The sequence below is a fragment of the Sinohyriopsis cumingii genome, unplaced genomic scaffold, assembly GCF_028554795.1.
Source record: "Sinohyriopsis cumingii isolate HCF-2022 unplaced genomic scaffold, ASM2855479v2 utg001437l, whole genome shotgun sequence".
In the NCBI taxonomy this organism is placed as follows: domain Eukaryota; kingdom Metazoa; phylum Mollusca; class Bivalvia; order Unionida; family Unionidae; genus Sinohyriopsis; species Sinohyriopsis cumingii.
In genome coordinates this window covers 551,694-623,782 of record NW_028315999.1, presented here as the reverse complement: position 1 = coordinate 623,782, position 72,089 = coordinate 551,694, and the positions used below count along the sequence as shown (strand labels likewise).

Sequence of the window (72,089 nt, the reverse complement as noted above, 5' to 3'; positions counted from 1 at the left end):
TGCTGCTAGCCGAGCCAATGTTGGCTAATCATATTTAACAGGAAATGTAATGGGGGGGGGGGGTATGCAACGATGAATTCCACCTCATCGTTATAGAAACAATCCCGAAGAGGTTTTGCATCTGCTGCTGAAGTTAATGTTTGAGCGTTATCATGTGCATGTGCGATGATTCCATGTTATCCTCAAGTTGGTTATGGCAGAATAGGGTGTTTCCAAATGTCAATTTCTACTTGACCCTTAAGAAAATTGCATCACAGTTTATATGAGGGTTTGATAACATCATTTTGAAGCAGATATTTATTGACAAGTAGAACCAGATTGTTGATAATGATAACATCTTCTGCCAGCTGATCTAATATCCCATCGGTACATTCTGCAAACACATCGAACTGAACTCCGGTGACCAACGATTTTGATAATGCAACTGTATAAAAAGTATCACGATTAGGTTCTTGTTCTGAGATAGGTGGTACATAAGTATGATTAAGATGTCGCTTATCATATATCCACATTTATACTGTACCACACTTAACGTTCGTTCCGGTAATGATAAAGAAATATGATCCCGATTCGCGCACCTTTAAATCTATTAAGAAAAAGAGAGTGAAGCTCAAGTCGACCGTTTATTAAGGATATGACAGCACACGTCCTAGAAGATATATCAGCCTGTTCATCTCTTTCTCCGGCTAATATTCCCGAAGTTTTGTACCATGAAGTTACTACGATGTTCCAGTGAAAAGTAATAAATCGGGTACAATGCACGAAACTCTTGTTGAGAAATTTGCTGGCCCGTGTCAATATTTTGATGTCGGTCCATGTACGATCACACATTGCGATATCCATGTTAGCATGATCGTTGTCTGTGTGGTAAAGCCGAATTTTTTTTCAGAATGTTATTGATGACTATTTAACCGTAAACAGACCTTAATCACTTTTAATTTGTCAAACACTGTTTTATTTTGTGCATGGTCATTATCTCAACAATTGAAACGCCAGGAACACATGTTTTGCTGCAGTAAGACAAAGCTGGGTACTTATTTGCCAGGTAAACTGCCCCACAATACCAATGGATGGGTGTGAGTCTGTGGTATGTGCGAGAAACGGAAGCGTTAATGTAGTTCCCGACTCCATACAAGATAACAAGAGGGACTCTGTGCTTAGTGAAGGGAATAACACGGGCATCCACAAAGTCAATGCATCTAATACAACTTTACTGGCAGGAATATCTGTATGAAGTTGTTTATTTGACTCCAAATATCACCTTGCGAACATCTCTGCAAAGCCCAAAGATATGACTGAGGAAAATGGCACACGAAAATCGTAATGAGGCTAGACAAAGCTATGCTCGACGTTGTGCAAATCCAAGATTGAACTCAGGAGCAGGAAACACTAATTTTTTAATAGCTGCATCAGCATATTCAGTAGCATTTCGAAGGAGTCGATTATATTTGATTTATGATCTGCGCGTCCCTTGACAAACATCGTGGTTGGACCAGAGTTCCTAGTATAATCATCTTTGCATCTGGCGAGTTCGAGATTCGTTGTATCCACGTCAACATTCTCCAGAAACGATTCGATTTACTTTCCAGAGAGTAACGTGCACCGTTTAACAACGTCATGATGTCATTGTTAACAAATCATATTTGGGCATTGGTATCGTAACTGGCATTGTTCTGGCGCACTAGTTTTCCCCCCCACTTCCAAACATTCCTTATATGGAAGAAAAAACCTAGATGTGTCTTGCACTTGCAATTCTATTTTAACTGATTTTGATCTTGGGCTGGATATGCATAATTGTTAGAAATCTATCGTGCCTTGATCCACTAACAAAAGGGCACGCCTATGTCAAATGCTGGATCAAATACTTCTTTGAATTTTGCCGCCGCAAACTTTTAAATTAAGATTAATGATTTTCTTTAATACCGTGCAACGCCCACTCCCCATGGTCATGGATTGCAATCGTTGATTCTTACAATCTCTGTTGAGTGTTATTAATCACCGTACTTGATCTCGAAGTGCCTGAGCAGCCTACGAGCCAAGTTGTTTTCATTGATCCTCTTTTGACAATATCCACGACCCGCATGTTTACTTATTTAGATGATGGGTGCAGCATGAGATCAGAGTTATGAGTGTTTTTGGTGCACTCTCAAATAATCCACCAGCAACATCACCGACACCAAATCAGTAATAGGTCATGTACTCGGGTTTTCTCGAGTTAACTATGCGAATGGATTTCAAACGTTCGCGCACAACTGTCATTGTTATACTTATTAAATATCATACCGATCTCTAATGCACAGTTGTTAGGTCGCGTTTTGGCAGCACGATGCAATTTTTGAACTCCTGCGTAACCTGCAGGATGGGAGGGATCGTAGTAAATGCTGGCTAACAGTTTCTCCATTTTTGTTTCTTAATAAGGCACCCACTCTTCGAGGATGCTACTTTCGGTGGGACGAAAGGGTGGTTTGGAAACGGATTTACGTGTTCGATGGGCTACGGGAGTAGAAGTCGAAGGTAGTGGTGGTGGAGGTGGCAATGGAATGGCTTTGGTCTTCTTTTCTTTTTTCACTTCTGGTTTCCCTTCTTTCTTTTTCACTTCTGTCGAAGGAGGAGTGGACATCATCTTTTTAACCCAAGCTTTCATTTCTTCTCGTTGGGGTTTGGGGACGGGGTCAACAAGGATGATGCAATCTTACTAGAAAGGGGAGCTGCTGACGGTGTTTGAAACACTTCTCGTATCTCTTCTTCCTCAGGCCTTCGTTCGGCAGCATCTCTGGTGACCCCTGGGGATGGTAATAGTGGTGGTGGTGGTGATGGTGTGGGGGATGGACTTTTCATCAAGGTCTTAAAATCTTTCAGAGTGGGAAGAGCTGTTTCGTCTAAAGCTTATAGTTATAGTCGTTGCAAGAGTTGACCGTACTTTTGCGATATTTCTGTTTCGGACAAATCTTGGCGATTCATCAAGGACTGCAATTCGTGTTGTAACTGGGACATCTCAGTCAAATTCGGATTGGGAGGTAAATGCGGGGTGCGTTGTTCTTGCCAACGATGGTATTCCATCCATCGTTTGTAAGGCACTAAAGCTAGTTTTTGTCCTTCCATGGGATGTCAGAGGTCGATTCTGAGATTTTGGGACTTCAGAGGGCCTTTTTATCTTGCTCCCACCAGTCCTCCCAAAACAGGTTCCCAAGACTCCTTTCAGTAATGGGCCTAACAAGAGCGGTACAATTTTTCCACGTTGAACCAACATCTTCTTCTTTTGACGAAGGGGGATTTTCTTTTGAACCATTTGGCGCAGAACGTGACGATGTTTGCCTAAGCATTGTTTCTGGTGTTATGACAAGGGGATCGTGCCTTTCAAGACGTTCAAACAACATTCGCACACGGTATCGATGACCTCTTTGAAGGCCGATTGAATGAGTTTTTTCTCGCAGGGGTGGAGAAGCTTTGGACAGGACAGATAACAGGTCCCCATGTTTGACTAAACGTGGAGGCAGTCCTTTCCTTTCCTTTCCTTGGGGTTTAGAAGAGGAATGTTTTCTGGAGGGTGACATCTTTGCTTGTGGGTTCCGGGACATTCACCAAACAGACACTAACGTCGATGACTTAACACACGCCCTTTTATCTTTTTTTGGGGGGGGACTATCGCTTTGTCATAAAGGTGACAATGTTTTTTCCAAAATCATCCAGGAATCCTCCCCTTTGTTGACGCCTCTTTTTCTTAGAACGAGTGTGTCTTTTCTTAGGGTAACATCGATGTTTGGCTAAGCGCTTTGTCGGATGACGAGACTGCCTTTGTCTCTTTCTTTTTTGACTTCTTGGAGGTAACATCTTTTGGAAGTTCACTGATACCCCTACTTGGTCGCAGGTCTTTTTTATACTGGAAACCGTCGCCACTGAATGTCTTTGCGTCGTATCAACTTGAGGACAGGCATAACACGTCGTGTAGGGGTACGCAATGTACTAAATCGAGCCAGTTCTTGCTTGGACAAATCCAGTAAACTTTGTAATATGCCCGATCTCTCTTGGACTTTGTGAGCCGCGTCCACTGCTGCTAAATTGGAGGGTCCTGCCACTGGGGAAGTTCTTGGGGTCATCACCGGAGAAGTTCTTGGTGTGATCAACGTCTCCAAGTACTTTTCAGTTCTTGGTGTCATCAACGGAGAAGTGACTGACCCTGAGGCTACCGGAGACGCAGTCACCGCCGTGGAAGGCCGTGGTTTACGAGTGAAAGGTTGCGTCCTGGCCGAAGTGCCTCTCTTGCGACTAGTTTTCTGTGGGCGTTTCTTTTTCTGGGGACTCTTTCTCTTCTTTTTCTGGGGGCTTTTCTTTTTCCGGGGTGGTGACTGGTAAGAGGAGGGTCCCGCCACTGGAGAAGTTCTTGGAGACAGGGGACTCCTTGGGGACCTGGTCTTGCCACCGTGGCTCTTTTTCTTTATTTGGAAGCTTCGTTTGACTTTTTATTTCTTGGGGAGAACTTTGGGAGCATTAGGTTCTCATCTTAAGAGAGAGCGAATGATGACTCCTCCTAGAGTACCGCTCCCTCCAGGTTTCAAAATGATTTGTTTTTTGGTTTGAGTGTCGATGCGGGGATCGGCCAGTTGGGTCAAAGCGGCTTTGTTTCGATCGAAAAAGCGTTTGGTTTGATGAGGAATCTGAATGATCCCTTGTAGTAATTGATGTGCAGTCACCGTGAACCATCGTAAGACTTCTTTGAGACTAGCTTCTAAGACACGAGCCCGTATTTGTGGATTTTTCTCTCGACTGATGCCATACAAGGCACGAATCAATTTGACGGGAAGACGCGACTGAAGGGATGTCATGTTCAAACTGTGTGAGACAGACGAAAAGTGTCTGAGGTTTTTATAGATTTTTTTGAGCAAAATTAAGTCGGGGACGGAGACGTGTACAGGACAGGCCCTCCGTCTTGGTACCAGTGGTGAAACAATTGGGTACGAAATCATCGGGGGTAGTAGGTTTCAAATCGACGAGTAAGTAAGCGTGTGGAGTTTGGCATCGTCGTACGCCTGAGTCAGCCAAGGCTTTCCTAACTGTTTGGCTAAGACTTGCACTTGTGATTTATCTCGAAGGCTTTTAAACAAGACCACATAATGCGCATTGAGACTGATGGTGCGATGGGCTTTACTTTGTTGAAACAAACTTTGAGTGATGTAAATGACAGTGGCATTACGGTGATGCCCTTTGCGCGTAAACCACAGTTTAATTTCTTCTTCGTCTTCTCCTAACATGTCGTCGAAAATGACCAAATCGGTTTGACGGGAGTCAGAGACGATGCCATCGTCTTCTTTAGGAATGCCTTCCACAAACACGATGGAATCGCCTTGACTTTCTCGCAAGACTTTCTGTACGCCGATTGTCACTCTTTGCAACACCACACGATGCGTTGAGGTGGACGATCGATCACATGATGTTTATGTTCGATCAAACGTTTGACAAATTCGGTTTTGCCTGAACAGCTAGGTGCAGCAATGAGCATGTTAAAGGGATGGCGAAGATACAAAGCTTCCCAACTGGCACGATCTAAGTGTTTGTCGATGACTTTGACAGTAGAGGAAGAGGGAGCAGAGACAGCAGAAGTAGCCATAGTGTTAGGAATGTCACTTGTGACACGAAAACAGATAAGTCAAGAGTTTATATACTTTTTTCAGGACACGTTTATTGAATGTTTTAAACATGAATACGAAAGACAAAAATACATAAAAGCCAAAGACTTAAGTACAACGATAAAAGGCACATCAAAATCATCAACGTAGAATAGAAACAAGCGTCTGTACAACACGTCTTGGGTAATGTTCTGACCAGTTCTATATGGGGTAAGGTCACACAAGTGTCCTCCCGAGAGGGTCTTTCAGGCATGTCCACGACAGTCCTGTCCTGGGTGAATGTTCTTCTTCTGGCACCGTCACTAACACAGGTTGAAAAGTGACTTTTTTCCTTGAACACCTCTCGTGCATACTGGGCCACTTCTTGGGTCCAACACTCAAAATCCTATTCTTTCCAGGCACGGACATCTGTCCAATGGGGGTGTAAGTCACAAGCTACACACACATCGTCATACACGTCTTCGGTAGCTAAAAGTTGACGAATCTTTTTTTCCCGTAGAGGTCGAGAAGTATCCAGATGAAAACGCAAGGCTTTGAGCAAAAGGAGTCTTTCGTGACCATTTAAGACCATTTGGGTGGTAAGTACTGATCGTAGAGAGTCCACAAGGAATCGGCTGGTAAACGAAATCCCAGAAAACAAGTCACTAAGACACACACCACTTGTCGACCCAAATTGAACGGATATAGTTCTTGTAATAATCGATGGTAATGATCCACGGTTTGAATATGGTCATTGAGTTCCTTCCACGGAATCTTTTCAATCACTTGTGACATAAGCCGTGGCATGGATTCCTGTTTTTATATTCTCTTTTTTTCGGAAGCAATACACGTACATTCTACCCAGATATCTTCGTTCTCCAGTAGGAAATCTCGAATACTGTAACCTACAGTTCAAACTTCGATTAGAAGTTTCCTCTTCCGCTAAGCAGATTCCACGTAATAGACCTTGGGAATCCTTTAATTCGTCTTCCTCAATGCTTTGCTCTAGGTGAATCTCGAAGTAACGAAAAAGATGAATATTTCGTTTATTCACTAACTCACTAACAAGGTCTGACCACTGAAACAATTTCTGACGAATCGGTTCTCTTATACCATTCAGGTACCAGTGGTTAAAACACCGGTGACGTAACGGATGCAACTGTTCTTTACGTTTCACTTGTATTTTGAGCAGCTCTCAGTAAATGCGTTCTCTACGCTCCACAGGCAAGCCCAAAATGTTCTCTTGTAAAGTATCCATAAGTATATACACTGTTTTTGGAATCACTGGGTGGTGGCCAATGGCGTCGTTTACCTTTGTGACTGATGTAATATCCACTCATAATCAGTCTTCTTATACTTTGGAAAAGAGCATAACTTAAAAATCGAGAAATGACTTTGCGTTTGCGTTTCACTTGTATTTTGATCAGTTCTCGGTAAATCCTTTCTCTCAACACCACAGGCAAGCCACGAATGTTCTCAAGCAAAGCATCCATGAATAGGTCAGTCAGTACAATTCACAATCTTCTCCTAGAGCAAAAGTAATCCACATAGTAAGTAATTTCTGACCACTGCCATTTAGGGTAACGTCCAAGAATCTCACTGAACTCTTTTGATGTAAACGGTCTAGAGTGATATAATAGGACGAATGCACACTTGACCCAGAGAAATCTAACACATTGATAAATTTTTTTCACTTTCCTCTTGTGAATTTCGCGGCACAAAAGTTCTACAGTTACCCATTGAGATTTCCTGCCAAACTTATTTGAGAGTGCACCAAAAACACTCATAACTCTGATCTCATGCTGCACCCATCATCTAAATAAGTAAACATGCGGGTCGTGGATATTGTCAAAAGAGGATCAATGAAAACAACTTGGCTCGTAGGCTGCTCAGGCACTTCGAGATCAAGTACGGTGATTAATAACACTCAACAGAGATTGTAAGAATCAACGATTGCAATCCATGACCATGGGGAGTGGGCGTTGCACGGTATTAAAGAAAATCATTAATCTTAATTTAAAAGTTTGCGGCGGCAAAATTCAAAGAAGTATTTGATCCAGCATTTGACATAGGCGTGCCCTTTTGTTAGTGGATCAAGGCACGATAGATTTCTAACAATTATGCATATCCAGCCCAAGATCAAAATCAGTTAAAATAGAATTGCAAGTGCAAGACACATCTAGGTTTTTTCTTCCATATAAGGAATGTTTGGAAGTGGGGGGAAAACTAGTGCGCCAGAACAATGCCAGTTACGATACCAATGCCCAAATATGATTTGTTAACAATGACATCATGACGTTGTTAAACGGTGCACGTTACTCTCTGGAAAGTAAATCGAATCGTTTCTGGAGAATGTTGACGTGGATACAACGAATCTCGAACTCGCCAGATGCAAAGATGATTATACTAGGAACTCTGGTCCAACCACGATGTTTGTCAAGGGACGCGCAGATCATAAATCAAATATAATCGACTCCTTCGAAATGCTACTGAATATGCTGATGCAGCTATTAAAAAATTAGTGTTTCCTGCTCCTGAGTTCAATCTTGGATTTGCACAACGTCGAGCATAGCTTTGTCTAGCCTCATTACGATTTTCGTGTGCCATTTTCCTCAGTCATATCTTTGGGCTTTGCAGAGATGTTCGCAAGGTGATATTTGGAGTCAAATAAACAACTTCATACAGATATTCCTGCCAGTAAAGTTGTATTAGATGCATTGACTTTGTGGATGCCCGTGTTATTCCCTTCACTAAGCACAGAGTCCCTCTTGTTATCTTGTATGGAGTCGGGAACTACATTAACGCTTCCGTTTCTCGCACATACCACAGACTCACACCCATCCATTGGTATTGTGGGGCAGTTTACCTGGCAAATAAGTACCCAGCTTTGTCTTACTGCAGCAAAACATGTGTTCCTGGCGTTTCAATTGTTGAGATAATGACCATGCACAAAATAAAACAGTGTTTGACAAATTAAAAGTGATTAAGGTCTGTTTACGGTTAAATAGTCATCAATAACATTCTGAAAAAAAATTCGGCTTTACCACACAGACAACGATCATGCTAACATGGATATCGCAATGTGTGATCGTACATGGACCGACATCAAAATATTGACACGGGCCAGCAAATTTCTCAACAAGAGTTTCGTGCATTGTACCCGATTTATTACTTTTCACTGGAACATCGTAGTAACTTCATGGTACAAAACTTCGGGAATATTAGCCGGAGAAAGAGATGAACAGGCTGATATATCTTCTAGGACGTGTGCTGTCATATCCTTAATAAACGGTCGACTTGAGCTTCACTCTCTTTTTCTTAATAGATTTAAAGGTGCGCGAATCGGGATCATATTTCTTTATCATTACCGGAACGAACGTTAAGTGTGGTACAGTATAAATGTGGATATATGATAAGCGACATCTTAATCATACTTATGTACCACCTATCTCAGAACAAGAACCTAATCGTGATACTTTTTATACAGTTGCATTATCAAAATCGTTGGTCACCGGAGTTCAGTTCGATGTGTTTGCAGAATGTACCGATGGGATATTAGATCAGCTGGCAGAAGATGTTATCATTATCAACAATCTGGTTCTACTTGTCAATAAATATCTGCTTCAAAATGATGTTATCAAACCCTCATATAAACTGTGATGCAATTTTCTTAAGGGTCAAGTAGAAATTGACATTTGGAAACACCCTATTCTGCCATAACCAACTTGAGGATAACATGGAATCATCGCACATGCACATGATAACGCTCAAACATTAACTTCAGCAGCAGATGCAAAACCTCTTCGGGATTGTTTCTATAACGATGAGGTGGAATTCATCGTTGCATACCCCCCCCCCCCCATTACATTTCCTGTTAAATATGATTAGCCAACATTGGCTCGGCTAGCAGCAAAGGACAAAACTGGATGACTGAAATTCAAAAAGGGCAGAAACTATCATTTGATGTCGAATAAGAAACCGTGCTGTTGCAGATTTACAGACAGCACAAATCTGGCAAAAAACATAGTGTGTTTATTGATCGCTACCATAGACTTGCTCTCTGTGTACATCATCATTCAATCTCTCGACATGATTTTCCTTTCCACAACCTCTGCAGACTAGACTGGTACGGAAGTAGGACTCTTTGAACTTATTCGATACTCTATGGGGACCCGGACAGCTACTTTACCCCCACGACTGGCAGACACGATTCACGTGTATGTTTACACCTCTAAAGTCCAGTCAACAAAAAGTGATGAAACATCTATGGGTGTCGTGGGGGATGACTTGTCATGGTGGTTAGAGGGGAGGACGGGTGTCCGTGGATACATAGGGTAGTGAATGGAGCAAGTCAATGTCGTTGGTGAGACAAGTCTAAATACCCCGATTGCTGATACATGTGCTTTATATCGTACATACTCCTATTAATTACGGCGATAGTTTAGAGCTGATCAATTGGAAAGGGTATGAAAAATCTCTAACAATATATATGTAACAAAGTCTATTGACATGGTGCGTCGAATTATTTACTACACATGATGTAAGAACTGTGCAAATGTAAATGAAATTTCAATGGACATTATTATAATAGTTTATAAGAAAATCATAGAATATTAATGTTAATCAATGCTTATCTATGAATGTGGAAAAGCTAAAAAAAGGTGATCAATCTGCTTCCATAAAAATAGATTTGACTTTAATTTGACAATTAAGGCAAAATCTAAAGAACTTCCATCCTCTTTTAATTTGTTTACCATTGAGAAGAAAAATAAAATATTGTGAATGAAGCAAGAGAAAGACTTACCATAGACAGCTACAAGACTCTACAAGACTCATGAAGAGTAATCATGGTCAATAAATACATATTAAAGAGACAGAGATGGAGATAGAGATGGCAACAAAAAATGTCGCAATTTGCAAGCTTATCTACATTTAGAGCATACTTTACAGCTATTATGGTGTTTAATGTTGGCAACATGATTAAGATGGCCTGAACATGTATATGTTATGGGTACTACATTAGTTATCGGTAAATATTTATCCATCGATATAAGTTCACATTGTCTAGAAATTAAGTGCAACTTGTAATCTTTCAGCAGTAGTGACCTCCTTATGAAGATGCAATTAACAATAAAATAACTAAGGAAAATGTTTTAGTTAATACGTCTGCGTCTGTATGAGAGAGAGAGAGAGATGAAACAACGTTGTGTCAGTTTGCAAGACCGTATTTATTCCAGGCAGTTCTTATTTGTAGCTTTTGGAAAGAGAGAAAAGAGAGGTTACATGTCACATCTAATCTGTATCTTCAGTTACCTGGCGAAAGTGATCTTCCTCACGTACGAGGACACTACAATATTCTATTGTCAATTAACACCTCTAAATCAACGATTCATTCTTGTCCTAATTACGATATACATTGTCACAACAACCAGATGGCTATGTCATATTATTTTCACGCTAATTAAATATTCTTAGAGCTTTGGTCTTGTTATTCCAGTTGAAACAAAATAGAGGGCAAGATTCGACAGAAATCAGCGAGGCAAGCAATCGTTAAATGGTGTTATCTTTAGGGGACTGAAAATCGGTTAATGTGCTATCAAGGCCATTGTCCATATAGGTGTTGTAAGGATATGCTCATCACTTGTTCGTACTCGCCAGTAAAGATAACAATGGAGGGATGTATGTTAGAATGGATTCGCAATAAAATATTAATTATATCCGAGACAAAACAGTACAAGCACTTAGCAGATATTACATGTATCGATTTAACGGAGACAATGACTTTCAAATTCACGATAGAAAATTACAAAGTTTTTATATTTTATGTTTGTTTGACCATAATGAAACAATAAGACTAGTTGACCAATTATCTGTGGTCTTACAATTTGGCACGTCCTGAGAAAAATTTTTTTTTCAGATATGAAAAAAATCAAAGAGCTTCTGAACTCATTTTCAAATGCACGTGGTATTTTGTTACGGTGACAGACTTAATAAAGAGAACTAATCAATGATAATATTTAAGGATATTCTCTGTAAAAGCATTTGCCCAGTTGTAAAATCAAACACCAGTAGCTGTTGTAATAACAATAAGAGAGTTTATGCATCAATCATTGTATTTTCTTACCAGTATAAAAGACAAATAAAGGTGGATCGATGAATGATATTAGATTAACAGAAGAATTGCCATTCTAATGAGAGGTTCTTAAATGCCTTTCTGAACGATTATAAATGGTGATTATTTCTTTATTTCTTCGTCTTTCGTTTCATTATTCACTGTGATATGCGAAAATCAAAAAATAGGTCGGGTCAGTTTTATTTTGAGCAACAAATAGTTGTTTTTCATTTTGTATTATATGAAACATATTTTCTGCAAAAGTCTATTCGTAGTTTGACGTATCTATATCGTGCATCGGTACTTTTTCAAAGCTGTTTGAAATGTGAACTTTTTGAGTCACATAAAAGTCAAAATATGTGGTTAAAAAGTAACAAAAGAATGAAATGTCCAGTGAACTGTTTGCACATAATAGTTTGACTTATCTATATCTTACATCGGTACTTTTTCCAAGCCATTTTAAATGCGAACTTCTCTTCTTGATTCAAATAAAGAAAACTTCAAAAGATGTTTTTAAAAAGTAATAAAAGATTTAAATGAATTATAAATGCCGATTATTTGATTGCTTCATCTCCTTTTTAATATTCGCTGCCTCGATTAAAAATTTACTGGAAGTTATGGAACAGTCGAATAAGTTTTAATTGAGGCAACAAATAGTTGCTTTTCATTCGGAATTATATCAAACATATGCTCAGAAAAAATACCTTGGTAGTTTGAAGTAGCTGTATCATACATGGATATGTTTTCAAAGCCTTTTGCAACATGAACATCTGTTCTTGATTCAAGTAAAAACAAAAAAGAAGAGGTAACAATTTAATAAATGAAAAGTTAAGTGACCTCTCTGCGCGATCATAAATTCTGATACTTTTATATCTTAATCACTTGTTTCATTATTCATTTCTTGCCTCAGTTAAGGACTTACCCAAAGTTAAACACTATTTATTCACTATTTATATCATACAGTTAACAAAACAATACTTTCGCCATTGGATGTAATCAAATCGTACCTCGACATATTTTCGAAGCCATTTGAAATGGGAATCTTTCCAATTTTAACATATCAAAATACGAGGTTAAAAATAATACAAAATAAAATAACCATAAAACCCACCTTAATTGTATACGATCATGTTTATGTTCTCGTTAATTGTTGTAAAAACAAAATGCCAATACAGTATTTTCGATCGTTCTTGCAAACATAAATCTTCTTTGTAGAACTTTTATGTGCGATAATTTAAAGGATTATCCGACACACACAAAGTGATATGTACGAAAAAATATCATACATTTAAATAATTATTATTTTTACAGATGGATTGTGTACAAAAAATTTAAGGGTATGAATAAATACACGAAGCACGGAATAGTGATCAATATAAGATTGTTTAGACTTGTATTAATTATATTACTTGTCTGTATCTGTTCATTATCACAGAAAATGTAGATGTATCCGCACTATTCGATCTAATATATTCTATTCTGAATAAAATGTTAGATAATCTTCCTAAAGTGATCATCATTCTATTCTGCTGTAAGATTCATTATAAAACTTTCATTATTGGTAAATTAAGTATACGATTTGTTACGGTCGTATCATCAGCAATATAAATAATTCTCTCCTTGTAATACAATCATAAAAATTAAATTAAATATTTGTTAATATTGCTCACATGATTATCAATATATCAGAATCAACCTTATATGACTAGAGACAAATATGTTCCCATTCAAAATCTTGGCGTGTACCTTTATTAATTCAAAAGTTTGTTTTCGAGGCAATCATAAATCTCAAATTCTGAACTACATCAAACGGAATACAGTGGTCAACCATTTGCTAGCATACAAAGCTTGAGGGGCAGTCTCAACATATTTGAATATGCAGTCTAGTGAACAGTTTCTATACCCGTATTTGTTTATTAGCTGTTTCTGGTTCTAACTTTCTTTATTGGATTCTTTTCTCTATTGTATTTGTTACATAAGCCGTGGACACAAGTCATTAAACATCATGAAATGTTGGAATCATTCGGCGCTTCAAAACATCATCAATACCGTAAGAATCTGAATTCTTCTGAGATCGTTCTTTTATCACTATATTATTTGCATCTCATTTAACCTTTACATCGAACGCATACAATAATATACCAGTTACATTAAAACAGTTGTCCCTAGCTAGATATCACACCTTGCACATATTATTCAGGTTTTCTAGTACTTGGGGTGTGCAGTGATTTGTTTTGGTATTGTGTTAAGAGATGTTTAATCCCTTGTGGTGTTAATTTTCATCCTCGTTTATTTCATTCTATTTTTAGGATAATTGTTATAATTTATTAACAAACCTCTTAGCTCACATTACATAGTTTGAGCTACTTTTGCCATGAAAAAAAAATGAAAATTATTATTCTGTCCCCACTTTGTAAACATAGCTGTAAACCATCAGAAATAGCATGTGCAACTTACAAAATACCATATTGACAACGTCTTCCTAAAATGTTTTGTTGCTTGTAGTATAACGTTTTATCTGTAAGACTATGATGTCTCAAGTTAAAAGAAAACTCCGTATATGTAAATTAGATACATTGATTTTAATAAACATAATAATCTTCAAATACAAAAGCATTTATGTGATCTTCTATTACATGTTACGTGTAACATTTTGATGGACTGCGTCTAGATCTATAGTAATAATTTCCTTTTTTGGTGTAATATCAACATTAAATAACTACGACAAAAATCATTGTGTTCCACTATATTTGTTATCATATACAACATAAGTAGATACTTGTGTCTAAGGTTATATATAAAATCGTAACAAAAACATAATAATAATATTTTGTAATACATTTCAGATGATAATTTTATTATATAGATCTTATTATGTTAATGTTGTATGTAGTTTTTCGACAAAAGTTTTCATGATCATTCTTTTACTCGGTGCTAAAAATGCTAAAAATGAATGTGTCTGAATCTTAAGTTACAATGCTTTTGTTGTTATCAGTTGTTCGTTATAATTAATCATTTATTCTTTACGTTTAGTGTAGTTAATCTTTTACTTCCTCCTGGAGTACTTCATGCGGTACATTCTCTTATTTCTTTTATAAATGTGATCTTTATTGCAGTATAATTTCGCCCTATTGAAAAATATTTGGAACCCATGCAATTCTAATTAGCGAAAATGATTAAGAATGTACATTTTTGGAGTAGATTCAAAATGACGAAAGGCGTATATATTAATTGCAATTTCTAGTATTAGAAGCTATAGGTGACATACTGTTATGCCTTGTCGCTTTCCTCATCTTTGTTGGAGAGACCCTAGCTACATGACTTGTAATATGACTTGTATAATAAATCCAAACATTTCTCAAAAAGTAAAACAAGTAAAATTTAAAAGAAGCTGGGGTATGGGAGCCTATTTCTCAACGGAAAAAAAACATTTATTGTTCTTGACCCATCGACTCACTGGGAGCTACTGGCATGCTTTCTTCCATAATCACATTGGCCGAACTCGAGACTTGGACCCACGCAGATACAGGTGAGATGGCGGTAATCGGTAAAGTTGAGGACTTTCGACCACTCATTTCCTTGGCTCTGGGACTCTTAGTTTCACCTAAAACCTGTCTTCTTTACATTTGTTTCGAATTTAGTGCTTGTACTGACTTGTACAATGGACATTCTCTGAGAGAGCTAACCCATGGCTTTAATAAGCCTTTTTATGAGCTTTAAATAGACTCTAAAGAGTACAATTTATATTCTGAATCATAGGATTTGCTAATCATTATAAACCTGTTTGCTAAATAATTGGTTGAATTATCAAAATCATATTTTTTTTAAAAGTCGTACAGCATAAGTCAGTGGAGTACAAAGAAATACTACAGTATTCTTACGATATAAAATTAATGGAGACGAAATAAGTTTACATTAATTAAATTTATAAATCTTGAAATAATTCCGACTTATTTGTTGTAATAACATGATACTGCTAAGGAATCTCTGTAACGTACAACTTGTACTCAATAAAATGCTAAAAAGCGTAGTCAGCTTCATAAGTTGTACGTACTGTCTGTGGTTTCTGATAACATAAAGTGGTCTAACGTTCAATGTACTTCTTCCATGGTATTATTTTATTGTTGTTGTTATGAAAGATTATTATTGACAATTGTCACTTGTAACATTCTCGCACCAACTTTAAAATGTTCCAGATGTTTTTACGTCTGATATTTCAACCTTTTTCATTTGTCAAACTCGTTGAAAGCATTGCTATTTTTATACAGGTTTTATGTTCGATGTCACTGTAAAGCTTTGGATAACTTATAACTTATAAATCGGTTGATAAAATTTGACTCACCAAATACGTATTTGTCAATGAACAAAAATAAACGCATTTCTTAACAGTCGTATTAATCAGGTTATATTTCCCACAACGTGTTGTAATACCATCAATACCATAATACCATCATTGTGTCAATACCAGTATAATTTCCACATATAAATATTAAGTGTTTAAATTGCATGGTAGGATAATGAACGAAGAAGCATGATTGTTTATCAATGTGTGAGTATTTACTGATGTGGTTATAAGAATTACTGTCCATATTAAATCAACGTCTAAGTTATTCTAAGTTTGTATTGAATTAAGTCAAGAAATGGGGAACTCCATTATATATGAAAACTTAAAATTAATGAAAATGTTATTTATGAACTTTCTACAGTTATTGCAGATTCTTTATCATTGTATGTATCTAGTTATTCGAGCATTCCATAATCTGTCTAATGAATCCCCAAAAAGTGGAAATGCACGTTTGATGCAGGTAGTTATACAGGTTTGTATACGGTACATATACGATTCCATTTACTATCGAATTTTCAAATAAATTGTATAGTCCTGCATAAATAACATATACACCTCTGCAATATATATTGTTGTGAATGAATTGAATTCAATAAAGTAAAGTAATATTATGACGAAGTGATGATTACGGGAGGAAAATGAATTCAGATAAATGAGTGAGAGAGACTTATACAATAATGTTTACTGTTGTCAGGATTAATATAATCTATGTTGGGGTTCGGACCGAGACAAGGAAATCCCAGTCAAGAGGATGTAACCCCAGAAAGAAAAAAATCAAGAATAAAAGGTTATAATTGTTAGGTGTTCGAAGTATTGAGCAACAAGTGTCTCATACCACGTGCTATTGTTGTTCAAAATATAGTACTGCTCATTTATATGAATATGTTAATGAGAGCAATAGGGCGACACGTCGACCCTAAGTAAAATAAAGTCTTATACATGAGAAAATAGAAACATAATACCATTTGATGTTATTACTGTATTATCATATTTAATCGATGAATGTCATATAAAAGTAATAAATAATTAATATCTTTTAATCGGATAACCTGTAACTTTGATCAGCTCTAATTTGGATAAAGGTCTATGGTAGGCACCGGTACAATACACTACAGGTTACAAACTGCCGTACAGATAGTTCCAAGTGTTTTATGACAGAGGAGAGTTATAAAATATAGATGATATATTTGTCACAAATTAGCGACGAGTAACTTTGTCTTAAAGAAAAAATACTTGTTAAAACTATTGTCTTCAAGTTGGGCCGAACTGTTTTTTTTTTCATTAGTCTAAGTTGGGCCGAATTGTTTGGGCCAAAAAGCCTCGATACCCGTTTGACAAGAAAACAATTATCCGGAAGAAGATCGATCAGTCATCGTTTCATTTGAAAAAAGCAAACGGGGAAGTTAAGCTTAGTAAAATACATTATACAGGGGTAACTGGACATTTGCGGAATTGAATGTTGTGACTTAGTTGAGTTTGTGCCGCTGAATGACATCATGGTAATCACTTTAAACAGAGACAAAGAAATTTTAAATACTATGATGTTGCCAAAACTTTAGATCACATGGTTCAAGAAACTGTTGCCACACTTTTTACGTTAATATTCACGTGTTGGGTATATACTAGTCAAAATTCCAAAGTACCCACCCAAGAATACGTCAATAATATTCTCGCTGTTTACACATCTTTAGATCCATATCTCAATTAAGTTTAAATTAACAAATATAAGATCATTCAATATCTTCACACATGCTAATGAGAAAATGTGTCCTGTATGTTATACCATATGATCAAACATGTTAATATTTTAGTTAAAAGTTGAATACATTGTGACATTTTTGTTCATTGTTCATTCTGTTTAATTTGAATATTGTGATTCCTTTCTGTTGAATTTGAATCTAGTTTAATAATGTTGAATAAAATGTGAAATTTATCTTCCTTTTTCAATTTGTATAAATTGAATATTGCGATTAAATGCATGCTCATATGAATGTGCTGCTGACAATCTACTGTTATTTTGAAATGGTACGGGTTTGTCTATCTGTCTTTTCGTCCAAATACAATTGCGCATTCCGGACGAGAACTTCATTATTGTTCATCTAGAGTATATCTAGTTGGCATAAAAGTCAAAACTGACAGTATGAAGGGGCCATCCATTTATTACAATCGCAAGAATCTGGTAAAGCTTAGCGCCTCCCCCTCCATGTAAACATGCGTACTTTTATTACACCCCCGCCTGCGTATGTAAGCTTTACACCCCCACCCCCGCCAATTTTATAGAACGATTGAGTATTAATAATATTAATGTGTTTAATAAAACAGATAGTCCATCAACGTTGAATGTATGGCTGCATCAAATAAATAAGCAGCCTAACTTTAAGCCAGACCGAGATAAGAAAAGTAGGGTTAGCAAAACAGCTAGATGTCCCTATCGAATGAGAATATAAGATATGTAAGCAAGTCAAATCAACATATTGACAAGAGAAGGAAAGTAACTTCAAATTCTTGCACGTATGGTGAAGAAATTTATTTATAAATGAATACAAATAATATTAGGGAAAATGTGAATGGATGAAGACACAGGAGCAAAATAAAGGAAGGACAGTCAGAGTGAAAGAGAGAGAGAGAGAGAGAGAGAGAGAGAGAGAGAGAGAGAGACTTTAATGCCGGTTTGCAACGCATGATGGCTATACATGGCGGCCATTATATTTTGGTAAAAGACTAACCGGTTAAAATCGCGGGAAGAATCACCTACCCATGGGAAGCTACTGAAAGCTTTCTAACATACCCATGTTCGCCATGCCGATCGAACCCTCTCAGAGAGAGGTGAGATGTCAGTGATATGTATAGGCAAGTACTTTAGACCAATCGATTGCCCAGGCTCAGAGAGAGAGAGAGAGAGAGGAATGTGTTTTAGGTATAAAGTTAAAACATCACTCATGGGAGCTATGTTTTGAAAGCAACAGGACAATATAAATATAAATATTTAGATGGTAATTTTTTTATTAAATTTAGTATCAAAGCAATTTCAGTGGATTATGATGCATTTATAATAACAGTAAAAACTACCATATTTGTATAAATATATACCATATTGTTTAAGCTGCTACATAAGTATATTTTCAGACAATCATTCTGTTTATATTTGCAAAATAGTTCATTAATTCAGTTCATTAGTGTTTACACAAATATATTTTCATATTCTGTACGAATAAATTAATATCCTGTTATATTTTTGATTAAAGCTCTTTACTATACAGGTGTACCAACATTAATAAACTAAACCATACAATACCCTGCTTTTTCTACAACGAAATTGAAGAAAAGTGAGAATTGTTTCACAAAAAGTTTAGGTTCTATCAGAAACACAACAAATACTTCACAAATGGGATAGATATTTCATCATATTTGTATTTTACAAAAATGTCATTTCACATCTATCTTAATATCTGCTTCCTGAAAATAGTTCAATGGAAAACATGAAAATTGCTCGCTGGAAAATCAAATAATTAATATGGGAATATCGTTTGCCATTCTCTGTTGGACTCTCTCCATACCAGCTTAAAAGTACAGAGTTTGAACAATCAGTTTTGGTGTATCTTATTATTTGATTCATTTCAAGAAATATTCACATGCGATGGATGCTAAAGATGAAAGTCCCGTCCGTATTATGCTAAATAATTTACCGTTTATATTAATGGCATATCTACCGAGGTAAAATATCCACATAGGAAAGTATGTTGTCAAATGTCTAATCAAATTCAAGATTGTGCATGAAAATTTACATATTGCTACCTAAAATGTGACATGGTATTTTTATCCAAAATGTATTCTCACATAAAGTAATAATTACACTCTTATGATACGGAAATAGTTCTAATTAGGAAAGTCTTAAATATATACTGAATATTTGCTTTGCAAATGTACATTTAAAATTCCGGAACATAGGCAATATCTATCAACTTATTTATTAAGTGAGAGAATATACCTATGTATAATGAAAAGTTTTCCATGAATCAGATGAACATGGTGAAAGAATGCAATGTAAAGCATATTATCAAACGATTTGTTTGATTATTCACGGATATTTCATAGTGAAGGAAATATTAAAATTGACAGTAGCAAATATAAAATCGTTTCTTCGAATAGAAACAAACTTCATTTTACCAAGAACTGTGTTTACCTTTTTGCAACAATTTGCATAGAAATTTAACTTGTTTTGTACGTACGTCTTTCACGAGGTCTTTATGAAGTTATAGTGCATTACGACTATTATATACTCAGTTTTGTTTAAACCTCAGTCCAATACCTGTGTAATATATTAATTAAAAGAAAACAATTCCCTTCTGCAAACTTACGTAGGTAATCTCTTTCAGAATCTTTATATATTCATTATGGATTTTAAGCTAGATCAATAATTTCCTCCGTTAATAAGATTCAAAATGTTCTGCGCTAATATGTGAAAAACATATTTAAATATTTTGTCTGCTTGAAATTTAACGAAACTGGCATTGCCATTAATTCAATGCATTAAGGTAATATATGAAAGTGAATAATTCGAGTCTACAGTTTACATCTCCAAAACGTCGATTCATCTATGTATGCTTGTTATTTCTAAACATAAAGCTAATACAAAAGCCATTTCAGCTGAACATTAAGCAATCTGTCCTTTTAGGTAAGTTTGTTTTAAGCATGTTTAGAATCATTTATAACAGCTAGGACAATGCAGTTATAACAGATAATCACTGTGATGCAGTGGAGTTGATATTGCGCAAATCATTTCAATTAACGAAATACAGCTCTTCCAGATAAATATGTATCACATCATTCTATCCTCTTCCATGCCAAAGTTCAGAGCGAAATGTCATAGAGAACTTGAAAACTTCTTTCGAAGTCTTGCAATCATTGCTCCTATCATGTCAGGTCCATCCTGCAAAGATCAAGTTAATAAAAATAAGTATAGTTTTATAAATTATAAAAGACTATAATAATTTGCAAAACAAACTATGAAAATGCAAAATATTTTATGCATATATAGGATAGTGTTAATAAATACCTAACCAACTTAATATCTAATGATAAACTTAATTAGTTTCTGAAAAAGATTATAGCGCAACATACAATAATGAATTTGGCAATGTTGTGCTAAAACTAATACCTATAAACAATATAATGAAAAATTCACATCGTATCAGATGGTCTTCAATACTTTGATTAGAGGTATTTAGATGTCTTGTCAGAAAGTTTACAGTTACCAGATTGCCAAGAGTTTTTATCTTAGTGCCTGTCAAACGTTCCGTAAAACTATTTTCACTTACACATCAAAGTCTGGTGACGACACCATCAGTTTCTGTTGGAACACTTAAGACTGTATATTTGGGTCCATTTTGCTCTGACACTTGTTCTGTGTTTGTTGTTTGCTGTTTGACGTGTGACACATATTCCGATTCCGATTCAAGAATCTTCTTGATATCCATGTTTCCCAGCAGGAACTCTGCAAGAACTCTAATTGTTGTATTTGGGGATATTGTTAAAGCTGTGGGAACCCTGCATTTGAATATATCAGAGAGAATATTTGTGAAATGAATTGCCGCCAGCGAATCTATGCCGCCATCTGAGAGCACTGTATTTGGTTGAAGATCTGACAAGTCTACGTTTGAAACTTTTGATACCACCACACAAACAATATCTGTCACAACCTTGAGTTTTTCTAGCTGTTCAGCTTTCCAAAACAGTTGCCAATCTATCAATGGAGCTTCATCCGTCTCTGTGGTCTCCTCAGAAATTGTAAAATTCTTGCTTCGCAAAATTGGCTCAATTTTGTATGCAAGTCTATTTACGCCAGCCTTTCGATGGTCGAGGGCAATGAGATCCCAGCTTACCTTCGTGTACACCACATGAGGCAGATTCTGCATTAGAGCATGCACAAAGCATTCTCTAATCTGCTCTTCATCGAGACGTAGGTATCCTTTTGATTCAAAATTTTTCGCGAACTGATCCCCAGCTGCCATGCCAACAACCAATCCACCCCAAGCGATGCTTTGTCCCGGAAGACCTTTCTTACGTCTGTAGATAGCTAATGTATCCAGGAAGGTATTTGCAGCACCATAGTTGCTATCACCACCTGCTCCTAGCACACCGGCTATAGATGAATGAAGTACAAAGTAGTTCAAAGGAAGATTCATCGAAAGAAGATGAAGGTTCCAAGATCCGGCGACTTTTGGAAGCATAACTGTCTCAAAATTCTTGTCCGTTAGGTTCAGAAACAATGTACTGTCAATGACTCCAGCTCCTTGAAATATTCCCTTCACTGGATGCGTCGGAAATAGAACATTTAGTTCCCCAAGAGCCTGTCTTAAAGATTTCATGTCGGATACGTCGGCTTTAAGACAAATAATTTTGCAACCTGTGTTTTCCTCGAGCTCCTTTATCAGGCTTTGCTTTTGCATCAAATTTCCTCTCCTTGAAAAAGTGGCTATCACACCTGCACCCATCTCGGCAATAAGTTTCAAAAGAACCCAACCAAGTCCAGTCAATCCGCCTACAACTATGTAGGAAGACATTTTGTCAAAAAGTTGGGATTTTTCTAATTCCAATTTTAACAAGCCTTTGGTAGACTTCATTTCAATAACTGGGTCTTGTGCTGAATGCTGTATGGAAAGTTTGCACGTCTTCTGTTTTTTCCCATCTTGAAGCCACGTGATCACTTTAGGTACAATGTGAAGTAGATTTTCATTGCTGAATATGTTATTCCATTTCAGATAGGTGCATTTGGTATTAGTCTGAAGCTCTATCACATCTTTAAGAGTTTCACGCACATGGTTTCCTATGCAAATGAGGTGTCTGCATTTTTTTAAGTGTGATATAAAGGTCTGCTCGTGTTCCGGTTTTAGAACATCCAGGAGAACGGCTGTTGTTGTCATGTCGAGATTATGGTTTTGCATGTCAGGATGACTGAAATCAAAATGTTCAATACTGCGCCCACTATACCTAAGAAGACTCAACATAAATGCGACTTTGGTATCATTGTGAGTTGTAAAGGCCACTGTTTTCTGATGCTTTGGAAGATGTTGAACAAGCGTCCACGCTTGAACTGCAAGAATCAGCATGCCTGGAAAATAATTTGGAACTTCATCTTTTTTTGCCACACACGATATCGGGACAGTCACAACTGACCCTATATTCATCGGGTAACAGACGACGACATTTGCATTGCCATGATAATTATCGTTATCTGGAATGATCTCTGACTGACAACGACGGAAGAATTTTCCAATGAATGAAGACTTACGTATGTCAGCATATTGAATGTATCCAGTGATCTCTAGTGACACAACTTGGCGATCCTCTTTGCTGAAAATATCAAAATCAGAACCGCTTTTACCACCAGAAGTGGAATATTTATCTTCCACATCTTGAAGATAAATTGTGTCTACTTCAACATTGACCCACCCAGATATAGGCTGAACTGGGATGTGTTTTTTAGGAATTAGATAAAGATCCAGACAATTATTCCGATTGCGTGTTTGCAGAAGAACCTGCTCAACTGATCTATACAATGTTGTCAGTGTCTTTTTTTGTTTTTCAGTGGTAGGAGCGCACTGAAGCTGAGGTACAAACAGTTTAGCTTTATGTAGGATCATCTCTAAAGGAAAGGTCTTGAAATACTCTGTGGATTGAGATAAAAGACTTTGCAGAAGTGCATCGTTCTCTGTCCAGGAGACTATGTCAAGCAGATATACATTCATGTATATCATCTCTCTAAGAAAACACCTTATCAGGCCCCACATCTCTGACCCATAAATGCTAATGGGCATTGTCATTGAGTCTACATGTCCTTGTGAGTTTTCTGTAATGACAAAGATTGGTGGCTGTTGTGGTAGATCTTTTACAACCTTAACGATTTCTTTGAAGATAAGACAGTTTCTTTTCATTTTAGCGACTATGTGCATACCATCTCGTGTTTCATCTTCTTGGCTGGAAGAACCTGGCATAAAAATGATTTTTGAAACCTCATTCATTCCACCCCATTTATCTATGGCTGTTTTCAGAAGAATATCAGAAAATTTGGTGTCCATCGACTTTGCCTGGATTGATGCAATGCTTGCAAGGTCTGAAATGATGATGTCTTTGGTCACATTGTCACCCTGCACGAAAATGATGTTTCCCACACCATTAGTTTTCCAAGCTTCGGTATGATGATGATACAGATTTGTTGTCATTACATATTTTAGTTCCCTTGGTATGAGAATGTCCTGTAATTTTCCAAAGACAGTGAAGTTTTCCACTTCAACCAGAGGATATCCGTCTTTGTCTAGAAGATAAATATTGGAATGATGCTCGATCACCGTTTCTGATACGATGGTGTCGGTCATGCGTAGGTATGAAAAGAGTACTTGATCACGTGGAGATTTCATTACCCTCAACCTACCAATTCCTATTGGAAAGACTTGTATGGCTTCGGGTCTTGATGTGTTTATCTCATTTAAAGCAAACGCACTTGTTTGCAGCATGCAATCTAGTATGACTGGGTGAAGGTGCGTTTTAGATAGTGTTGACATAATGCTGCTGGTGACGTTTAGCTTTGCTAAACATTCACCAGGTTTTGCCCAACATTCTTCCAACAATGCAAAATTTTCTCCATAGGTGAATCCAAATTCTCTCAGTTTTCTGTAGCAATCGTCTTTAGTAAGGCGAAATGCAAATTTGGATTTTATATCCAAAATATCCAGCCGGTTGTAGAACGCCTCAGGACGAATTTGCACCTGCCCTAAGGCTCGAATTTTCCCATGACTTATTGCTTCAAAATGACAAGAACTGTCTCCAAGAGGATTTGAACGTTTTTCAACTGATATAAATACTTCTGTAGTAGATGATGTACTTACTGGAAGAACTTTGATAAACTCCAATTCCACTTCTAAATCTTGCACTGGTTTATCAAAGTGACATTTGCCTACTTCAAATCCAACATCTGCATACATTGCACCAGGAACTATTACATTTCCTCTAACAAAATGTTCAAAAACAAATGAAGCTTCTTGTCCATCAATCTTTATTTTATATTGCTGATTTATATTTTCCACTTTTTGCTGCTTTATGTATAAGTGAGATGTTTCACTTTTCTGAGAGGTAGTAACCGTAAAACCACCTGGAGGCATCGCAACTTTCCCTGCAAAATGGTATTGCGGGATATCTGTTAGGCGGTTTGTCCTTTGAGAGACACATTCCCACTGCGGATTTAATCCTGCTACGAAAAGATCAACCAGCGTTTGTCTCCAAGATATTGTATCATCTTTTGCCTTCATTGATGGAAGACATAACGTCTGGTGCTTAGGTAAGATATGTTTCAGATGTGGCGCCAAAACTGGTCGTGGCCCGATTTCTAAAAATATTGTTGTGCAATTTTCATCTGCTGATGTTTGTATAGCCTTGGAAAACTGTACTTTTTCTCTAATATTTCGTCCCCAATAAGAAGCCTTGGTAAATTCTTCATTTTTGACATAATCTCCGGTAACGGTAGATACTACTGGTATTGATGGCCTACTTCCATGAATCATTGAAATAGATTCTAAGAAGTTTACTTTTGCATTTTCTACATGACAGCTATGATATGCGCAAGAGGTTTCCAATTCTTTCACCACCACAGTGTTTCCATTTTTCTGAAGGAGTGCCACTTCTCGTTTAATTGCTTCAATGCATTTAGTGTTCCCTGATACTGTAGCTGATACTGGGCTGTTGTGTACGGCTATGGCAACATTGTTTGCTTGGCACATATTTTCTAGACTGGTAATGTCTAATCCACTGACAACCATCATTTTGCCACTGGTTACTTTAGAAAGGTGAAATGATCGTTTGTAGATTATCTCTACGGCTGTCTCCAAGCTGATCGCACCACAGGCATACGCTGCAGCTACTTCTCCTACCGACTGACCAATGATACACTCTGCTACAACACCAAAGGATTTCCACATCTCAAATAGGCACACCTGACAAGTGAAAATGGAGATATGACCAATCAAAGGGTCGGTCATAATTTCGTTGCTCATCATCTTTTCCACAATTGACCACCCAGTATGCAATTTTAAAAGCCTGTCGATTTCATAGAGAGTAGAGGCAAAAGCTCCTTTCTTTGAAAGCTCAGAGCACATTCCTGGCCATACGGTACCTACACCGCAAAAAACAAATACAACCTTCTTTTTCAATTTCTTTTCCGAGTCTTTACTGCTTGTGGCATTGAAGAGTTTGCATTTTTCGGTCAAATCAGTTTGATCTCTAGCAACAAATCCAGCCCTCACAGGAAAGTGCTCTCGCTTGCACATGGATGTAAAGGAAAGTGAGTGTAGGTCATACCTTTCTACATGTAACCTTTCAAGCATTTTGCTGACATTATCATGCAATCCGTCTAAGGTGATGCCTGTTATCAAAACTATGACCGGTTCATTCTTTATTACCCCTGGTAATTTGTCGGTAGGTTTCTGTTCGATGTAATCACAAACAATTGCATGAGCATTCGTTCCACCAAAGCCAAAGCTATTTACGCATGCCACTTTCGGTTTTTCTCCCGGAGATGACCATTCGACAGGTTCTGTTGGAACAATCAACCTATTCTTTTCTAAATTGTTCTTCAGATTCAAACCTTCCTCTTTGACATGCAGGGATGGAACAATAATTGCCTTTTTCATCATAAGAAGAACCTTGATCAGTCCTGCAACACCAGCAGCAGATTCTAAATGCCCGATGTTTGACTTAACAGAACCAATGTATTTTCTTGGCGATGATGAATCATCATTGAAAAATATTCCAAGTGAATTGGCCTCTACTGGATCCCCAACAGATGTGCCTGTACCTGCAATATATATGATTCTCATTTTTGACAATATATTTAACTTTTCAATTGCATACACATAAAAAGAGAGAAAGCCAACCTGAAGCTTTCGTCCTTATTCTAAGGACTTCGTCAGCAGACTTATGTCATCTCTACTGTCTGTCATAATTCTCGCTGAAATCGCTTGAATAAACTTTCTGTGGAGATGAACTCATCTTAACATGAAGCAGACATTTGCCAATCATACTCTATAAAGCCATTTCTATGATTTTCGCTTTTCACAAACATACTGATCCAGTTCGTTTGTTGCAAGCTGATTCACAAACCTCCGTATATATATATATATATATATATATATATATATATATATATATATATATATATATATATATATATATATATATATAATCATCTATCGACAGACTGTTGCCTATTCGAGATTCAAATGAGTCACTGGATGATCTTGTACAAAGAACCTTTTTATCTGCTATGCAAATATCTCCATCAAAGAGATACAGTTTGATTCTGAAGAAAATACATGATCATGAGTTTTGGCGATGTGCCTCCTATGTAGAATTTATAAATGTGAATCTTAGACTGTGAAAATGATGTACTATATATACATCCATAAATTTAAAGCAAAATATTATTTTATATATATATATATATATATATATATATATATATATATATATATATATATATATATATATATATATATATATATATATATATATATATATATAAACATAACTGAACAATAATGAAAGTAACAAAACAATCGATTTCTCACCGTGCGCTTCAATAACTTGTACAGAAGATGCCGACACATTGTATTCTGGGTAAATACGATGAAGAAGGGCCAACTGCTGCTCTCCTGATGGTGCTGTGATAGGCGTTGCCATATGGCCATCTTGATTGACACAGGTCCCTATAAGTCCCCATATTTTATTTCCATCTCTTATAGCCTTAAGAGAAAATATATTTATATAAAGTGCAAAGTTAAGGGTTCGTGTCGCTAGAAAGTAATTTGTCCATGATTTTGCTCTACAATGTTTGTTACAACATCCACTGATTACAGATCATATGAAAGAAGATCAGGGAAGTTACTGGCACTATACAGTATATTTGTTGAGTCCAGGTTGCAAGCATAACTTATTGTATCTTTAGAACAGATCTTATCAATCCATGTACACTAGTTATGACATTGTTTTATATACATATAAAAAGAATTATACTGATGACACTTATACTGAAACCATCCAAAAATGCTTACTTCGATTACACTAGCTCAGATTTAATTCATGATGCAGAGATCATTCTGCTAAAGTAGTTTATAAGGTTCCCATTAATCTGATACAGATTTAAAATAAACGTATTACCAATGTTGTCCTATTTTGGTGCATATTAACTATTATCTAGGACAAATAAGGAAGGATACAATGTATCCTTCTAATAATTCATTGCTTAAACTGGGAGTCATCAAGCTTTATTTCCTTTTTCAAAGATAAGGAAGCAAAAAAAAAGAAAAGAAAAAAACAAAAGAAGATAAAGTAGATGTACACGAGATGAGTCGTTTAGAAGCTTCCCTTTGAGAATTCTCATATGAGAGCGTAATGTTAATGATATAGTATATCGGTCATACAAGTCAATATCGAAAGGGGAATTTCCTACCCAGGAGATGCTGAATATATTCCTCGTCTTATATATTATGAAGAAAGACATCTCGACGATTGTCCAATTTATTTATATGTCCAACATATCTTTGTCGCTCAATTCTTTGACAGCAATGTATGCATTATTACATATGTCGAAGATCAACTGCAGTCTTTTGCAGTCTTTACAAACTTTCATCGTATTAATTGTATCGGAATGTTTACAAGGGATGTAAATCTCTTGCTGTATTTGGAGTTTGCCATTAAATTGAGGGCTTTATATAAGTAGGATATTGCTTAGTCTTTTGCAGGACATGTTAGTAAGGTACAAGTCTGTAATGTGCTCGTTTTCATATTTATGAATAATATGCTTTATTGTTTCCATTTCATTTTCCTGGAAATATTTTGCTTCTAACAAAACTTGCAATAAATTCAATATAGTATATTCATGCAAAAAGTTAGATGTATAGGAAATATAAAACGAACAATCCTTAGCAAAATACAAATGATACTTTCTCACAAAAATGAAATTTAGTTTTATGAATAAGGAAGCATGGGGACAAAGAGGTTGACAATAAATATAAGAGGAAAGAAATACCCCTGTATGATCTTTAGACATAACATAAAGTCAGAATGAACTAAAATAAGTTGCAATCTAAATCTAAATGCATTAAAATACAATTGGATATTTCTGATGTTTTTATATAGGCAGAGAAAACAGGTCTTGTAGCTGAAATTCTAAATTATCCTTGACAATCTACTGAGGCTCATATACGAGTAATACTAGCGCCTTTTCCAGATACTTGTATGTGAAGGTTGACCATAACAATCATACGTCTGGTGGTTATATCGAAAGTTTAGTTGTCAGAGATTATATCATATGTTGATAATTGTCCGATTATACAATATCGAAAGGCTAATCGGTATGCCAATCTTTGTCTCTGTGCTTTATCTGAAAATATATGTTTTCTGTATGTTTTCTGCAGTTTCATATCATTGATTCCAGAATAGAGAACTGAATTAAACCTATATTCGATCTTACATCATGTACTCGCTTAAGAAGAACTATTCCACAACCCTCTCCTCTCGTGTAACCATCAGCCTTCGAAGAGAATGAATGACATTGTCCACTGGGTGACATCATTCTTGCGTTTGCTAAGGTTACAAATACTCTTGGATCTAGGAGAAGGTTCACTCCACCGCAAATCGCCATTGAGCAATCTCCTGTTAAACAAATAAATGTGTAATCATGTCAAGATTTATCGCAAATTATAAAAACCCTTGAACTATTTTTTTATAAGTTATGTAAAATTGGTTGTTGTTGTTGTGATTTGGATTTTTAACGTAGCTTTAACAATTTTTCAGTCATATCGCTACGATGTCTGCAATGTGGCAGTTTATAGTGATGTCTAGCACTGTGGCATCATGCCGCAGACATGTAGCATGATGTCCCACCCAGTCACATTATGCTGACACCGGGCCGACCAGTCCTAACACTAACCTCTTAATGCTGAGCGCCAAGCGAGGCAGCTGTAAGTACCGTTTTTGTAAGTCTTTGGCATGACTCGGCCGGGGATCGAACCCACGACCTCCCGCATACGTAAGATTAGTATACAAAAGTTACATCATTAATCTTCAAAATTAACTATATTTTACTGTAAATTAATCTTCTAGAAACCAATGAACTGAGGCATTTTTCAATGTAATTTGCTTGAGGAATATTAATACTCACCAAGATAACCATTTGTGCTATATTAATAAACAACAAGAATACAGATTGATTTTTTGTGCACAAATTTTAAACAGGAGATCGTGAAAATCAATCATATAGTTGTACTTCAAGATTTTAGATTTAAAACATAAATGCACATTTAAAAAGTATCCAGTGGAACATTTATCTCTAAACAGGTGATGAATAGGATTAATGTGAAGTGCAGTTGAGCAGCAAGTTCACTCGCATCAATGATGAGAGAGAGAAAAGTCCCATCCTCTACTCTAAATCATATCGAACACTCGAACAACCATAATTTTTCAACCTAGTGGCTAAGATCCATCAGAAAGTTTAAACCATTTAACACTTTGCAGACCGGACAACAACTGTGAATCTCTCTTAGGGAATGAGAGGTACTCAATCATGTTTCATCAAACGTTCATGCAGAGTCTTATTTGATCAGTGACATACAATAAATATATTGACATACTGACAGCGACAATGTCAACTCTTGAATATGTGTAAACTAATTAGGAAAAATGGGGAACACTGTTAAAAGTTTGGATGTAACACCTATCGCTTGACTCGAATACCTTTCATCTCGTATTTTTATTACATGTGTAAAGTATAGTACTGCATTTTGGAGAAGACAATGTATCGGGAAGGTCCTATCAAATGATATTTAAAGTAAATCATTATATAAAGTAACACAATACATTGACGAAAACTGGAGTAACATTCACAAGGTAGCATTTGCCATGGGTATAAATTTAACAACCATTTAAATTAACATCGAGGCATGAAACAAACGTTTACTTATCTAGGTAAAATCAAGTCAGAATAACGTACAGTACCTGCTCTAAGTGCTAGAGAACCTTGGTGTATGGCCACAAGGCTTGAAGAACAAGCGGTATCTATTGTCATCGAGGGGCCGAGTAAGTTATAAATATAAGACACTCTTGCACTGAGGATACTAAGGCTAAGTCCAGTGACCATGTAACTACTTTCTTCACTATCTACATCTTGTAAAATCGCATATTTGAAGTCGTCGTTCATCGCTCCTGCAAATATAAATGTTTGAAACATTATTCATTATTGGCTATTTTGTTCATATTTACCAGCTCATTCTGCTATATATTACTGTAACAAAATTATATGCGCTCGTTTAACTTCTGGAAAAACAAACACCTTTGTTTAATCATGCAGCACATGTGTGTCAATGCAACCAATTAGGGCGTATTGCAGTTAGTTATGAATATTTCGATAAACCCAAATTCTTTATTTAAAACTTTTCTCCTAAATTAAATTTTGATTTCTGATTTAATATTCCAAATGTTTGTCACGTGTATACTATAAATTATAAAACTATTCTGAATATATGTGCATGCCAAAACAATATACTAATTACAGTTTTATATTTTAATTTCAATTAGTAGTAAAATTAGTGAACTTTTTAAGATGTTATCATATAATTAACTGAAATAAAATTGAAAAAATCAAGATGACTTTAGTTTCCATCATAACAAAGTGACCATTCTTGCACAACATTACAAGCAGTTACATGAGGGAAATGAGATTGTGACAATTACTCACTTTCTTTTGTTTGCTGTTAATGTGGTATGAAGGATATTGAAAAGGCTGAGAGAGAGAGAGAGAGAGAGAGAGAGCTGCTTCCAAGTGGAATCTTCTATGTAATTCCATATAACGATTTCAAATACATTTTTCATCTAGATGTAATATACTTTGCAAAACATGTGGAATGAAAAATGTGCAAATACTTTTATACACGTATGAGTGTAACTGTATACATATATACATGGGGGCCTTAGTTCTTTGTGGGTGCTGATGTGAATGAATATGTACTAATAAGTTCTAGAAAACCCAATTTGTTATTTAAAATGATTATTTTCATACAGAAAAAACTATAAAGATGTTTTTTGTATTGCCGACCTCACAATGATTGATGAATACCTAGTGAAGGGTGAACCTAAAGCGCAGTGCATACCATGTCAGTGTCTACTGACAAAGAAACAAATTATTATCCAATGTGTTAACTTCCACACTGCAGAATATCCGTTCTAATGTGAACAATTTATGTCTACTGACAGTAAACCACATTCTTGCCAAGTGTGTCCACTTCCACACTGGGTGAGACATGTTTGTATGTATGTTTGTGTGTGTCTACACATTACAAAACTCTATAATGATATACTTCCAGAGATTATCGTGTACTTTGTGTGGGAATGTTTGCTCATAAAATTTTATACAACAAATATTTAACTGATCTGCTAAAAATTTTATACGTGATACTTTTTATATTTCATCTTATATGCCTTTGAATAAATTTTACCAACTTCTCCTGTTATCTGTTAGTAAATTTCACATTTATGTGGAAGCTTCACCTTCATTCAATTTGTTTGGAATTATTTTACATTCTTTAGACTGTTGCTTTTATCCAGAATCAGATAGTCAAGATTATACTGGCATGCCATTAAATTATAATGCATACATGCATAAAGCACCTTTAACTAAAGCTATGTTTAAATATTTGAAGTAGATTTACCAATATATACTCCCGTGTTTGTGCCATTGAGTTCTTTTCTCGTGATTCCTGCATCTTCTAGTGCCATATGCACACAGTCTAGTACAAACCGTTGTTGCGGATCGACCCATTTCGCTTCTTGATCTGTTATTCCAAATACTTTATTTTCCCATTGTGAAAATCTTTATTAATCAAACGAAATGAAAATGACAGACAAATGAGCATATAAATTACTTCTAACTTAATTATATCACCAACACATACCATTCTGACACAATCTATTTCAATCACCAATGTGCCATACATATTTGTGGAAGTCAAACTTTTTGGGCGTCTATATTGCAATGAACAATAGAGAAAATAAGGCAAGGTAAATACTGTTCAATGCTTTCAAAAGGAATGGAAAAGAACTGTCACAACTGGCTGTTCTTATCAAACACTATGCACGTCCTCTCCATGAAAATATATGATAACAAGTAATATGATTAACCATATATGTGTAATTATTGGAATAAACATTGCTAGCTTAGTCATCATCTGATTTCTCTCAAAATGCCACTCTTTAAAAAGTATCTCAAGAAATGTAAATGAAATGATTTATACTAGTGCATTTGATGAAAGAATCGTATCGGAAAGATAGAATGTGACAAATACTCTAAAATGTTAGTTTATATTTAAAAACCAGTTTTGGTGATGACCTGCAGAAGTTTGTCAAAGAAACCAGAGAAACATAGCAATACAGAACATCAAATCCATCCACTTTTTTCTACAACTACATCCAATTGTATAGAAGATAACAAAATCCATACTCTCAGTGATATTAAAGAAATAAGTATGTTTTCTAAAATAAAAAAAAATATTCAAAGGAAACAAAACCTAAAATCTAATTCCTGAACATCAATTACATTTCAACATATTAAGTTTCAATTTTTTAAATACTTTTTCCTTTCTATAGGTTTCTTTGCAAATCTTTTGAAACTGTCTAAATACATGTATAACACATCCTGAAAAGCTAAGGTAACCGTTGACACATGTAACCGTTGACACAAAACAACAAAGTCGTAAACTCAGTAGTAGTAATTTCAATCTTTCATTCAGATTTTATTTTTCAAAACTTCATCATTTTAACCTTAATAAGCTGATGTCACTTGACATAAAATAGTCAGAAGAAAAAAAAAACACAAAAGAAAACGTATTACATATAACCATCACCCGTTTCGTTAGATAATAAAAAATTCAGAAAGATTATAGAGGTAAACTCTTATTGATTGGATTTTGATCAATCAACGATTTAACATATTTCTCTTTTCATATTGGCTGATAGGAAATGCAATGGCAAGAGTTCACTCATTGCTGGACTAACGGTGGAGTGCTGTCCTGGCGGCTACCAATATGTCCCGGCTTTATGATAATGTGCTGCAATAACAATCTTGTAAGCTTTATAAATAATGCAATTTACAAATACTAACACAACCGAAAATACATGCCACTACACTATCGTTTCGTGTCACTACCAATCTGTTATACAGGTTAGTCCATAACGGTCGCTAAGTGTTTGCACATGACCATCATTGTTACTATTAGAAATAGTATTATTTTGTTCCTGACATGTATGTATACATTACACAGATATAAAGACAGATTAGAATTGAGTGAAAATTACCTTTCAATGAGACCCGCTTTATACGGTTGTCTGAAATTAGGGTCATTTGGCTCAGTGATGAAATATGAATCAAATCCAGGGCGTTGTTTTCTTATTTCCGTAATATGATTTTCACCCTTTCGGAGAAGCTCCCAAAATTCTTCCTTGTTATTTGCGCCAGGAAATCGGCAGCCTATGCCGATAATGGCTACTGCCTTGTCTTTATCCATTATGTTACATCTGAAAATAGAGCAAGACACAGGCGGTCACTATAATTAATGCACAATTAATAAAAAATAAAGTACAATATCATTTCAACTAAAACCTTTTGACTTAAAGGCACAGTAGTGCAGCTGAGAGTGAATTTCAAATGACCATATTGTGGTATTTATGTATATTAATTGATTCAATACTGTGTTAAAGTGTTAAAGGCAAGTTTTGAATAATATTAAGTATATAGAGTTTCTCATTATGAAATACGGGCATTTCTTCATACATAGCATAACAAATCCACCGTCTCCATCTTGAAACTCGCATTCGGCATTATTTGTCAGATCCTTGGAAAAACGCAACCATGTTACCAGACCGCACAACATGCCAATAACAGTTGAGAAAGATATTCTTCTGTTTCTGGTCCATTTTTTTATTAATATTAACTTTGAGAGGAAACGTTTAAATTTACTTATAACTACTTTTTATAATTACATTTACATAATTAATGTTGTACGATAATTTCCAGATCATAAAAAATGTGGAGACAGACAGGCTGAGGGATCGTTTCCTATAGATTTTTCAGTTATATCCCAGCCTTGTCTTCTATGTGTTGGAGCCAGGTTCAAGGCATAGTGGTGTTTATCACCCAACCCCAGACATAGTTTGTATGTAACATGTAGGGATATGCCTCCAGATCTGAAAATGGTGTGTTGTGAGAGTTAACACTGCATATCACTTCTGCTTGTAATGAATATATAGCCTTTTGTGTGGAATTCGTAATGTCTGTTAATGGGTTGTGCATATTATGCTAAAGAGGGTATTTAATGTAAGCAATTTGATGACCAAATGAGACATATGAATTGGCTATTTCTTTGCAAACACTAAAATGAATTTTAAAATTATCATCCATCCAAACACACATACATATGCAAATGATAAGAACTGATCCTAATCTAGTACATTCTTTTCATTAACCAGTTTCAATGTAGGTACTGCACGATGCTAAATAAATCTACGCTGACAACGACAGAATAACAAGCTTCTTTATTGTATAAATATCTTCATATGTAATCAGGGATTTATATTTGATCCAATTGCAGTAGTTTCTAACGTTTTGAAATGCTCAAAAAATAATGTTACAAATCCATGGTCTTAAACCATGCATCATAAAAAATCAAAAACAAAGAAGTCTGTTAAAATTAAACAAATATTTCTTTGCCTAAACTACAAAGTAAACTTGTTAAAAAAAAGTTACAGTACTGTGAATTAAATCCCAGATAGTCCTAAAAATTATATCACAATTCGAAATGTTTAGAGTATTCCAGATGAGTTTCAATGGTGTCCCGAATGAATCCCAATATATTGCGCTGATATGCCAGTAGATTTGAATAATGTTGATAAGCTAATAGTCTTGATGTATTACACTGATATAATCCAAAAAACATCTTTAAATGAATTCACAATAATTCAAACATAGTCAGATAGTCCAACGTTTATGAGCACCTTATAATTCCAATGAGTAATTGAAATAAATAAATCATCTCAAAAATGACTGAACACAACTAAATGACTGTCTCCACTACAGATGTTTAAGACAGGAATAATACTTCTGTTATTCACTAATACAAAAGACTAGGGCATAATTTCTATACCAGGATGACGGTCAAATGTTCAATTCCAAAACATTCAACTTGTCATCAAGTTCGGATTCTTTAACAGTCAACCAATCGGACATCATATCAGCCAACATTTCCGAGGGGGAACCCCAAAACCTGAACTTAGATTCCATCAAATGCATCAACAGTATTACATTTTACACCTTGAAAGGTCAAAAGGCCACAAAAACATGTTTACTAAATGAAATTACATCATTCCAAAGTAGCCTTTCCCCAATGGATAAAATTAGTTATTTAATACGTTGTCTACTAAATGAACTACATTCTATGCTTTAAAAATTAATGTACATTATGGGTATCCATAACAGTACTTGTAACTTTCCATCTTAAATAAAGTGTACTTAATATCATTTACAGTCGTGATGGAACTCTTAGTGCTTTTATCAAAATAAAAAGCTAGTACAATTTTAATCCCATACTGATCCATGTTTATTTTACAACGGAACCTGGTTACCTAACATGAATATAAGTGCTTCTTTCTATTTGGTTTTTATTCATATTCTTTTACATTTTAGAACATTCAAATTCGGGATGAGCCTGACCTTGCCTTGGCCAGTATGTATAGATGACATATTCTAGTCCTTCACGATGACTTTTATCTGGCGAGCACCAATAGTCATGCTGCCTATAGGCATTTCATACTATTGCATCATAGGTGGCTGTTGTCCGGACAGAGACCTGTAGTTCCCTCTTGCTGTGCCTGGTGGAAATGGGACACATATTGTGATTCTTTTTGACAGTAGACTGGCTTCATACCCGCTTGGCTCGCATGAACATTGACTCTGACACTTCTTGTGTATAAGAATTTGTATAAGAATGAATTCAAGTGCCTTCATTCTTTGTTTCGTTTTTACTGCTTCATAAAATAATGCTTTCATTCAGATTTGTAAACACTATTCTATTTCTGGCCTCTAAATAACGTTATCAACAAAGTCAGAAATAATCATATAGAAAGAAAGTTTTCATTAATTGCATATACTGTTATATTTTCATTTCTTTTCGACTGCTGTTATTTACATAATATTATGTAGGGTATAACCTGTCAGAGCAGACAATTCATAATGTACATAGCTAATGCAAAAATCAAAAGATCTTCTTCACCAAAATTTAAGTTAATGGCTGTTCTTGAGGATCCAGGTTTCTACTGTTTGTTCCTATGATCATCCTCCTTGAGTTCTCTCATCCATCCCATAACCTGAGTGTCCCCAAGTAGAGAGATAAGACCTTTCTGCATAATCTCCCTGATGGGGGATGCTTTCTTCTCCTTGCATGGAAAGAAGGATCATCTGCCATATTTCTTGTTGTAGCATTGATGATACCTGTTTTAACGAGAATAGTAGTTACTTGACTTGTGTGATGAATATCTCCATGCCAACCCATATTAAGTTTTCACCCAATATTAGAACAATGTTCTTTCAATATTCTACGTTATTTTACATTTCAAATAGATTTCTTCTCACCGACTACAAATGTGTACCTACAAGACTGGGTGATGTATGAACATGAATAAGATACATATTAACAGAAATCAGAAGGTAATGATTGTGAAATGCAACTTGTTTTTCATAAAATGATATATCATTGTACCGTTGCAATTGTTTACATTTATATTAATATAATGACGGAGATCTCACCAAAACATTTTCGATGCTGCTGGCAGTCTTGCAAACCAAAAATGGTTTGTGATGTCTTTGAAACATCGTAACAAAATCACATATTACTTTTGTTTGGAAACCTTTAACAGAAGGCAGATAAAATAAAGTAAAAAGTGCATGAACAGCAATTCTCAAAACTGATATAGTCTTCAAATTTCAAACGTTTTATCACAGGAATAATTGCCATTCTATAAACAAATGTTTTGCTCAGTTTACCAATTGCCTGCAATAGTTGATCCTAAAGTGGTCAACAAAAAGTCAGATAGTTACTTCATTTCTACAGGATTAGAGAGGCTGAACATTTTTTACATCCCATGTTCTCTAACTTTTTATTCCAATTTAAACCGGTGTGGTACGTGGACATGTGAGTCCAAATAATTATCTTCTTCAGTCACATCAAACATGTAGCTCAGTATATACGATGTAACCTAAGCTGGGTCCAAATAATTAACTGAAGTCGTACCAAATATTTTGTGCATTATGGTAGCAAATCTGATTTTTATTTACATTTATAGAACTACAGCTTTAAAAAAGCTAATGAAATATCAATGGCAGCCTTCAGCCCAATATGCTCTGGTAGCTGGGCACCATAACATCCTTTCGTATCATGACTAGAGATCCCTTCATGATTAATTTAATCAATGTTGATTAATGAATTTACCATAGTAAAAGTCACACAATTCATGTATATACATTTACGCACTTTAAATCAAATATAAGTTGTTTTAAAATTTAACACTAATTTTCTTTAACCAAAGTATATTTAACCCTGTTTGTTGAATTCTCTCCATCTGAACATTCATCAAGAAACTTCCAGATGAAAATTTTCTATCGCTATGGAATTTTGCAATGGTGGCCATGTACTAGACTTGGGTCAAGAAAAGAACACATTTAATCCGGATTGTACTGGATCACACCATTAGGTTCATTTCGTCCAACACTGACTAGATTCTTTAACATTGATTTTACCGTACGCATTTTTGTCAGGGTGTCTATATATTGACCTTGTAAAGGAGTATGTATGTATAAGAATTCAAATAAAGTAACTAATTGCCACTTAAAGGTATGCAGAATCAAATTCTAAAACCAAAAATGACACCCATTACTGATATAGTGCGTGTTTAAAGATTTCATGACCCTATGACTTTTACTACAGCAGCTGAAAGATGTTGAATAATTTTAGCATTCATCCTAAGCATGAGAGATGAAACATTTACAGAATCAGTTTTACAATCAGATGTAGAAAACCCCATGAACAATTCAAAACCAAAATATATTATTTGCTCTACACATTTTCGCGCACATATAACTATACAGCCTAGATTGTTAAGCTTTTGTACAAGCAATGCACTTGTCCCATTGTTCCAAGGTCGTTACAAAAAACACCGAAATACACATGTATTTTCATGTTCTTGGTGTTTACATCGGTGTACACACATGAATTATTTTTTGGTTTTGTTTGAATAGTAATACGAAGCAAAATAAAATATGACTGAAGCGATTTTGATAAGTATTTACTTTATTCCAAGTTATAGCATTCGACAGTCGGTCGTACTGGATTGGACACGTATCATACATAGCTGATTATTTCGTTCCGAAACGGAGGTGCTATGATAAAGACTCCTCTTCTGGAACGGAGGTTATCTCCGGAATGGACGTGTAGGTAAATCGGTTTAATTCAAATTTATTTCTCAAAAGCTGTAGCATTAAAAATGAAAGTAAATATATAATATAATATCGGCGAATACTTTTGATTCTTTTCACTTTTATTTTGTGTATGTATTACTACGTTTCTCTGTTTATCATATATGTCGAATGAAGTACGACTGAGTGACGCCATTACATGAATTTATCTATAAAATAGGAAAAGATTAAGCTCTAAATAATTCATATCAAAATCACATAAATTATATTTTGTTTTGTTTTATATTATTGTCCAAGCAAAAACAAGTTATAATTTTTGTGTGTTCACCGATAAATACACAGAACATGTAAATACATGTGTATTTCAGTGTCTATTTCGTTTTTCAATGTGTTTTGGTGTTTCTATTAACCCCTCTAAGGTGTGTGTCTGTGTGTGTGAGACGGGGAGAGGGAAGAACATACATATTAAAAACAGTTGCATATATACTTAAGTTATACAACTTAATTTAAAGATCCGGTCTCACGAAGATAATGTACATGTATACAAATGACCTTTATGATAATGCTTTGCACCCCTCACATAAGCACCGAGTGAAATATCGATCGGCCATCATATCGAATTTTGGAATCTTGCAAATCAAATATAATCATTGCCCAATGATAATAATGATAAAAATAAACTTTGAATCAATATAACAAGACATATGACATGTGGAGAACACTTTGTATGTAGACATCGTCCTACCTTGTCAAACAACAACTTCGGCATTTCAGAGTAAAATGACGTTATAACTCCTCCATCAGTGCTCTCCGTCGAACAAACCGGTTCCCAAAACGAATCCTTTATAGGCTCCACTGTGTTTTTCTGACAACTCTTCGACGGCTTCTTTCGGAACGCGACCAAGACGGGCGACTTTCACGTTGTTACCCCTCGTGCGTACTACTTTATATATGGCCATATGACATAATTAATTGTACTATATGTTCTCTACATTTGTTTCTCAGTACTGACCTTTCCACTGTGTTACAATCAACAAAAATCATATGCTAATCTAAAATACCTTCAAAGATGACTTCACGGTGAAGTTCTTGTAAAAGGTTGGCAGTCGGTCTCTCTAAACACCCCAAGATACCTCAGGACACCCCAAGACACCCCAAGACTCTCCAAGAACGCCCCAATATTACATATATTGGCACCAAAAAGCAAAAACAAATACGGACATGGGTATGCACCATACTTTTCTCATTTATTTTGTTATTAATTGTTTATATACAAATTTTAATTTTAAATCGTGCATCAACATTTTTTACAAAGACGTTTAGAATACATGACCAAAGAGTGTTACAAGCTCCACGCGAATGATTTCCCTTGATTTTATGTAGCGGTGAAGGAAAGTCGCTCTGTAATTCCTTTCGATTTTACATCAATGTCGTGCTTGCTATATCAGATGTAATTTACCTTATCTGTCTGATTATACTGGCCATTTAATGATTGGTACAGTCACATAAGACAATTAATTATGAACAATAACTCACAAACCACCATGTCATTTAATTCTCTGTATGAATTACTCTGTTTCAAAAGCAAATCCAGAGGACATACCAAAAATATTAGCCAAATTACAGACTGATTAAAAAAAGAAAAACGATGAAACACACATAACTGGTTTATTTTAGAAGTTATTAATGTTTTCGCAAGCATAGTAATAGAATATAAAAGGTAGACTTTCATCGTTTTACGTTTATTTAAAATAGCAAGTTTCTAGCTGAAATCAGAAAAAAATATATATGAGCTATCGAATTTACATTTGTTTTTACCAAAATAACTTTCCAATGTTTCCATAAAGAAAATATAAAATTAACTTTTTGTAAATCAGGCCATTATCAACACTATCAAACAAAAATGCAAATGTATTGACTATTGAGTTCTCTAGCAAATCGTACTTTTTTCGCATTATATTTACAAAACAAATTGCATAAAGAGCTATTGACGAACAAAACGATAGTGCAACGTATCAAAGAGTTATTGATGAGCAAATCGATAGTATAACGTATCAAAGAGTTGTCGGAAACATTACAAACTAACATCCGATATGTATTGATCCTGTCCTTCTGTACACAGACGATTCTTACAGAACTTACAAGAGCTTTCTGGAACATATTGCTACAGAGCTAGATAGATGTGTTGAGTCCGTGGAAGTAAGAGTGTCTGAAATAATGGAATCTGGAAGTGATGATGAGAAGAGTATAACCAAGCCAACAGAGCCTGTATTCCCCTCGGTTACACGCTATCTTTGCATGAGACATCTGAAGGATAATGTCAGGCACTTCCTTCAAAATAAAGTATGGGTGGAAAAGGGTGAACGAGATATAATAAAGACCCAACTATTTGATACCGGTGTCATCACAGACGCAAATACTACAATAGATTTTGAAAGTCGACCGGAACTTTTGGAAACAGTCATCAATGAACATCATCCAACATTTGCACCAAACTTTATAAATAACTTGAAACCCAAACTACATAAATATTTTTTCAAAAGATAGCTGCAAAAATACTGAACGCATGAATTTGACTAATGACAATGCATTCATCAATAACATTCTAAAACTTTCCGTTGACTGGAAACCACAACACGCACAAGATCTAATACATAAACTTTTCAGCGTGACACAGCTCCATTTCATGGTTGATAGAAGCGTTCTTTACGACAGCGCGAATTATCAGTTAACGAAAAAAGAACATATTTGTCACATACATGACAGCATCTGGAGGTGCAGATCCGAAAAGCAAACCACAGAGATTTTCGGAAACGTCCTCAAGGACATTAAACGTATATAAAAATCAAAGTACATGAAATCACTAAATGGAAAATACACCGTAATTAATAAAGCTATTATTATTATATACTACTAATTATGAAATATATATTGTGTTTTGGAAAGTTAAATGTTATTAAGAATTTACATGTATCTGTAATCGTAGTATTGATTTATTGTATAGAAGATTTCGCTACTAACTTCATGCTCATTAATAATTAAATTAGAAATAATTTTGGAAACTACAGAACATGATATATTGGCATTTAAAGTCAAACATTTAATACTCTGCAATTATTTCATACATTGTTGGAGTCAGCCTGAAATATTGAAATTAGTAAGATGTTTTTACTAATCGTTAATTGATTCAATATTTAATTATTTACATTATGTTCTAAAAATAAAGAAATTCTATAACTGTATGATGGTTGGTAAGCTTGAAGGATATATATATATATATATATATATATATATATATATATATATATATATATATATATATATATACTTTTATATCTAAAACGTATGAATATACAATCATTATCTATGCTAATTGATATGTTCAATTCAGAAATAGATAAATAAAAAAATATTTAAGAACGGAAGACTGACAGAATTAAGAAGGATAACGAATCATTACACTAGCCTATATCGCAAATGCGATGCTGTCTTTTCCCGCATATATTACAAGACAAAACAAGCTAACGAGGCCTGACATGATTATGATATTGTACACAAGGATAAAACGCCATTGTCACAATTAACACATTTCAGTTCATATTGTATCAAAATATATCCGATCGAAATGTCACAATATAAACTGTAATTACTTTAAATTAATCCACAATTTACACACGTGTGGCTCTTTTGTACAAATTTAAAGCGTGTGGTGCATTTAATTTTCAAACCTTTTTATTTTCATTCAAATTAGCGTGCATTGATTAACTTAATAAAAGTTACTTTAATTATAATTAACTGTTTTCATCTTGTTTTTAAATTGCAGACATCAATGAATAACTATGTGATTAGTGGCAATGACCATTAGCAGTGTGCTAATTATTGTTTCTAAAACAAATCTGATTTTTTTATGCAAATTTCTAGTGTGCAGTAAATGTGATTTCTTTTCATTCAGATTAGCGTGCATTCATTAACTTAATAAATGTGACTTTAATTTTAATTAACTGTTGACATTTTTTTCGGCGACTTAGAGATGTGTTGGTATCTTATTTAATTGTAGATGTCAATGAATAATGGCGTAATTAGTGAAAATTAATATCAGTGCTAATTATTATTTTCAATATGCATGAACTGGGGGCGAATTGTCCCTTGAATGGAGTCGAAATGTCTAGGGAATTTTCTTGGGGTCGAAATGTTTTGCTCCCATGTGGTATTGCTACTTATTTATAAATGTTGATGCATATTCACGTTACTGCACCCGAACAGTCTTCATCGAAATGAGTTATTTCCCTTGGCAAATCTTTGACCTCGCTACTTTTTCTGTTAAATAAACACTCGCTAAATATTCACACTTTTTGTTTCTATGTTTGTTTGTGTTGTTGATGAAATTTAAAGTAGGTAACTGATTGAGTCTTGATGTGTTTTTTGACAGTCTTGGGGTGTCCTGGGATGTATTGGGGTGTCTTGTGGTGTCCTATGGTGTCTTGGGGTGTTTAGTGAGACCCGGTTGACTGTCAACAGAGCAGCATGTAACCAGAACACATATTTCACTTCCTGATCATAATCAAGGCCTTATTACTGACTGTGTACTGTCTCCGAAATACACACCCTGAGCTCATATTCTCAAGAATAAACAATTACCTTTAAATCCCTGCCAAACATGCATAAATACAATTCTTCTATCACCACAAAAATGGGAGAAAAATAAAATGTTCTAAAAATAGACTAGAACTACATTCGTTTGGTACTGAACTGGAAGTAATAATTGTGACCCAATTCCATATTTAAATTACAACCACGTGACTCACAACCCATCCCACTAGACGAAGATGGCATAGCCTATGCATGTGGTCACCTGAGATTTCCGTAGCAGCTAGTGATCTATAAGTTTCAATTAAATCGGCCCTCCTCTTATACATACTTTAACAATGAACTTATTGAATCTTCACAAACCCTAGGTTATACGATATGCACTAGTGTGCCTTTAAACGAATTCAACGGCATTAAACAGGACGATATTTTTGACAAATCTTGTAAGAACTCAGAACAAACGGTGCATAAAACAAGAAAGACGAAAAGACAACAGGATATCGTAGAAATGCATAATTGTTGCCAATATATCTAATTTAATTTTAAAATAATATATGTCTATATTCTCCTTAACTCACATCTATTTCTACTCCTTTAAACTTTAAAATCTCAATATATTGTCAGTATAAACTTGCATCATAATTTTGACCTCAATTTGCAATTACATTTACTTATATAGTTCTCAAACTGATTTTTATCTGAATATAAATCATTTATACTAAATAGGCTTGAACCGCAATGATTCAATTTGATTGTGTTGGGCACAGCTTTGTCATAATGGTATATGATGCAATTTTTAAAGTAAAAAAGACTATTTAAAACATGTGATATCTATTAATTATACAGAGTCAATTGACTTTTTTAAACAATAAAGTAAATATGATACGAACGATATTTAGTAGGAAGGTAAATATATCTGAATATTAGTAAACTCATTTGCACGTACATTCCACGGCATTATCAAGCGGTAGTTACATCTGCTTTTAAACATCGATAAATGTTTATGAACAAGTGATTTTCCTGACTTGTTCAGATTAATTTTATACAAATTTAAATTGAAGTCGTGAGGAATAAACATATACAGTTTCGTCAAAGCATATATTGTAAAGTTTTAAATAGAAGCAGGGGCACACAAAAATTGCACAAACAAATCCAAATAACCAAGTCATTGTTATTTTCGCATGGAAGCTGCAAAGGTCTGATAGTATACATATACAATTCTTATCATTTTATTACTTTATCCTGCTGAGAGAATTTAATGTTCTCTTCGGCGTACCAAGCGCACTTTTATCGACAGTGATGAGAATATATATTGGCTATATATTTTAATTAGGAACAAATTTAATATAGAACTCCTGATCAAAGATTACAGAATTAAGAGATATTTCAATCAAGGAGATACATGCAAGGCTGGTGTGATTGTCTATAAAAACGTAAACAACCTGACTCATGAGCATTTAGCTTCAATATCTGACTCTGATCTTCTAACTCTACTAAAGTCAGATAGCTCTCTTGCTCTACATCGATGATGTGGGACTCTTTACCATCAGATAATCGAAATCCCTTTTCAAACGTTATTGTGAAGGGTAATGTTGATATCAAACATATTATTACTACTACTATTACTAGTAGTAGTAGTAGTAGTAGCTGTTGTTGTTAACCAAACCAAGCGTATTAAATAGAGCATGGAAAAATGCTAAACGTGTTGATTTCAGATTACTATATATAAGATTTGTTCAGTAAAATGCAGTCAACACTATATTAACATAATTTTTTTATAGCTCTATATTCAAGAAAATAAAATGTCAAAAGTGTATAGTTTTCAGCAGTTATTAAACTTAAGTTTGTCTAAATACACTAAGCCAGTCTTGGTTATTAGTTTTTTTTAAATACATATTATTCAAACTTTTCGATCTCTAAAATATCATTATACTATCACTTTCAAAACTTGAACAAGAGTAAAATTAACAAACCGAGATATCTATATCACCATCATCTGAAATTTGCAACTTAACTCTTGCTTTCAGAAGGTCATAACAATGTGTCTTCTCTGTTATTTCTTTATGTAAATGCTGAAGAGTTTCCGTTTATGTTTTGATTTATCATTTTTATAAGATGTAAAAGTTGCCTTTACTCAAGAAGATACATCAAATTACCGAATGTTTAGTTGCATTGCACATCCCATTTTATACAAATATATTTTGCGTTGTTCACCAGCAACATTTATTTCTCTTAAAGAATCTTTGTTAATTTCTCTCTCCTTTTTCATGTCGTACTGGATAAATTGAATGTTATAATTAATAATGGTATTGTGCCTTTTAGAAAAAAATAGATCAGTTATTGAGCTTTTGCTTTTGTTTCTATAAGCTAACAAATTTATACCTTCAACAATATCTTTCCTTATGTGTTCATTATTTATTTATTTATTTATTTATTTATTTATTTACTTATTTATTTATCTATTTATTTATTTTGACCCGAGATGAATATAACGATTTCAATCAACATTTAGGTCAAATGAGTATTCCACTATGTTTTAGCAGTGTCTTAGTTTTCTGAGATACAAATTTTCGTTTAGTAAGTAAATGCAGAATCATACAACCATGTTGTTAGCGTTGTCTTGTTGTGCTTATCCCTTTCTACTCCGATATAACTCTATCATATTAACATTACATTTCACAGCATGCTGCGTTAAAAACCTTTTAACAGTACATGCAAAGTTTGATATCCTCCAGCATTTATTGAGTTATTCCATTCTGAATTAGTAGCGTTTATTTTCTCTTAAGTACAAAATTATCATTTTTTGTTTCTTCCCTTACTGTTTTTAATAAGTTTAAGAGAAAAGTATCTTCAGAACAAGTTAAAATTGTATTTCTGGGCAACACACTTGTATGGTTAAACTAATTTGAATATTAAATTGATTCAACCATTATCATGGCCATCATCAACGTATAATAGGTATTTTTATTATTAACTGATGATGATATAATCTACTAATCCGATTTCTAACTGCCAAATACTTCAATCATTTCAAATTATCAAAATAAAACTGTATGTGGTCAAACTCTACAGGTAGGTTTCTTCCTCTTTTACAGAGGTCAAATTTTTGTTTGAAAACTCTTTCATTAGTGGCATGTATATCGAGACTTTCGTTCTTTAATCTTTTACTTTGTGCTTTGTTTGCTTAATTGTATATTTCCGTAAGGTATTGCTTCCATATTAGAATGAGATTAAATATATTTAATGCAAAATAATATTTATAACTGTCCACGATGATGCTCATCGTATTAGTTCATCGTATTAGTATCTCCAATACGCCCACTGCTGCTGCTACTGCTATTACTATTACTGCAAATAATAATTATGATAAAAACAGAAAAGAGCATGCTAGCACATGATGTTAAAGTTCACTCAGTAGGTGATGATAAATATTTGTTTTGGGTTTTATAATAAATATTTGGCATCTTTATACAATGCAACTTTAACCTTGAATAAATGATGACAATGAAATTCAAGTGTACTCGAAAAGTATCACTTAATGAGCAGACATCATATAATAATAGAGTGTTCCCTTTCTCAAAGCTATATTGAAATTGCATCACAGGAAACCTAGTGATATGAACTGTATTCAGTGTGAAGCCGTCTAATCGGATATAAACTGGATAGTTACAGCCATTAGCAGCGAGTCTACGAAAAGCATCATCAAATTACTGGTCTTATTGTCACATCCAGCAAAGCTAAATTTATAAACGGCTACATTCAGCAGATACACCTAAAGATAGAAATATCATATGCGAAATTTCCCTAAGTAATATATATATATATATATATATATATATATATATATATATATATATATATATATATATATATATATATATATATATATATATATATCTCACCGCAAAATCTTCCAGTGTAAAAGTAATGCACATATAAACAGCCATCACATCAACTTTGAAGAGGTGATTTCTAAAAACAGTTACATAACTTTGCAATGATTCAATCTAACTTACCTTGTATCGGGATGCTCCTAGAAGAACTTGTCAGTTCAATAAAAGGAGTGTTGCAATATGTATATATAACGTTCATTATCCAATGAGCAGTGGTTAAATTACGGGGGAGGAGCAATTCCTCGATTAAGGTGGAGTTTAAGTAAAGATTGCATAATCATTGACAACTAGCAATGAAGCGTTATCTTTGCACTTGTCAAGGCAGTTAAGTTCGTCCGTTTAAGCAGTTGCAATAATACATGTTGACCGTGAGGTCCAACTTGTAAAACCTCTCGTAAATTGTTCCTATATACTACAGCTATAACCACAGATACACCTACATAGCGTAACGGAGCTTTCTGAATCAAGGTAAGAACGAATACGTTACAATAAGTTGAAACTCAGCTACAAACAGATAAAGTTTACATTCCTATATTGAAAACACGGTTTATAACTCTCCATTTAACAAGCGCAAGCAGACATATCTATACACAACCTACAAGTAAATAGGTACGGAAGCGGATATACATATAGTTCCATACTCCTCAAATAAAGGCTGTATTTAAATTCATTCAATAGTTATTTTGCATGCATATGCATCCTGTTATTGATTAAATTGAATGCATAGCTTTATATCAAGCTTTTATTTTCATTTTAGTCATATAACACCCAGAGATAAAGTTCAATGTGTATGCTATATTCTTGAATTCCGTAAAACAAATTAAATATGTGCATGCATCACAATCTCTCTCTCTCTTCGTTGTACACCATAATCTTTAATTTGTGCTACGGTTTGAATTCGAAAGCAATTCTTCAAAACATACAATTTTAATTATTCTTAAAGTAATACTTAAAAACTTCAAACTTAGAGGAAAGAAAATTTTTAATATAAATATATAGATAAATATAAATAAACAATTAAAGTCGCAAAATTGCCAGTTACCCAGTATGTTTGAATAATGGAAATTAAAGAACAGCCATTATTTGAAGTCTGGACTTAAACCGCTATATGTGTCATAATGAATCCTCATCGCTCTCTTACATCGCCATCATTTTCTTGTTAGCTTATATAAAAGCGAACGGTTTGCTGTTATCAATGCATTACTTAGCAAACATACGACCGTCCATTGTGAAAAACCAATAATAGTTCGCTTTGTCCCATCTTAATATTAGGACTTTAATACAGTTCTGACTGTTTGATTACCGAAGTCATATATTTTAGAAGCCCCCCAGATTCCTATTTCCTTCATTTTCCTGATTTAAGTCTGGTAAGATTAACTTCACGATCATCTGACATCTGTCGCAACAAATCGTATTCAGATTCACAAATTATATTCCAACCATATATGTTAAGAAGGGACAGGTCCAAGTTTAATTTTCCATTCCCAGCATCCATAAAGCCATCAGCCGTTTATTTTGGATTCAAGAGCTGAACATTGTGAAAATAGGTAATTTCATTTCTGATGTATTGTTCAAGATGAACTTTGCTCCAATTTATTTATTTTCTTGTCTTATATTTTAATTGATTATTCGTTTTCAAAAATGGAAAATTGGTTCTCGCATAAGCAGAATTGTATTTTTATACGTGTTGATTTTCTTTGTGAGGGTTAAGAGAGGTTGATTGATAATGAACTGGATGGTATTCATGAGATTGATGGAAGTATGTAATTGGTGATATTATATAGAACAGTTGCATGGAAAGTATATTTGAGATACTGAACGAGTTACCTTCACATTCTGCAGCACGCCCTGTCTTTAGATTTTCATCATTCTCCATAGTGTGTGGTGTCCCAAACATTCCCTGCGTTCATTAGACAGAATTATCTCGGTATAGCGATGTGGTAGAGACGGAAAACAGTGTAAGAATTTTATATTCTTTTCGTTTATCGCAACGGCGGCCATTTGCAAGGGAATATAAGAGAGAGAGAGGTAAAAGTTCCACAAATGTAAGACAAAAATATAATTTTCATTCCGAATTCGCTCTACATACGTAATTTGACTTCAAATAATATACACACTAGTACTTAGTTCACTTTAAAGTATAGTTATAAAAGAAATGTTTACTATTTCCTTAAGCTAATGAAAGTTTTCACCAACGTATGCACATCGACATAGTTTCGGTTATTTATGAATTGCTCAAAATCTTATCGAAAATTTGAAACATGCTGTAAATCATGTTTATGATAAGATACAAAAAATAAAGGTAATTTTGAAGTCTTCGAAAATATGAGTTAGAAGAAACACTCCTCAGAATAATCCTTAGACTATCTGATGCCGAAAAGGCAAAACAAATACGGGTCCACTCAAACTTAGGATAACAGGATATTGGCTCAAATGTTAAATATTGATCATTGGTTACGTTATAAAAATTTCGCAACAGTAATTGTGCCAGATTCCTAGCTCACAATCTATATAATGAAGCATTAGAGTGGGTGCCTGAAGTGTTACAATTTTAATATGTATGGAAATATATTGTTGCAAATATTAAAAATATTCAGCAATCTACTTTAGGATTGAATATAATATGATGCTACTTGTTGTTATGTACGTATTAGTCAGGCACACTACTCAGTCTTTGAGAAGAATATCTTATGAGACATATTTGTTTTTGAATATATATTCCCAACCTCTTTTAATAGTTCAGGCTACCAGCGTCCTGACCGTTTTTCTTGTTCTTTCTCACTATCCGAATCTTATTAAATCTGTTTTCGGAAACTGTGTATTTTCCTTGCATCAAAGGGCTTTCGAAAACCGACAAATTGATGTTTAATGATAAAACGATTGACAAAATGACAAAAAATTGGCATATGGTATGTAGTAAATTAAATTTTAAAGTGTGTATTTGCCATATAGTTATATTATAACGTAGCGCATATATATATATATATATATATATATATATATATATATATATATATATATATATTCATTTGAAATGTGACGAAGCCAATGAAGCAAAGTTTTTATAATGATTATGTTCATAATCTCTTCTTTTTTTCTTCACCCTGAACTGCTACTGCTACTGCCGCTATTACTATGATTTCTACTAATAACTTATAGTTCAACTATCGTAATCATTATGATGATGCATTTGTTTTTCCTTGTGTCTGTTGATGTCAATCATGCTCATGAAAAAGGAAGTGATTTCGTTTCTTAAAACAACTTGTGTAAATTCCGATTTTAATACTGTACCATGTATTTTGGATACATTTGCTTAATTGGCAGTGTGCATATCAGGTGACATACTTTTAACTATTGTTATTAATATTTAGATAATGACCGTTGCATGTTTATATCTGGAAAATATCAATGTTAATCCGAAAAGAATATTATGGTCTTAATATTCTGAAGATTTAAATTAAATGCTGGATTTCGAATTCATTGCAATACAATGACACATACTGCTGTTAAGTAGTTGATACATACATTCGGTGCAGTTGGTAGAATATTGCTGTATTCAATCGGTATGTTTCCATGTTTTAAACATACTGTATCATGCAAGACAATTATGTGACTTAAAATACTGTGTGCTAGAATTACTACCTCTTCTGGTAGTCTATAGTGTTTTATTGTTCCTCGGATGCTTATTGTTTTCAAAGGCGGCAACAAATGGTGTGGTTTGTATGCTTATGGTACAAAAAAAATAGCCCAAACTGACCTAGCTTACAGAAAATTCACAATACATACACTTTGCACACTTCGTCGAGTTCTTCTAGGAAGGTTATATCCTTGAGATGAAACATGAAAAGTTCTCTGTCAAAGAATTATTTGCAAAGCAGAATTATTTAATAATTAAGTACGAAATGGAAGCATTTATATATTACAAACTCATCATTAAAGATTTTTGCAATATTTTCAGCACTTTGAGTTTGCATAAAGCATATGTTCTGATTTTCATTACAGTTTCTTCAGGACAAATGGGAGGAAGCACGTGTTACAACTGTTATGAGAAGGTGGAAAGAAAGCTTGGATCTGTGTTTGCTAGATATGGACGCTTGGTTGCCAGACATCCTTGTAAATTTATAATGGTTACCATCTTACTGAATGGGCTACTGTCTATTGGAATGATCCGGATGCAGGTGGAAACTGACGTGACGACTGTCTATACCCCCATTAACAGTGACGCCAACAAGGACAGTGAACGTGTCAAAGCCTTATTTCCAGATCTATCTGGGTCAGACTTTGTCGGTTTACAACAAATGCCTGATCTGGGTCGCCAAGCCGAAATAATTATTCGAGCGGTATCAGGTAACGTTCTCGATCGCATCATCCTCGGTGAAGTGGAGAGGATATATAAATACGTAACAGAAATCAGCATTGATAAGAATGGTGTTAGCATAAATTATACGGATATTTGCGCCCGAAATAGATTCGGTTGCGCAGTTGAGGGGGACTTCTTCTTTTCTCCTGAGTTTCTGTCGGCAGTTGGAGCTGATAATATCACATTTCCATATTTCTACCACCAGAAGTTTGACCCTATATACTATGAGACTTTGGTGGGAGCTTTTACTTCTAATGGAACACACTTGACTTCAGCACAAATGTTGCGTCTTCGGTTCAACATCAGAACAGATAGATCAAATTCGGACTCAGTATTATCCTGGGAAAATGAATTTATTTTCAGAATGAAATCGTTTCTTTCCAGCACTATTGAAATCACGTATATGCATTCTAAATCTATGGAACAGGAACTCGATAAAAACATTTCTGGAGACATTATCCTTTTTGCTATTACCTTCACTCTCATGATTACATACTCCTGTGTTGCCACTTTTACAGCGAGATGTGACGCTGTTGGCCAAAGAGTAAATCTTGGGTATCCTGGGGTCATTGCTGCTGCTATTTCAATAGCATCTTCGTTTGGAATTGTCAGCGCATGTGGAGTGAGTTTTGTCAGCATTGTGGGCGTGGTTCCTTTTTTAATAATAGGTAGCGTATGTATTATTTAATATATATCCATACCCGAAATATTTTGCAATTTCAAGACAAGCACAACATTTGTAAGCCAACAATGGACAGGACTACCTATTTAGTTTGAGGAAAATTTGTAAATATGGTAAAACATTGCTAAAACAGTTAAACAGTTAATAAAGAAAAATAAGTAAATATGTTAGACATTTGTCTCACATATTTACTTATTTTTCTTTATTAACTTCAACACCCAATTTAATTTTTGTTAAAGCAAATTGCATATTGCATGTGATTGTTGGCAAGAGATCTAAAAATCAAATAACTCCCTCTGGTTTATGATATTGAAGTTTTTTTTCTAGCTTTAGAATTCTATTGAAACGACATTAAAATAATTATCTGGCAATGTAATCTCATTTTAAAGTCAAATAGTTATACGATTTTATAAGTTTTATTTAAAACTCTTTCTGGATCAGATGAATAAATTCGATAATATGATTGGCTAAGTCAGAAATCCCGATTCTGCACCTTCCATTAATCGTTCTGACTATTCATCTGCAAAGTGTGAGACCTACTTAATTAGCATGCGAAGAGGGTAGAAAATAAACCGTACGTTTTTCCTCCTATGATCAAAACTGTTGTTGATTTTATATATATATATATATATATATATATATATATATATATATATATATATATATATATATATATATATATATATATATATATACTTTATCATAATAGCCTTTCACCACCTCTTCCACTGTAACTTTGTATAATTGTTCAATCAATGACATTTGCAGGTGTACTTGAACGTTGCCTCGGGTTCTTAATACTTATGTGTTTTATAACGGATGGAGAGTGCTAATGAATATATCATCCCTAAAGAAGACTCCACATTAAGTGTAGAAATCTATATAAAATAGGTTTGCCATTTAAAAAACAGATGCAAGACACCAGTGACTGTATTGTAGTAAATTTATTTCAATTTTATAGTTTTCTTATTAGAGACGTGCGTAAAGTGCCTTTTTTGAATGAATATGTTTTCAACGCTGATAGCTATAACATTCGTTGTTAGACACATCATACTGAAATAAAAATAAAGATCTGACGACGATGGAAATAACAGCTATTAGAATGGTCTTCCAGAGGTTACAAATTGTTTCTTCACTCATTGTCAAGAGGCATTCTTTTATCTTATGCAGGTATTGGGGTGGATGATATGTTTATCCTACTCTCAGGACTTGCCGGAGCCCAAGACAAAAAAAGCGTGGAGGAAAAGATTGCCGAAACTATGCGAACAAGTGGGGTTGCCATCACGATTACTTCTGTTACAGATCTACTTGCATTTGCCGCTGGAGCTTCCTCGGTCTTCCTGAGCGTCAGGAATTTTTGCATCTACACAGGTGAGAATTATTTTGTATATATCTAAATGAAAGATTGCTAGTCTGTCATTATTAACAAACTGCCACTCCATACAATGAGCATTTATTTATGATTTAGGTATTGAATTCTAGAGAGGGACGTAGTTTTAACTGTGAAGACTCACTCGCTTTTGCAAACGTCATTATACTATGATTGCATGATAGTTTGGCGCAAACAATGACAAACTACTAATGGTTATAAAAGGACAAATGAGAATGTTCCTAGTCTTAGTGATACTGGTTTGCATTTATATTTCAGGTGTTGCTGTGATAATTTGCTACTTGAACCAAGCAACACTTTTTGTGGCATGCATGACATTACATGAGCAACGTGTAGAATCCAAGAGGCATTGTATTACATGCTTACGCGTGCTGACCAAGAACGAAGCAAAGGAAAAAGGAAACAGTGGACTTCACATTTTCTGCTGCGCTGGATCTCCACCCAAGTCACGAACAGAGGCGGAGAGCTTTCTAGACAAATTTCCTGGTTGGCTAATTCCAAAAATTGTTCTTAAACGCCCCCTTAAAATTTTCATACTTCTGATGTTTGCTGGATATCTTGGTGTATCAATATATGGTGTCACAACAATGAAGCAGGGTCTTGAGTTAAAAAATCTGGTGTCTGAAAAGTCATACTTTTATAAATATAGACAATTGCTTGATGACAATTTTAGAGAACTTACACCTGTGTCATTCGTTATTCCCGACACTTTTCTATATTCTAGCACTGTTACGCAAGATGCAGTTGGAAATCTTTTGACAAATGCTAAGTCTAACCCCAGTGTTAATGATAATTTTCAGATTAGTTGGTTATCTGCCTATAAGGAATCACCATTTTATAATGACTCTTCTGAAGATAATTTTGTGACCAATCTAGAATCACGATTCTTGACGTATCCACTTTATCAGAGGTTTAAAAATGATGTAATAATAAACTCTCTATCTAAAAGAATCACAGCATCCAGGTTTTATATCATGTCTGAGAACCTTAAATCAACAACCGATCAAGGACAATTAATGTTGGATATGCGCGATGTCGCTAAGTCGTCGTCGTTATCACCATTCGCTTTTTCCCCCGCTTTTATTTTCTATGAACAGTACGTGGCAGTTCTTCCACAAACTTTACAGACGGTAGGGATTGCAGTTGCAATAGTTTTCTTCGTTACCGTTTTGTTTATGCCACATCCCCTATTACTGATTTACGTGACGATCACTGTAGTTATGATAATGATTGGAATCCTAGGCTTTCTTTCGTTTCTTGGGTTAACATTAAGTACAATTACCATGATTCACATAATAATGAGTGTAGGTTTTTCAGTGGATTATGCTGCACACATTTGTCATGGTTACATGATTGCTGATGGCAGTACTAGAGACGATAGGGTAAAGGAAGCTGTGATAAGATCGGGAGCTCCCATTTTCCATGGCGCAGCATCATCTCTCCTGGGCGTGATAACCCTTGCTGCTGCTGCATCTTACATATTCCGCTCCTTTTTTAGAGTAATGATCCTTGTTATTGTCTTTGGCTTGGCTCATGCCGTATTTTTCCTTCCCGTGGTACTATCATTCATTGGCCCTCACAGAGCAAAAGTTGCGAATCAGATACAGAGAAATACGCAATCCAGTAATAATGCAGGAAGCGCATTTTGATTAACTTAGAAACATCAATAATAAGGATAGATGGGGCGTTAAAAAGAGTGATTTAGTTTTAGATCATTTATTTGTCACATTTAAATTTTCCTATAACCCAAAACTTCTGCTTAAGGTATCAAAAATATGAATGCAATGTGAAAAGTTGCAAACGTCTTAATCCAGGAATACACGCATATTATGTATACATTTGTATATAATCCTTTATACTATTGTTGTGTATATTACTCCTATCAAACTTTGATCCGTTATATAGGAATAGAAACGTCTGAATATATGGACTTTTGAGTGATAGATACACTGCAAAACAACTATTTGTCTATTATATTACCCTTTCATCAGTGCTTTTACAAAACATTATTGTTACTACTTAAAGATAGGATCTCTGACAACTCATTCTCAACCAATCAGATAGAACATGCAAGGATTCTAAATGAAAAACACTGATTTATTGACTCTATTCACTCATTTATTTTATAATTGTAGCTGAAATCGACGTGATCCATGACAAAAGAAATAGGTGGACTAAATGTGTTGTTAATGACTGTTTTACAAATTCACAATTCCTTTGAAAGATGATATGCTATGAACAAAACAAAATCTTCACCTGGCTTTTATCCCTTTCTTAATCAGTTTCTGCTATAGTAGAAAATGCAGGATGAGATACACTCACACATACACACATAAAATTATTGCATTGTTGATACTCATACATATATATATATATATATATATATATATATATATATATATATATATATATATATATATATATATATATATATATATATATATATATATACACACAGTGGAGCCTCGTTAATCCGGACACATTCGTTCCCAGTGAATATGTCCGGATTAACAAGCTTTCCGGATAATTGAATCATGCACATTTTTATTTTACGATGTCATCACACCGTATACATGTACATGTATATGCTAGCTGTAATTGCACTGTATATTCAATAATGGTTGAAATAAATTAATGAATACTTCTACTGACGTGTGTTTATTTCATATTATTATTAACATGCGATTGTACATACATGTACAGTAAATATAAGTTTAGACAATGAAGACTTTGTTCATGTCGACACTCTCTGCTTCCCCTCATACAATTTGCCTTTGATGCCCCGCCGATTTTTGGAATTTTGTAGCCAACCACGAGAATATGCAAAGTCAGTGATATCTCACGTTACGGTAAACTAATGAAATGCAGTCATTTCTATTAGTCGTATTTTACAGCTGTTATTGTTGCTAATGAGCTGATAATTGACGTCCACATTTTATTCTGATATGAAGCCCTATACTGTCCACAGCTTAAATCAATTAACTGTATTTGTACAGCCATCAATAAACTATGATTGTTACATACAATTGGTAAACAACAAAGAGGCTTAATAACACAATTTATTTACCATATGTTATGTCAAAAAGCGTGGACAATTTGATCAGTGTGATTATTTAATTATTAACACCACCGTCGGCGACTAGCTAAAACAAACATTGTTTATACAATCGCTGGTTACAACAAGGTCACGCTACCTAGTTCTCCACACACATGATCACGTGATTAATGGATAACTTTAACATACCACTAGAATTTTAACAATCAGAGATTGATACATTGGCACACCTCCAAATTTGCGTAGGTGAATCTGTATTATCCGACTGACTGTATTTTCATATACGATTTTTCTATTTTTCTTATTTTTGGACAGATTATTTCCGGATTATCGATACAAGTTTTAAAGTAATTTTACACTTTGGTCCCCGATTTTGATTTCCGGATCCGGAACGCGGATTTCTTGATTAACGGAGCAAATTAACGTTTAGGAATTCCGTTCCCGTTGAATTATGTCCGGATAGCGAGGTTTCCGGATAAACGGAGTCAGGATTAACGAGGCCCCACTGTATATCCGTTGTGCTTCCTGTCCTATATGATTTTGTCGATGCTATTTGATATGTGTGATAGATTGATTATTTATCTTAATCTGACAGTTTTATTCGAAATAAAGTCTCGCATATAAAGTCATATTTTTCTACTGTCTTTTCTTCATTTATCTTTAATACACTGAGATAAAGTATGCAAGAAGTATCCATCTTGTCTCTTGACACTGGTCATACAAAATGATTTCTTTTCCGGAAGTTCAAGCGATATTTCTTGCGTGTTTTCATGTTTCGTTAGAGAAGTGCGTTCTTAAAAGTTTCGAGTGTATTTCTCTAAACAGGTTTTTTTTACATACTTATTTTAAAGAAAGTTTAAGTCGATGCTTGATCCGTGCTTTATGTGTTTAATATTTTAGGTTTATTATACGCACTTTTATGACCGCTCCGGTGGTCTAGTAGTTAGAGCCTCAGATGCGGGAGGTCGTGGGTTCGATCCCCGGCCGAGTCATACCAAAGACTTACAAACTTTGTACTAACAGTTGCCTCGCTTGGCGCTCAGCATTAAGAGGTTATTGTTTGGACTGGTCGGCCTGGTGTTAGGATAATGTGTCTGGTGGGACATCATGCTACATGTCTGCGGCATCATGCCCCAGTACTAGAAATCACTATAAACTGTCACACTGCATACATCTGCCACACACACACTTTTAGGTACAGATATGCAATTATTATAAAATAGATATGGTGTGAGAAAGAACGGAAGCCAGAGATTAACTCTTAATAAAGCAAAGCATTTGTATTGTTGCAGTATGTGGTGGCTCTTCTATTAAAACTACAAGGTTTTTAATCTGATCGTCATCCTCTATTGTGTTGATACATTTGCCGTAAGGTACAAATTGATGCGTAGTACATTTTTAACATATTGCTTTTCTTTTGATTATATGTACGTAATTTAACCACCAACTTTTTTATGTATTTATCCTTCAATAAAGAACTAACAACTCCTTATTCATGAAAAGGGGAATAAAATAGAAAATAGAAATACAACTGGGCAATATTTAATAACACCCTAAGAATAATTTAATAAAAATTTGGTTTAAGTAGCAAACTGACTATGAGGTCGAAACTTTCAACTATCTTTTCCAGAAACGTGACAAGGGTTGACATGCTAGAAAGGCAACATGCTAAAAGTGTACTACACGTCAATATGTACCCTAAGGCGAACTTATTAATACATTAAAGCATTCTTTAATAATAAATCAACCGAAATCAAACATAATTTTAATTGGTTTCTCCATTTATATTGTATTTACTGCAAAATATTAGACTGTACATATGAAGTCACATAATCGGAATAATACAGTTGTTAACGTTGGAATGGCGAGCATGAACATGTTGGAAATTCGTTTGTTTTGTCATACTTGCTCATAGTCGTAGTTCGAAGCCTTCGAGAGAAAATCGTTAACACTACTTATACGCCCCATGTCCCTAGTATAATATTGAACAAATCTGGGCCTAAATCTCTCTCTCTCTCTCTCTCTCTCTCTCTCTCTCTCTCTCTCTCTCTCTCTCTATATATATATATATATATATATATATATATATATATATATATATATATATATATATATATATATATATTCCTAGAGACATAAATGCATACATGAATTTGTATTTTATGCATTCAGGCACAAATATACACATGACGCAAATAAATATTGTTTCTTGCTTAAAATGGAATTTATTAGAAGCTGAAAGTGCTATGGACGATCTCAGACCCTCTTTTCTAAAGAATGTGAAAATATTACTATATTTTAAATATTTCATACAAAGGTAAAACACTCTTGAGATAGAATGCGATTTGAAACGACTTTGATACATTTGCAAGCACAGCCTCTTCTCACAGAGAATGCTTTTTCCTTTTATGTATCTCTATTACGTATTTTCCGATCATAAATGTCCGTCAGGTTCTTTCAAAACCGTGTCTGTAATGTCCTGTACGCAGGACTGGCAGGGCTTTATTTTGGAGGGAAACGTCCATGTTTGTTTTGACTGCTTTATTCACTTTTCAAAGCCTGATGAGAGGCCTAAGGTTATTGACAGCTATAAGAAATTAGTATTCACAACACATGCCATTTATGTCTTTTTTTTATCTTGTGAGTGTATTAAAATGTTTTGGTTACCAGAAATAAATGAACCAAGGTCAACCTATGCAAAGTAAATATAAATAAATATACTTTAATCCTTTTTTGTGTTGTCGTTTGATCCGGGGAATTAAATATGCGTGTTGAGCCGTCCTACATCTCGTGTTTGTGACAAATGAATGTATTTCGCGTTGGGGTGTTTTACGTCATGATGTTTACTCTTGAAAGATCCTCTTCCTTTGTATCTTTTCCAAGGATTTTGCACTTTTGGATTGTATCTCTGTTTTTACGCCTATTTATGATTAAGCAGCTTATAGCTACTTACAGACTATGAATCTGCAGGTAAAATCCAAGCACGCAGGGGGATCTTGTCAGACTCAGTCAGTTAACCGGATTAAACACGATCTTACGTCTTCTTATGAGTGTTTCAGGTGGCAAAGTACATGAATGTCCTGACGGAGCATCTCCTGAAACTTGAAGTTTTATTTCAGAATTTTGTAGACTCATTATCGATTTTAATCACATCAACGAGAATTTGTCAGACGATGACCGGAGAGCGTTATTACTGATATTACCATCAAAATGCCTATTTGTACAGACGCGCGCATCAGCACTATCAATGTTTGCTGAAAATCGCCGCAGCGGTACCCCTCGCAATGACCGTGGCCGGGATCATCTCCACCGGCCGAACGGCCGATCGGTTCATGCTGATTTTATCCGGAACCGATCCGGGTTTTCAAACGATGGTGAAGCGGTTGGAGTCCGCGCTTTAATCTAAAACAATAATACCAATAAGGCCTTGTTGGCGTTTCAAAACTTTATCAGCAAAATCCAATCGTACCTTCGTGGTGGTAAATTCGACATTCTCCTGCTACGAACGGTAAACGACACCCATCTGACACCGATGTCGGTGAGTCGCTTCGAAAGGCCTACAAACAAATTGTCACACACACCATCGAAAAGAGAAACCAACGTTTCAGCCTGCTTTACGGACCGTATTTTCTGTTAAACACGCGAGAGAGCCTGGTCGATCATGTCGCGATAATTTTCCTGAGGATGCATTCATGTTTCCGTATCAACACCAGCTTCGATTTATATTGATTAATATGTGGAATGTTCTAATTTTACACTAAATAAATTTCTGAGATACAATTTATAACACTATAAATTATTGTGACCCATTTGTATTCAAAATTAAATATATACGCAATATTTAAGGTAAAAAGTCAATGTTCCTTTATTCTTATATTATTGTGCAAGCACCTTTATAAGGGTAGAAACGATTTTCGGTGCACAAAGATCTTCAGTACGAGATAAAATTACTTCGTGAAAAAAGGTAGCACCACTTATGAGATCAATTAATAAGTATTTTCATGGTATGACTTAAAATTGTCACGGTACATGACTTAAAATTAAACAGTTACTAATAACATTTCGCTCGGAAGACAAAATAAATCCACATGAATCACAATGGGTTTGAATTGCTCAAAGCCTTAGGTCTTGTGTTGGTGCACGTGTTTATGTGTGTACTCGCGCGTGAGTGCCTGCTGCCACGAAATTAAGGGAAACTGTTGCAAATGAAGGAAGATTTTTTACTTCCGTACAGAAGAAGACGAACATCAATATTGTCGGTGAAAAAATATATCTCTGGAGCATCTAAGCCTCGTAATTAATCATTTCAGCCTTACATACTAAAAAATTTTCAATTTTTGATTTTATGAATGAGAAACGTAGATGTACGTGTACGTCCAGAGTGAAGTCAAGACCTATCTTGATGATCTAAGGTAGAAACTTGATAAAATACAATTCTTTGACTCACAAAGCATCATTTGTCAATAAGAGTTCTTTGGTAAACAATCCTCTCAGTCTTACATGAGTACTTCCAAATCTCAATGTGTAAGAAGAAATGGCTAATTGTTTCTTATTGCTACCGATTGCGAAATAAGCAGTAGATTATATGTGTCCGTATCCACCCCCACCCCCAAATCTTGGGTATAAGAATTAAGTTGTCCAAGATTATGTCATTTAACGCATTTTCTCATAGTAAAACATGGTAATACACAAAACACATTCGCGTCGCACATAGCTTGAATTTCGAAGCAATTATATAGTCCACGTGATTTGTTTTTCTCACCAGCTGTACTAGCATGGTCTTGGCTTGTGATTCACCCTGAAATAACATATTCAGATTGTGTATTCATTAATATTTGTGATAGATATTCGTGTCTGTCAAAAATCCAGTCTTCAAACTAGTAGTAGTTATTTTCTCCTTGCGTTAAGGAAATACATTACATCACGTCAAGCATTCAACTGTAATTCAATATGTAATATGTTGTGTGATGTCATCTCACTTAGCCATTGGTTGTTTGATTAACTTGCGTGTGTCACAAGATTCAATGATGCGTTAGTATCTTTGGATGATTTATAAGTACTTTTGGGCTTTTGCTGGATGTTATGTCATAATAAATGGTATCCGATAAACTCTGTTCTATATATTTTAGCAAGTCATAACAACACTGGTGTTTTTATCACCAGCTGTACTAGCATGGTCTTGATTCACCTTTTGTGCTGGCTGTGATGTCTTTGAGGTTATCTGTATGCGGTAGAATAACACATGTACTAGTTTTTGTTTGATTAACTTGCGTGTGTCACAAGATTCAATGATGCGTTAGTATCTTTGGATGATTTATAAGTACTTTGGGCTTGTATTGATGTTATAAGTAGTGAAGTGGGACGGTCTGGGGACTAGGGGACTTCCATGTTAAAAAGGGTATATCCACTCTGGGGACTATGTAAAATTTAACATAGGAGAAAAAAATATCCACTCTGGGGACTATGTAATTTAACATGGGAGAAAAAAAATATCCATTCTACAGACAAGGGGAATTTAACATGGGAGAAAAAAAAAATTCATTCTAGGGACAAGGGGAATTGAACATGGGAATAAATCGTGGGACTGTCTAGGGACTAGGGGAAATGGAACAGGGTCGGGACCCTATTTTAATAGGGTCCCGACCTGATGGGCCTATGAAAATTGAAACAGGGAGGGGTCTCTATTTTTTTATTTTTTAAACAAAAAAAAAATAATAAAATAAATGGGGCTAGGCAATGAAAGTCAAAATCTTTTCGAGATATAGAAGTGGCCCTGAAAAGGGCCTTTGGTTTTCTTCTTCTTCTTCTAATTTCTTCTATTTCTCCACCAGCTTCTTATTTTCTGTCCTACACTTTTTCTATTATTTTCTTTCTTTTCTTCCTCCTTTTTCTTTTTTTCTCTTCTTTCTGCTTCTCCTCCTCTTCTTTCTTCCTCTTCTCATTTTCTTCTTCCTTTTCAATTTTTTCGTTCCATGCTCTCATCCTTATCCTTTCCTCTTCATCCTCCTTCTCCTCCTTTATTTCTTTCAACAGATCACTGATGATTTCCTTTAGTTTTCTTAAATTGTTGATCTCCATCTTCACTCGATGGGGACTATAAGAATAGTGATCCTCGTTTAGGTTAACTAACATTTGCGCCATCATGCCCAAATTGTCCAGGACGTCTTGCAATGTTTTCATTTTATCAAGGTGGTTCGAAGCCATCTTCTTTTTTATTCTTTGTAGAATGGTGCGAACGACGAACGTTGTGGGTTCTTATACGAAAAGTGCGGACGTGAAGGAAAACATCCCCTAAGACCCGAATCTTATATTACTTAGATCATCACTTAAAACGCGCGGACCTGAAGGAAAACATCCCCTACTTTTCTCATTTCATGTTATCTACTATCCACATACGTGAAGCAGCAATAAACAAACCCAAAATCTACTATCCACACACGCAAAGCATTAAAATCAAATCCCAATAATCTACTATCCACACAAACCAACTTAAGCGCTTACAAAACCCAATAATCTACTATTCACACAAACGTACGTGAGTGCTTACAAACACAAACACATACACTCACACTTGGAAAAAGAGTCAGTGTTTATATTCACACTACTCTACATACACACATTGGCAAATGGATTACTATTTCTTTTCTAAAGGTTTGGGTAGCCCTGAAAAGGGCTGTTTGTTTTGAACTCCAGGGCACCTGGTTAATGATGGCACCTTCCAGGCCTGGCATCACACACACATCTTCTACTCCAATCTACTTTCACTCTTTTTGCTGGGAGTGCAGAGGCGGAATGAGTGGCTTCAGAATCCCAATCTTCTGTCTCTGGGATTCTGAAATTTCCTTGTTGTGTCTGTGGTACAGTCATTCATCTCTCCTTTTCCTCCTCTTCTTTTTGTCTTCTCTCCTCCTCTTCTTTTTGTCTTCTCTCCTCCTCTTTCATCCTTCCTTCTTCCACTATAGCCTCTGCGGCCAGCTCATTCAGTATGAGCCTGGCATATTCCAGGTGCACATGAAGTTCTAACAGTTTCACTAGCCTTCTGCTCATTCTGTAGTGTTGATCAATCAACAAGGGTAGCTAGACTGCCGAACGATTTTCAATTTATAGTTAAAGCGCGGACGTGAAGGAAAACATCCCCCTAAGACCCAAAACTTATATTACCTAGATCATGACCAAACAACGCGCGGACCTAAAAGAAACACTCACTTTTTTATACTACCCATCACTATTCTAAAAAAATTTCATTAAACCAATAATATACTATCCACATACGTAAAGCAGTCAAATCAAACCCAAATCTACTATCCTCACACTTCAAACAACAATAAAAAAAACATTATCATCATCTACTATCCACACAAACGGACGTGAGCGCTTACAATCACACACACACACACACACACACATATTTTAACTAAGAAAAACAATTCATGTGCTTATACACGCGCTTCTATTTTTTTAACTTATTATAGGCAATCGATTGTTATTTCTTTTCTAGAGATTGGGGTAGCCCTGAAAAGGGCTGTTTTTTGTGTGCGAAGTTGAAGCTAGGGCGATCTTTTATATTCTAAGAATGCGACGTCCTCTGACGATAGGCTTTCTGACGATAGGTCTGCTTCTTCGGAAAGAGAAGAAGAACTCTTTGGTGTCGATACGACAGTCGACAAAGCCTCTGTCAGGTTCAGGTCGCTGCTGCTGCTGTTGCTGCTCTCTCTGCTGTTTCTGAAGTCTGTGCTTCTCTGACCATTTTTCTTTCTCCCTGTTCATTTCTTCTCTGAAGAGCTCTTCTATCAGGTCTTCAGTGACTTTTAACATTCTCACATTCTCTATTTCTTCTGGCTTCGGTATCGGACTGTGTCTGACCCTATGCAAATTCACGTAGGCTTCGTTTAGCTTAGCTAGTCTGGAGCACATCTTCGTAGGAGGATGAGTCGACAATGGATGGTTAGATTGTTGTTGTTATTGTTGTTGTTGTGTTGAATTATAGTGGCGTGCGCTCGCATTGAGCATGTACCACTGGTTTATGGTGCCACATGCACCTTTTTGATTACTCCTGGGGGAAGGAATGGTGCCACTTCCTCCAGGCTTTTATGTGTTCACAGAACACTTATTGATTGGGCCGTCAGGTCGAGGTACTTTTGTGTACAGATCGATCTGATTGTAAGGCCTATGTTTTTGTTTGAGTGGGATTGGACCCAGCACGCACTCAGTCATTCATTTGCATTGATTAGCGACTAGTGGGATTGGACCCGATCTAGTTCGTTTTTTAATTTATGATTCGTGCACTGCACGTATGGGTTTTGGTGTCTGTCCGTGGTAAAGGGTGAAAGTGGTCAGGCTCGGGCGGTGTTGTCTTGCCACAGGTCAGTAGGTTTTTTCCGATCCAGGATAATTTGTTCTAGTTGTAATTTTAGGTTGCAGCCTTGTGCTGCTGGCCCTGATAGTCATTGGGTCTTTTGACTTCCTTATGCATGTGATTTTTGGGGTGTTATTCCATACTGTTGTTATATTTGCAGCATTGTGCCACCGGGCCTGATAGTCGTTGGGTTTTTTCGACTACCTCATATGTGTAAGTTTGGGGTCTTTAGGGGATCCCTGATGGCCTATTCTTGCGACCACCTTATACGTTCTATTTTGGGATTATATGGTTTTATCTAGGTTTGTCTTAGCTGTCACCTATGTATAGAAGATAGAGTTTTGTAGCTGTTAGTTAGGGTGTTAGGAGAGTGGTATGTTAAGAGAAGTGGAGAAGGGTTGTTATTTTCACCACCTACCCCCCTGTATATTCCTTCCTGGTTTTTGGACTAGTTATCTATTTATAGTTGGTGTTTTTAAATTTACGCTTATTATTTGTATAGTTTTATCAGTCAGTGGGCTTATTTTGATTATAATTGTTTGGATTCATCCTTAGTTTGTTTTTATTATTCAGGGCCATGCACGGCCGTGTTAATCCGTGAACCCACGAGACCTATCCGGCCGTCTTAGTTCCTGATTAACTGGTCTATAGTTATGCGAATATAGGTAAATTGGGTTTTTGCTACTGATCAAAATTTTGGCATATATTTCATGAGTGTATTTATTCTTGTAATATTTTGGCTAGATTCAGATTAGATTTCCTCATCGATCACGCTCGCCTCTCATAAATGGAGAGATCGGGAAAACCGAATCTTTGTCTTCGCTATTGGCCAAAATTTGGTATATATTTTATGAATGTATTTATTATTGTAAACTAATCAATTTTCGTTTTTTAGCTAGTTTCAGATTAGATTCTCTCGTCGATCACGCTCGCCTCTCATAAATGGAGAGTTCGGGAGAAACGAATCCTAGTCCTTGCTATTGGTCTAACATTGGTATATTGCTTAATTATATATTTATGGTTTATATTTAAATTTCTGTATATATTTCAGTTTTTTTTAAGGAAAGTTATGATGTTGTATGTGATATTTAAATTGGGGTTAGTGCTATTAAGGAATTCTGGGTATGTACTCGGCGATCCTATTTTGTTTTGTTCGGTTTTGAAAATTTCCCTTTCTTTCTTTAATCTGTTGCATATGTTAAATATGTGGTGCAGATCTTCTGGCACCCGACAGTAGAAACAATTTGGGTTATGAGGTTTTGGTCCTATGTGTTTTCCGTAGCTGTTGGCCAACTTGATTTTTCCTGTGTAAATTCTATTTATTACTTTTTGATCTTTTCCTTTAAGTAAAGGTGGTTTTCTATTTCTAACGGTTTCTTTGAGTGTGTTATGTAGTTTTTTACCTTTCTTGCTATTGTTCCAATATTCCTGCCATTTTTGATTAATCATGATTGTTGTTAGGCTGTATATTTCACTAACACTGTATGCCAGTGGTACGTGGTTTTATGGTTAGACTGGAGGCTAGCCCCGGTTTTAAAGTCAAAGAGCGGACGTGAAGGAAAACAACCCTACACGGTTTTCGAGCCGGAACGTTCAATGAGTGTCATGAGAGGGATAATAACAAGTCAAAGAGCATGAATCAAGATTCCTATAGCCAAACAAACCACAAAGGCATTTTTTCTTCAAAACACAACATTTTTTTTATTCAAAATCACTTAACACTAACAAACAACTATAACATTTTTAACAATAATCAAACAATATAACATCAAATATTTTTTCAAATGACATATTTTTCAACTAAAACATTATTTTGGACAGGGCTGACAACGTTGTGAATGAAATTGTGATTTCCACTGTTGGAAGTCATTAGGCCATTGATGGACACTACGTTTCCTAGCTTGAGACAAAAGATAAGCATAATGGCACAAAACCATTTATCTACTTTCACATCGTTTCTAGAAGAAGAACGAGGATCAAAATGAGTCACTAAATGTTCTAAGGAATAGCCCAGGTTGCGATGATGCAGAAAATACACACAATATTGTCCACACACCAAGGAACCTGTGCCTTGTAATTTCACATTATTGAATCGTGTGGTCTGAGCATTTCTTCTCATAAAGTCAATGATATCGTCTTCCAAAGGGGGCAATCCATAGGAATCGAAATATTCCAAACATCCTTCTTGAGGAAAGTAGACGGCTACCCAGTGGGTTCCTGGGAGATGACTGTCGTCCGTGTTGATGACATAAGCTTGATGGTCTTGAGGTTTGCGATGAGGGAGTTCATCTTTAGCACAGACGACAGGATCCCAAGAAGCCGTGTACGAACTGTGGTTCAAAAGGTAATAAAGTTCCCAGGTATCCATTTATTTGTGTGGGTTTTTTCTTCACAGGTAATAATAAGTGATCAATTCGATCCTGACTTTTTGCTTGAAAATGTCTGACAAATAACCGTTTCTTCGCTTCGTCTCCCCACTCTGATTCAGGAGAGCTTCGATACGATGGATCTCTTGAGTGGTTAATGGTGGACAAGAATGTTCACGCAAGTCTTTATACCACTGATGCAACACGACTTCGTCCGAGATGAGACTCCAAACTTCGTCCAGATACTCGTCCAATTTTTCTTCTTGACTCAGCATCAGGCATTTATCGTGTTGAATTTGACTGGGATGATCGTTTTGACATCCATAACACTCTTCCTTGATTAATTCCGTAATTTTTTCGACCAAGTGTTTGGCAAAACAGGAAACTAAATGGGCTTCTTGTTCTGGCCATCTCGACTTCATCATGATAACTTCTTCGTCTTTGTCTTGGGATTCTTCTTCCACAATCTCCTCACATTCCATCTCCAAAGTTTCTCCAGTAGGTAAAGAGGGATAACAGTCTTCCATAGCTTCTAATAATCTAGAATGACTTCTTTCAAACTGTTGATTTCTATTGTATTATCGAATTCTGCATACAGGATGACGTTCACCGTCTCTGTTAGATTTGAAGCAAACTGAAGTTCCACACGAATCTGACCCGATTTTATAGGGTGGAAATGTCCCTCGTCGCTGCCTTGGTCTGGAGTGAAATCAAAAGCCCACAAAGTGTAGCCTCCTGCATAATCGTCGTACGTAATACCGTGACTGGTGTTGGTTCCTAACTGACCGGTAGCTTCGTAGAGGGACAAGTACGATCTCAAATAATTCTTCGCGACACCAAATTTAGGTTCGAACGGTCTGGTACACAAGGTCTTGCCATCGCGACTGACTTCAATCTTGGACACATTGTAGGGTTGAAAGTGGAAAGGGTTTTCCTTGTAGGCTCCGTTGAAAGCTGCATTGCTTACGATACCAACGATTAAACGCTTGGGTAACTGTCCTTGGGACAGATGATCTTCGATCATAGATCACTGTCCAGTGGGAATGGTGAACGTTTTCACTTCTACGCGTCGAATCGGATACTTGGCGGTCGTTCTGCTCAACGTGTGACTGATATCGTTTCCCACTTTAGGTAACCCGTCCACACGACGCACGTAGAGTTTGGCTTCTTCGATTTTGGTTTTGTAAGTGGAACCAGTAGCAGCCATCAAATGGAAAGCGGCACTGCTACGATTCAGTCTCAAGCGGACATCCACTCCGTTGAGCAAATACTTCTCTTGCAGCCACATGTCCAAATGCAAACGATCCATTAGTTCTAAACTACGACTTAGTGCAATATTCTTTCGTCGTTCTACAAATCCCGTTGTATTTTGATCATCCCCTGCAACTGTAATGCTGTTTAACTTAGTCGCTTTGTCAGGTTTCCATACCACGCAAGCATCCAGATGAGTGTTCTTGGCTTCTTTTCCGTACGTCAAGAGATTTTCCAGGTACGCTCGGTAAGGGTAAGTATCCATGCTGCTGCTGACCAGTTTGTTATTCATGTACAAGTCCACTTCGCTGAACAAGGAATGCATGACATTATTGACGGCAGCTACTACATCATCGATGTCTATGGGACCATTGTCCGCTTCGGTTACTTTGACTTTCAAGTACAGGTAACTGCTATTCAGATCTATGTAATCTTCGGGTTGTCCTTTGATTTCAAACTCGATGGGAGCTGAATCCGTCAAAGAGGAGACGGGATGAAATTCCACCCAATGGGATTCTTGCATCGTCATCATGGTGGGGGGCATGGCAAACAGATCCAGTTCCGACTTGGAACTGGCGCAAGACTCTCGGTGCATCATTTTTTCTGTTTCTCAATAATCGAAAACGTCTAAGTCTCGAAAGGTTCTTCTTTTCTTTGCCTTTCTAGCTTTAGAAGTGTGAAGTCTGGTGAAAGGGTGTTTTCTTCGTCGTCTCTTTCTGCCTTGTCCTTGCTGTGGCGTCAAGGAAGTAGGAATGCCTAACTCGGTAGCGTGCAGAGCATTTATAGGTGTTTCTCGTCGGCTCAAATGGTCTTTACCCGTTTGCAGCAAGACATTTTTGCCTGCCCTCATGAAGGCTTCTTTGGGTTTTGTTTGTCGATGATGACATTTTGGAGAAATTCTTTGCCTTGCGTCAGTGCCGCATCTTTCAAGGCGTGCAATCCGCGTGTCACCATCGGTTTCAACACCGGAGCCACCGAACGAAAGGCTGATTTTAACATATCACCCAAACCGTGTTCTCGCTGTCGAGCAACCCCTCGCTACACTGGATACATGAGTTACGACTCGTGAGAGAACCGTTTTCGAAAATGGAGTTTCACCGTGACTTTCCCTTTGGTGAATGGAATATTTTGTCCCAGATCTCCTTTTATAGCAATGTTGACCGTGTCCAAATAAGACTTGCTGACAGGCAAATAGTGAGGATGTACAAATTCGCGGTGGACGTGATAGGTGTTTCCACCTTCCTCGTCAGCGTTCGTGGCAGAATCCACTTTGAAAGGAATGACACGCAGTAACGGTACGGAGGTGTGTCCCACCACGTTGCACTCCACCACATCTGACTACACAAAGATCAAATTCAGTCCTTGGTTCATTTCTATCGGGGTACGAAAATACTTGGCAAAAGAATCGTTGTCGGAAATGACTGGTAATTCGGGTTTTTGTTCTACTATCTTTCTCATCTCCATGTCCCCGCCCAACATGGCAAACAATTCAGGACAAAATAAAAAAGACATGATTTTACCACCCCCCTCAGGAAATTTCATCAGGAAGCGACGAGCTGTTTTGTGGTATTCCAGGGTAACACTTTTTTGACACTCTCCAAAGCTTTCTGAAACACGACATTAAACCTGGAGGCTATGGTGCTCACCAAATGTTGACCACTAAAATAATAGCCTGAGGGAATGGACAAGTGACAGGTGGTCCACTTTTGATTTTTTGTGCCAGGGGTTTTTATGTTATATTTGCCATAGGTATCCAAGTACTGTTGCAATTGTTCGATATGAACTTCCACCTCAAATTTGTTTTGATTGGGAAGGACATTGAGGACTTGGGTCGGGTGAATGATTTCCACTAAAGCCACATCCCAATGGGCTTCGTGATCTAATTGGATGGCCTGAGGTAATTTGGCCGTGTAACAGCACAACCTGTTCTTGGGAAACACCTCCATACAACTGTCACTGGGTAAGGTTAAGTAAAATTGGTTGTTAGTGTGACTCATAATTCCAGAGTTATGTGGCTGTCCGAGGGGTTACTGGACGTCAGAGACGTGTCTCCGCCCAAAATGGGGTTGTTGTTGTTGTTTGAGTTGTGACTGACACTGGCACTGGACACAAGGTTCCCGTTGTTCCCGTTCGAGGAGAATTTCAGGGAGGGATTGGGAAGCAGGTAACCGATGCAACTGCTTAATAAAATGGACCATAATTGTTTGTCTCCTTGTTGCAAACTCAAATTGGCGATGGCTGACCCGATGACACAATACACCACAAAGATTTGGCAGAAAAAGACGATTTGTGTTTTAGGCACACGTTCTCCACACCACACCCACAAGGGTTGTTTTTGTAAATCTTGCAGAGAAGGACTGGGTGAAGGACTGGTAGCAGTAGTAGCTGCGTCTGTGTGAAAGGGCATGATGGTCACTTCTTTTTATAGTCGATGACTTGCGAAGCGTCGATCCAAGAATCAAAACTGGGTGGATATCCTTTCCAACGTACTTTCACTTCTTTGACACGTCGTTTGCCCACTTTACG

The 72,089-nt window shown here is 35.6% G+C and overlaps 2 protein-coding genes across 2 annotated transcripts; one reads left to right on the top strand and one right to left on the bottom strand.

The window, feature by feature from the left end:
- Positions 1-20,632: 20,632 nt before the first annotated feature.
- On the bottom strand, positions 20,633-48,242 carry LOC149772491 (uncharacterized). Its single transcript, XM_089947701.1, has 8 exons — positions 48,227-48,242; positions 34,457-34,675; positions 32,815-32,975; positions 31,106-31,312; positions 29,583-29,764; positions 27,679-27,853; positions 21,379-26,906; positions 20,633-20,990 (listed from the first exon to the last, which is right to left on the bottom strand). The coding sequence occupies exons 2-7, from the start codon at positions 34,663-34,665 to the stop codon at positions 21,382-21,384; spliced, it is 6,459 nt and encodes a 2,152-aa protein (XP_089803827.1). The 5' UTR covers positions 34,666-34,675; positions 48,227-48,242; the 3' UTR covers positions 20,633-20,990; positions 21,379-21,381.
- A 211-nt stretch (positions 48,243-48,453) lies between these two features.
- Positions 48,454-56,591, top strand: LOC149772490 (patched domain-containing protein 3-like). Its single transcript, XM_089947712.1, has 4 exons — positions 48,454-48,571; positions 52,106-53,131; positions 54,316-54,516; positions 54,794-56,591. The coding sequence occupies exons 2-4, from the start codon at positions 52,120-52,122 to the stop codon at positions 56,182-56,184; spliced, it is 2,604 nt and encodes an 867-aa protein (XP_089803838.1). The 5' UTR covers positions 48,454-48,571; positions 52,106-52,119; the 3' UTR covers positions 56,185-56,591.
- The last annotated feature ends 15,498 nt before the right edge of the window (positions 56,592-72,089 follow it).

Coding starts and splice junctions, on each gene's coding strand:
- LOC149772490 (XM_089947712.1), top strand. CDS start 52,120: ATGGGAGGAAGCACGTGTTACAACTGTTATGAGAAGGTGGAAAGAAAG. Junction 53,132..54,315: donor GGTTCCTTTTTTAATAATAG/GTAGCGTATGTA, acceptor TATCTTATGCAG/GTATTGGGGTGGATGATATG. Junction 54,517..54,793: donor GAATTTTTGCATCTACACAG/GTGAGAATTATT, acceptor TTTATATTTCAG/GTGTTGCTGTGATAATTTGC.
- LOC149772491 (XM_089947701.1), bottom strand. CDS start 34,665: ATGGATAAAGACAAGGCAGTAGCCATTATCGGCATAGGCTGCCGATTT. Junction 32,976..34,456: donor AAAGCGGGTCTCATTGAAAG/GTAATTTTCACT, acceptor TGATTAATAAAG/ATTTTCACAATGGGAAAATA. Junction 26,907..27,678: donor ACAAGTTATTGAAGCGCACG/GTGAGAAATCGA, acceptor TATATATTGCAG/GTACAGGCACATCTGTTGGG.